The sequence below is a fragment of the Sarcophilus harrisii genome, chromosome 2 (assembly GCF_902635505.1).
Source record: "Sarcophilus harrisii chromosome 2, mSarHar1.11, whole genome shotgun sequence".
NCBI classification, from domain to species: domain Eukaryota; kingdom Metazoa; phylum Chordata; class Mammalia; order Dasyuromorphia; family Dasyuridae; genus Sarcophilus; species Sarcophilus harrisii.
In genome coordinates this window covers 249,861,400-249,933,488 of record NC_045427.1, presented here as the reverse complement: position 1 = coordinate 249,933,488, position 72,089 = coordinate 249,861,400, and the positions used below count along the sequence as shown (strand labels likewise).

Sequence of the window (72,089 nt, the reverse complement as noted above, 5' to 3'; positions counted from 1 at the left end):
CCAGGAAGAGGAAATTCCTTATCGGGTCTTCGGACAGGTTCCAATATTCATTAGAGATTTTCTTTTTTCTCCTGGTCCAGAAAAAAAAAGGTTGGGCTTTTCCCCAGCAATCAATCAACCAACGAATCACCAAATACTGAAACTCACTATTCTCAAGGAGCTTACATTTCATGGAGAGAAAATGTATATAGAAAACTAAATAAAGCACAAATATAAGCACATACAAGTATATAAAATTATTATTTGTCCTTCATTTTTCAAGAGGACCATGATATTGAGAAGGTGATATCATAACTAGCAAATGAATTGGATTCAAATAAGGCATAACTGTGCAAAATCTCCAGCCTCACTCTCTTCTCTGGAACCATCTGGATCCAGAGGCAATATACAGATCAGGACGATTTAGGTAGCTGTTGATGCAGTGGGAGACCTTGGCCTTTTTAAGCTGAGGTCTTTCCCTAGAATCAGTTTACCGAGGTAACGCTATAATTTTTACATATTATATATATGTTATGTATTATATATAATATGTGTTATATATTCACTGGGGGCTACACAGTGAATAAGGCTGGGTAAGAAATGAGGCCAAAAATGGTGCCTTTTAGCTAGTCAAAAAAAAAAAAAAATCTATCTGGAAGGGAAAGACCCTCAGTGCTTTTGGGCAAAAAGAAACAATTGCTATTTACATGTTCCGAATCACCAGGGCACAAACAATGAGGTTTGGACTGGGACTATTACTGCCCAATCAATGAGAACCAGAGTGCTTTGGGTTTAAAACATGGTCCTTAAAAAAGAAATCTAGCCCATATAATATATACAGTATAACTAAATTAAAAGAAATTTGGGCAACAAGTACTATAGATGGGGAGGAGAGAAGGTCAGGAAAGCTTTCTTGGCACTAGAACTGCTTCTTTTTTTAGGGATTTTTTTTTTTTTTTTTTTTTTTTTTTAGGGTAGAACTGCTTCTTAAAGAAAAAGAAGGATGGGGGGAGGGAGAAAAGAGGGAAGGAGAACTAAGGGGAGAGGAGAGAACGAAAGGGGAGGGGAAGGGCGTGTATTCCTAATCTGTGAGATGACCAACAAAAGACTAGGAGACTGGAGCTGTGAGTTTTGTAAAATAGAAGAGGAAAAAGGCCAATTAGGCTGGAAATATAGGTTGGAGTCAGACCATAAAGGCTTTTTTACAAAGGAATAATATTATTAAGCGTGTGGAGTCCTCTCTTTTTGCTCCAAGATCCAGTTCAGTTCTTTACCCGTTCCAGGGTCCTCCAGATCCCAAACGCAAATCTGAGTAAAGAAAAAAAAGTGCCAGGAAAAAGCTGATCCCAGCTTCCTAGTTTCCTACTCCCTTTGGACAGTGTCTGTATGATTTTTGTTCTCTGCAGAAGCTACATCTCGCATTTAGCGAGAAGGAGAATCTTTGTCCGGCGCTCGCGTCCCCGGAAAGGCCTCGATCAAGAAATGGCAGACGGATCATGACGTTGGAGAAGATCTTTAAATGAAGGATGCAAGCGTCTCGGCTTTCTTTCTGTGTACAAAACAGAATCTAGAAAAAAACCACGCGAGGAATTGACCTCAATCAAGGAGATAAAGACGAATGCCGGGGAACAGCGATGTGGGTAGCGTGGCCGAGCGGTCTAAGGCGCTGGATTTAGGCTCCAGTCTCTTCGGAGGCGTGGGTTCGAATCCCACCGCTGCCATGAACGTTAGTTTTTGGCTAAGATAAAATTTACTTTGTTTAGATTCCTTATTACTTTATACCAGACTTAAACATGTGTGTGAAAGAATTTAGTTAGGAACTCAAGTGGTTTTAGTTAATTAAATTTGTTTTGTTTTATTTAATTTATTATTTATATTATTTGTTTTTTGTATTTTTATTTATTTTTTATATTTAATATTAATAATTTATATTAATTTAAAATTGTGTCTTTCACATTTGAGGAAGGCTATATGTTTTTAGCCCCCCAGATCTTTTTAGGGATCAGTCAATTTATATATATATATATATATATATATATATATATAAAACACCTACAATATGTCAGGTGATTGTGCTAAACTGGGAATAAAAAGAAAGTTAAAGGGCAGCCCCTGATCTCAAAGAGACAATTTACAAACTACATCCAAATAACATATATATAGAATAAATTGGAGATAATCAAATAGAGGGAGGGGACTAGAATTCAAGAGGATGAGGAACGATTTTCTGTAGAAGATGGGATTTTATCTGGAACTTGAAAAGGAAACCAGGTAATCCAGGAGACAGAGATGAGGAGGAAGATCTTACTTCAAGACAAACCCAGGAACTTTATGAATACAATTACAAAACACTTTTCACATAAATAGGTAGATCTAAATAATTGCAAAAAATATAAACTCCTCATGCTGTAGGCTGAGCTAATATAATAAAAATGACAATTCTATCTAAATTAATCTACTTATTCAGTGTCATACTAAACAAACTGCCAAAAAAAAATTTCATAGAGCTAGAAAAAATAACAACAAAATTCACCTGAAAGAACAAAAAATCAAGACTATCAAAGTAATTAATAGAGGAGGGGAAATGCAAAGGAAGATGGCCTTGTACCAGACCTAAAACTATATTATAAATCAGCTATCATCAAAACCATTTGGTACTGGCTAAGAAATAAGAGTGATGTATCAGAGGAGTAGGTTAGGTACATAAAACATAATCGTCAATGTCTCTAGTAATCTAGTATTTGATAAATCCAGTCTCCAGCTTCTGGGATAAAAATTCACTGTTTGATAAAAATTGCTGGGAAAACTAGAAAATAATATGACAGAAACTAGGCATAAACGAGTATCTCACATCCTATATCAAAATAAGGTGAAAATGAGTTCATGATTTATACATAAAGAATGATACTATAAATAAATTAAAAGAGCAAAGGATAGTTTACCTGTCAGATCTTTGGGCAAAAGAGGAGTTTGTGGCCAAAGAAAAACTAGAGAATATAATAAAATGCAAAATGAATAATTCTGATTACATTAAATTAAAACGGTTTTGCACAAACCAAACCAATGCAGCCAAGATTAGAAAGGAAACAGAAAGCTGGGGAAATTTTTTTTTTTTACAGTGTTTCCAATTGTGGCTGATCAGACCAATACAAGCTCAGAATTTTCTGCCACATGTCAGACACAAATAGTCCATATGAGCATTTGGGTTAGCTTCCCTAATTTTGCACATCTTAAGTTTCCTTTGAGCTAATTCATTTCTGCTTTGTTCATAAAAAGCAGCACCTTCTCTGATGAGGCCAAAACATGCTGGGTGGCCCTGCTTAAGTGTGTCCAATGTCATACAATCTAAAGTTCTTAAGAGAACTTTTGAGAGTGTCCTTGTATTGCTTTTTTTCACCACTTTGTGAGCACTTGCCCTGTGTGAGCTCTCCATAAAATAATTTTTTTTAGCAAATGTACATTTGGCATTTAAACAATGTGGCCAGTTCAACGAAATTGTGCTCTTTGCAGTAGAGTTGGAATGTTTGGCAGTTTAGTTTGAGAAAGGACCAGAGTGTCTGGCATTTTATCCTGCAGGTGATCTTCAGAATCTTCTTAAAGCAATTCAAATGGACATGATTCCGTTTCCTGGCATGTGAATTAAGGTTATTCTGATAACTCTTAAGATTACTGCTATCATCTAGGAGCCTGGTCTACCAATTCAAATGGATATTCCTAAGTAGTCTTAAAAAGAATGCTATGGAAACATTTAAAAACTTTACATTGCTCTAGTATAACAAAAAAAAAAAAAAATTGTAGAACCACTATTGAACCAAAACCTCAAAGATATCTAAGACTTATATTAACTGATAGAAAGTAAAATGAGGAAAACCAGAAGAAAAATTTATAAAATAACCACAATATTATAAAGAAAAAAAAACCTTGAAAGACTTAAAATCTTTTATCAGTACAATACTCCAAAGGATTGTTGATTACCCACTAGCTAAGAGAGAGATAATGTACTCAAAATGTAGAAAAGACATATAGTCAATGTGAGAATTTGTTTTGTTTGATGATTCATTTCTGCTCTCCCTGAATTTTTTTCTTTACTATAAGGATAAGCGTAGCAAGAAGAGAGAGGCTAGGGATGGAGTGGCAAAAAAAAAAAAAAGGAAAGATGAACCAAATCAGTTCCAATAAAGCAGTAATGACAGCTACACCCAGAGAAAGAACTCTGGGTGATGACTATGAACCACTACATAGAATTCCCAATCCCTCTATTTTTGTCCACCTCATTTTTTATTTCCTTCACAGGCTAATTGTACACTATTTCAAAGTCTGATTCTTTTTGTACAGCAAAATAACTGTATGGGCATGTATACATATATTGTACTTAGCTTATACTTTAATATATTTAACATGTATTGGTCAATCTGCCATCTGGGGGAGGGAGTGGGGGGAAGGAGGGGAAAAGTTGGAAGAAAAGGTTTTGCTACTGTCAATGCTGAAAAATTACCCATGCATATATCTTGTAAATAAAAAGCTATAATAAAAAAAAAAGGAAAGAAAAGAAAAAGAAAGGAAGGAAGGAAGGAAAGGAAAAGAGGGTCTTTGAAGCAATTATAAAATTTTATAGCAGAGAACAAAAAGGCCAGAAAGTATCACAGATAAGCAAGACAAATTTGAAAGTTACCTATTGAATTTATTAAAGAAAGGAAAATTATATGTAGTACAGATTTCATGTACAACTCTTGTTCTTGTTCTATTATATATATGTAAAAGGCCCATTTTATTTGGTATTTGTTAAATTACAGATTTAAAACAAAATATATTCTAATAAGAAAGGAAGAATACTGGAGTCATCAGTCTTGGGCTTTAGTCTTGGTCCTACCATTGACTTGTTAAATGATCCTGAATCTCAATTCCACAGATCAAAAGTAATGAACTACAAATTCAGGGGTCCTTAAACTACGCCCCATGGGCCAGATACAGAAGCTGAGGACGATTATCCCCCTCACCCAGGGCTATGAAGTTTCTTTATTTAAAGACACACAAAACAAAGTATTCTGTTTTTACTATAGTCTGGCCCTCCAACAGTCTGAGGGACAGTGTCTGGCCCCCTATTTAAAAAGTTTGAGGACCCCTGGTTCTCCCAGATCTTCTAGTTTTGATATACAATCTTTCATTAAATAGTTATGATTTGAAAAATATTGTAATATATGCTTATTCAAATACATTTGTGACCACTTTGATTTCCAGCCTTCTTCCCATAATGCAGATTACAGAGTATGCATGCTTGTTTATTGTTGGGAAGATTCTTGTCCATATCTTCCTAGAAATTCAGAACAGGAGCTCTAGAATTTTTGCTTCCAATCTCTTTCAACTGCAATTCTTCTTTCACCTTACTACTTGATGAATATTTCTAACATGGCTCTGATTGTATCAATGTTAAGATTGTGTATTTTAAGATCAGCACGAGACAGGAATTCAGGTTAGGGGAAAATCGTCAGTCTTTATTCTCAGTGAAGAAGGATCGGAGGTGGAAGAGAATCGGCGATAGCAATGTGTGCAGCTGAGTCAAGAAGCTAGCTCGACCAGCAGCCACACAACCAGCAGCTCGGAGTCTCGAACCCAGCCCAATCTCTCCCAGCTTGTCTTCTTCCCTCTCTGCCTCCACCCACCAAAATCGTCATTTCCTATACAACACATCAGGACTTGCAAGGAGAGTGGGCAGGGACCATTCTTAATCCAATCATGTATATTAATAGAGTATAGCCCAATTACTATCTAGCCTCATGTACTTGGGACCTCAGTGCATCAGCTCAAACCTCAGCCCATTACATATCAATCCTCATTTAAATAAATTCAGTGACTCCAAATAACTTACACAATCTATTTCCAAGCATACTTCCCAGTATTATCTCCATATTAATAGCCCAACAGTTCTCAAACTATTGTCTAAAGAACTTCAGTTATCCATGTAGCTTCTCTCTAGCTTCTCAAGGACAAAATGATTTTCATAATGATATAATGATTCCATTAGCCTAATAAAATGCTTCTTTCTTTTCTGAGTACATATCAGTGTAAGGTCAGATTTTATCCATCCACAATTACATATCACAAAAAATAGAATGAAGAAGTAAAAATTAGAATTTAGTTGTCTTTATTAAGCTAGATCTTTAAAGAGATTTTTTTAATATGTAAAATGACACTTCCCTTCACACTGTTTTTTTTAAATACTTATTTTTAATTAAGTCATTTATATTAACTTGTGTTATTACTTTTTATTTTGATAAATATCTTAACGGTCTTAATTTCTAATGTGGCAAAAAGGCTCCAGATGTCCTGTCTCGGATACCTAATTAACATCCTCTACCTCTGTCTCTCCAGACTTCCTGGCTCTAGTTTGACTATCTCCTTTACTCCCAATTTGTAACAATTTATGGCCCTCACCCCCCAACCTGTCAGCTGGTCCAATCTGGCTCTCAGTGCTCGGACTCCATTCCCTTGCCTTTGTCTACTCTAGTCATTTGGAGCCAAGTGTATACATATTTCATTGGAATCTCACATTCACTGCTGAATGCTTTGAGACATCAGCCCTGGGACCAAAATGGATCTTTTGCTCCCAGAAAATCTCTCTCTCTCAGAAATCCAAATAAAAAGATTAAAAACTCTCTAATCTCTATTCTTGCCTCAGTTTCTCTGGCATGACACTTAATGGAAAAGATTATTTTTAAAACCTGCCATATTTGTCCAATGGTACTATGTCTGCAAATCATGAAAGAGCAAATTCTCAGAAGAATGGCAATTGTAGGTAACCAATGAGCAGTGATAGAATAAACTGTAGATTTAAAAAAAAATTGCAGCAATTCTCAGCAAATACATGTGGATAAAAAATGTTGTAAAAGCCATCATTAATGAAAATTGCAGTCATATGAAAAGATGCTCCAAGTCATTATTAATCAGAGAAATGCAAATTAAGACAACTCTAAGATACCACTACACACCTGTCAGATTGGCTAAGATGACAGGAAAAAATAATGATGATTGTTGGAGGGGATGCGGGAAAACTGGGACATTGATTCATTGTTGGTGGAGTTGTGAACGAATCCAACCATTTTGGAGAGTAGTTTGGAACTATGCTCAAAAAGTTACCAAACTGTGCATACCCTTTGATCCAGCAGTGTTACTACTGGGATTATATCCCAAAGAGATTATAAAGAAGGGAAAGGGACCTGTATGTGCACGAATGTTTGTGGCAGCCCTTTTTGTAGTGGCTAGAAACTGGAAACTGAATGGATGTCCATCAGTTGGAGAATGGCTGAATAAATTGTGGTATATGAAAATTATGGAATATTACTGTTCTGTAAGAAATGACCAACAGGATGATTTCAGAAAGGCCTGGAGAGACTTACACGAACTGATGCTAAGTGAAATGAGCAGGACCAGGAGATCATTATATACTTCAACAACAATACTAGATGATGACTAGTCCTGATGGATCAGGCCATCCTCAGCAACAAGATCAACCAAATCATTTCTAATGGAGCAGTAATGAACTGAACTAACTATACCCAGAAAAAGAACTCTGGGAGATGACTAAAACCATTACATTGAATTTCCAGTCCCTATATTTATGCACACCTGCATCTTTGATTTCCTTCACAAGCTAATTGTACAATAATTCAGAGTCTGATTCTTTTTGTACAGCAAAATAATGTTTTGGTCATGTATACTTATTGTGTATCTAAGTTATATTTTAATATATTTAACATCTACTGGTCATCCTGCCATTTAGGGAGGGGTGGGGGGTAAGAGGTGAAAAATTGGAACAAGAGGTTTGGCAATTGTTAATGCTGTAAAGTTACCATGTATATATCCTGTAAATTAAAGGCTATTAAATAAAAAAAAAAAAAAAAAAAAAAAAAAGAAAATTGCAAGTATACCTGTTAAGATAAATTAAGAAATTACATGAATATAGTTGTAAAGTACTTTTTTTTTATATAAAAACAAAGAGTTAAATAATTGAAGAAATATTGTTAATAAATAGGCAGAGCTGGTATGATAAAAATGACAATTTAAAGTAATTTGCTTATTCAATGCTTCCCAATTAAATTATCAAAAAATTATTTCACTATGCAAAAAAAGGTAAAATTAATTTAGAAGAACAAAAGAATATCAAAGAAATTAATGAAAAATGTTAAGAAACGAGGTTTAGCAATACTAGATCTTAAACTATATTATCAGGCAGTAATTATCAAAACAATTTGGTACTGATTAAGAAATAATTAGGTAGATCAATGAAACAGAGAATACATACAATATATCATAGTAAATGATTATAGTAACCTTGTATTTAACAAATGCAAAGTTTTAAACTTTTGGAACAAAAATTATGGAAATGGAAAGTTTCTGGCAGAAATTGGTTATGGATCAATACTTACCAAGATAAGGTCAAAATTGATATATGACCTAAAGGAAGATATCCACAAATAAATTAGAAGAACATGGCACACATTACTTATGAATAGGAGAAGAATTTATGAATAAACAAGAGATAGAGATCATTATGAGATGTAAAATACATAATGTTGATTACAGTATATGAAAAAAAGTTTTGAACAAATAAAACAAGTTAGCTAACCTTGGGAGGAAATCAAAACATTTAGGAAAAAAATTTATAAAATATCTTGGACAAAGTTCTCATATTCCAAATATATAGAGAACTTTGTCAGATTTTTGAGAATGAGTCATTCTCCAATTGATAAATGATCAAAGGATATGATCAGGCAGTTTTTCAATGAAGAAATCAAAACTATATACAATCTTGAGAAAAAATGCCCTAAAATATTATTTATTAGAGAAATGTAAATTAAAACGTCTTTGAGATATCAACTTATATCTATCAGATTGACTAAAATGATAGAAAATGAAAATGAAGAAGAGTTGCATAAAATAATGAAAAATGAAATGACAATTGAAGCAGGAAGGAACTGTTTCCTTTACTAAAGTTATGATCCCTTTAAGAAACTGTATTTCCTTTTGATCTGTGATCCCTTTCAGAGTCTCAGCCCCTCCTGGGGAAGGCGCATTCCCTCCCAGATAAGTTATCTTTCCAGGATGTCAGAGCTTTTGATTCAATTAGAAATCCTGGTCAAAAATCACAACACTTCAGTTGTTCATTCCAATAGGAGATCCTGGCTGAAAACTGATAAGAATCTAAGCTTGGGGACCTCAGCTCCTGAAGCCCCCATCAAGAATCCTGGTCTGATCAGCTTGGGCTGTTCCCCCCCATCAAGATAGATACCCAATATAACAACTTCTCTCAACTAAGGTCTTTGCAGATGGTCCTAGATAGCTTGTTCAGCTGCCAGGACCCTTCTGCCCACTGAAAAAGCATTTTCAGTGCCAAAACTCCATTTCCCACTAGAAACTGATTTCTATCCAACAATAAACTTTCATTTTGCAACTAATAATTTGGGAATGAGTGAATTCTTTCACTCCTAAACCTGGGCGGATTTAAAGGGGATATTTAACAACTCTCTTATTGCCACTAACCTCTTGACCATCAGGAATTGAGACCATTCAAACCACATCACAATGAAAAGTGAAATTTGGCAGAAACAAGAGAACATTGTATACAGTAAAAACAGTATTGTTTGGAGAATAATTGTGACCAAGCTATTCTATGTATTATAAATATTCAAATCAACTACAAAGGATTTATAAAGGAAAAAGATATTTACCTCTAGAAAAAGAACAGCTAAATAGAAGTATATTTAGTATAATTTTACATATATTTATAAATCTGTGTCAGATGGTGACTTTCTCTAATGATGAGGAAGAAGAAAGATCAGAGCTTAAAATGTAACAAAAATAAATTAATTAAATAATTTTTTAACAAGATAGCTGTGAAAACGCAGTGTCCATAAAAGATAGAAAGTCTACTTATGTGTTGTATTGCTGTCCAAAAAATAAGAAAATACCTTCAGGAAAGCCTTTAATATGTACCTGAAGGGACTGTACCTTTGGTATTATCATTTGACATTAGGAATAAACAGTCAAATAAAGTAGCAAAGTCCTTGGTTCTAAGACCAAGAAAGTTTCTGATCAACGCTTATAATAGTGGTGGTTAGTTGTAACTGCTCTGAGACTTCTGCATAGACAGGAAATGCTTGGCTATCTTTTGGAAGCAAGAATAAGCAAGGGGCATTTGCAAATGTCAGTGTATGGGGCTGTTTTGAGTTTCCTATATATCTCTTCTCCCAAAACTACTGAACAGTTTTATTTTTTATTGTTTCTGTACACAACATTCCATATGCCTTCTCTGTGGTTTTGCACAAGCTATCCCTATGCTTGGAGTGTATACCTTCCTCATATCCTACATTCCCTAGCTTTCTTCAAGACAAAGTTTTCCAGATTGCCTCATCTCTCTCTTCACACCCCCAGGAAATTATTTAGATTGATTTCATACTTTAAAAAAAAAAGCTGTCTGTGTAAATATTGTTTCTCCCAACAGAATATGGGCTCCTTGAGTACAAGGGATTGTAATTTTTTTTTCGTATTTGGCTTATTACCATGCAAGGCGTATGGTAGGTTTTATTAAATTCTTACAGAATCAATGAGTGATCATAGAATGTGCTCTCATTGTACTCTGTATTTGCTTAAATAGTTCTTTGTTCCTGGAATACTTTCAAGCTCTTTCTTTGCTGCTGTTGTTGATTCCCTAGTCCAAAGCTTCTTAAATTGTGGTTTGACAAGATTGTGATGATCAACTAGTGAAAAAGTTGGTTCTTCTCTGCAATTCAGTGATACAAGGCAATCCCAATAAACTTTGGATGGAAAAAGCCATCTACATCCAGAGAAAGAACTACTGAGAATGAATGTGGATCAGTACATATTATTTTCACATTCAAATGATGCTAATTCTTTTAGCAAATGGAGAAGTTTTGAATGCTGGGGATAAGTTCATTTATCTTTATAGTATACTTCATAGGGGTGTACACATATATGATGAGTTTGCCAGTTCTAATTCAGTATTTGGGAGTTTCAAAAGGAAGGTATGGGAAAGAAGAGGTATTAGGCTCCCTATAAAACTGAAGATCTATACAACTGTTGTAATCTCATTGTTGTACGTCTGTAAAGCCTAGACAATAAGCCAATGCTATTTCAGGAAATTGTATCAATTCTATTTAAATTGTCTTGGGAAGATTCTGAAGATCTGAGGTACTTTCTGAAGTTGACCTGTGAAGCATTCAAATTCTGCTGAAGAGAACACAACTCCAATGGGCTGGCCATGTTGTTCAACTGCCAAATATATATTTGCCTACAAGACTATTTTATAGAGAATTCACACAACTCAAGTACTCACACAGAAGTCAGAAGAAGTGATACAAGGACACTCCCAATATCTCTCTGAAGAACTTTGAAATTGAATGAGATGAGAGACACTGGCATGGACCAGCCAGCATGGCATACCTGCATTAAATAGGGTACTGTGCTCTAGGAGCAAAGCAGAATTGCAGCACATCAAAAGAAATGTGAGATGCGCAGTTAGAGGTATCTCCACTCCCAATGTTCATATGGAATATTTGTACCCAACCTGTGTCAGAGCCTTCTGAGATTATATTGGTTAGCTACACTGTACCTTGATCCCAAAATAGTGATGTTATTTTGGTCTTCTTTGAGATTGAGCTAACTATGTGGGAAAAGGTGAAGAACTTACAGCACATATTGATCAGAGATTGTTAACTGAAGAAGATCAAGTCTATAGGCCTCAGTTTCGGCTTCTCCAGAGTCACGTGATTTTAGATAAGGCCTGGACTACATTCCATTGTCCAACATGGCCAAAGAAGCTATATATCGCCTTGTCTACTACATTCCACTGACCAAGTAGGGGAACAGCAGACTTATGTGACCAATCACGACATATAGAGGGCGAGATTTTGGAGGTTCTTTGTCTGAAATGTATAAAAGCTGTAAACATTTTCAAGGCTCTGGCCCTATCCTGCTGTGAAATTTTGCTCACAGACCAGGATGGGGTCTGCTTCTTGAGATTCTAATAAATAATTCTGCTTTCTATGAATGATCTCTGTAGTAGTCACTTTGGGTAGGTCTTTTTGTCCCAAACATAACCATACATAAAATATAAATTATTTTTACTTATGTGTGTGTGTGTGTATAAATTAGAACCAATGCTGGGCCCCCAAACTTAGAATGCTATATACCTTCTGACTTTTCACCAAAGTAGAGAACCTTTTTCTTCCATACAAAACAAAGGCTTAATATATAAATCATAAGTTTGAACTGACAGAAAGATAACCAGGATAGCATGATGTACCTGCAAATAAACTCTCCATAGGGTTAATTACACTTTAGAACAAGAAGCAGTTTGTGGGACTAGGAGTTTTACATTCGACCTAGTCTCTACAATGTCCAAGCAATTCCCACTAGTTCCATGTTTTGTATCAATACCATTCAGGTGATGAAGTCCTCAATGGGGTGTTGGACAGAGAGAAACTAAAGAACTGATCCCTGAGGCAGGCAGAGAGAAGGCACTGATAAAGATCAAGTTAGCTTCATGATCCCACCCTCTGTAGAGTTCTCAAGTAGTCTCACCTTGCCATGCCCTGTCAGAAATCTCAGGCATGTCCCTGAGGTTAAATTTTCCTATAAAATCTATTTATGAGCCATTCTAAGACTGCTGTCTTCCTTTGGATCAGTCCCCCACAGCACTCTGCCTTGTGGTGTCTTTCCTTTTCTCTCCCCTTCACCCATGACATGTAGCAGCTCTCCTAACTCCACTATATTTCCCAACTCCACTTTCTCCTCCTTACAGTTAACTCTTTTAGGGTGCTGAGTCCCTTTCAGGATTTAGCCTGTCAGTTAAGAGCATGCCCCAATCTCATGGGATGAATCTTTCTACTGAGTAATTGTGAGTTCCAGTGAGGAACTTGTTTTCATAAGGTCTCCCAAACCTATTTCATATTTACCCTTCCTGGTGTCTGTTGTATTCCTTCATTTTGTCTGTGAGCCCTTCCTTGAATAAATCTATCTTTTGCACAGGAAAATGGCCATTATGAATAAGTCATATGACTGAACCCCAACTTTTGGTGCCTACCATTATCTGGTGTCTAAATAATCTATATACATTCATTTTAGTATCTCCATCACAAGGATTGAATCTCTTCCTTCTGTTGATGGCCATTTTTTCCAATGGAAAAACTTTTCCTGTATCCAACTGCATCCAATTAAAGGGGCCAAGATCCTTGGACCTCTCAGTTCATGAGTTTGCCTCCAGGTCTAGACACACCCGTCTAGGGAATCACCATTTAATTGCAAGAAATAAAACACCACAAGCAGGCTGGGTCCTAAATCTCATACTGAGACTTGCCCAAGATTATACATGTGTTTTAGTTCCTGAATATTTTAAGTTTTTCATTTCTGTGGAGATGAGAGAATGGCACTCTGTCCTTACCTCTCGAAGAGGATGCTCAGAGACATTTACTCTAATACTCAAAACAAAAAAAGGAAGAAAGAGCAGGGTTTAGGTCATACCCTTTTAAATATTTATTGAGCCAGCAGCTCTTCCTGCTCAAGGGTGATTAAGAAAGTTGCTTCTTCAAGTCAAATCATAAGGTATTCAGTGTTGAGCCTCAAATATTTCTCTGGAAATTTTCTGAGAAGGTCCTGTACCTTATTCGTAGCATGGCCCCTACTTTCCCACCCTCACACATTCTCTGTAAGGTGAAATTCCCAGTGATATTTAAGATTATTCTATATGTGAGCTCCATAGGGACAGAGACCTTTGAGTTTAGCTCAGTGTTTATCATAATATTTTGCATTCTGTAGGTGCTTTTCAAAGCATCATTAATCTTCATTGTGATGTACTTTCATACTAGTTCTCTCTTTGTTGAGCCTCTAATTTAGGAAACAATGGTGTAATTAGAACAGTTGGTCTCTAGCTGGTGGTCTCTGACCTCCTGAGGATTTTTGTTTTTCTTTTCTACATTGTGTTTCTTCTTTTTGAGACTCAGAAATCAGGCTATGCTCAGATACCTGGATTCCTGATGGATTTTGCAGCTCATTAGAATGTAGACTTTCTCTGTGGTAGCTCTGAGTAGCCCCACAGGTTACCTGACATTCCCAAGTGGCTAACTGGTTAACTCCATGGAATTAGATGTTATTATCTCCAGGGAGAATATTCCTAACATTCATAAACTTTGCCATCTGGATAAGACATATTTCTTGAAATTTTGATATGAAGTATTTTCTGGTCCAGGAATATAACTACACTGAGGTATGCTGTATTTGGGGACATCAATCTCATTGGATTATATCCATATTCCAGCTGGAAATCAACCAAACTACTTAAGAGAATAGTTCACAAGACATTCACCAGAAATCTGAAGATTCACTGGACTATTCTTAGAGGAGTAGAAAACACTTGGCTTTCATACAGTTGCCTTTTTTGGGGGGTGGTGGTGGTTGTTGAATTAACCAGAGGGGAGAGGAAGGGACATACAAACAAGTTTCAATGTGCTTGAACCCCTGTCATTGGCTGGCTCATCTGCCAAATAGCCATCAGGCTAGAGATAAATTATGTAACTACCAAGTAAAAAATGATCTGTCTGATCTGAGGTATTTGACAGCTTACCCAGTTAGCTACATGAGAGGAGAAATAGAGAGTAAACTTCCTCTATATTTGTATGTATAACTAATTTTGAAATCCCATTGGTAGAAAACTCCTGCACTTGTCCATTAAATACTTAGTATTGTTTATCTGTATTTGCAAAGAAAGTAATTATTTTTTTCAGATGCAAGTTCTCTCTACAATAGACCTCTAACAATGAAATTGTGGAAAAATTGAGATTCAGAATCACAGTGGCTTTTCCAAAATCATTCTTTATTGTAAGTAGAAATGGTCATTATAAAATCCAAAAGTCCTTTAATTCAATGAGTTATTTGCTGGGAACCATATTATCCTAATTTCCTTCTGATCTGATTGTTTTCATGGAAAAACTCCTACATTCCACTATGTTTGGAGATATAAACAAAATTTTAGAATCCAAAGTGATTGGCTGTAGGTACAAACAATCTTTGCATTATTTAAATTATGTGACTTTTAATTTCATCTGTGCCTCCATTGACTCAAAAATTGTGTTTGGACAAAGGACAAAATCATGCTTACAAATTAGATTTTCTCCATTTTTCTCAAATACAAAAAAAGTTCTCTTCTCTCTCTCAACTCTTGTCTAAACACATATGACTTCTCCATTCCACAGATCAGCACTGACAACGGTCTCCATTTCCTATTCTGTTTTTTAAAACACAGTTCTTCTTTGGATTAGGTTAAAGTACTGTTCTTCAAGGTAGAGGCAGTAGAATGAGAAATATTTTTCTTTTTTCAAGAATTCCTTCCAAATGGGAACCTCCAAACATTTATGGATTTTCTCTAATCAGTAATTGAATGTGTTTTATAGAGAGATAGGATTTTGCTGGATTTAATTCAAGATGAATTTCTCAACATGTGATGTATAGTGACTCCTTGTGCCCAATCATTCACATGCCAAGTTCATGATATTTTTACCTCTACATCTATCATTTTCCTCAATTTCTGAATGTCCTACATAATACTCAGAGGAAAGAAATTGAATTTTTGCTAGTTGCTGTGTAGGAGACATCCCAATCTCAAGAATGTCTTAAAGAAAGAAGTGTTGAAGATGAGAATATGTAGGTAGTGTCCTTCCCAATCTCAAACTTTATTTACCACTAGAACCATGATTTGAACTTTCTTTGGGCCAAGACGATTTGCTAAATGTGACAAGTGCTGAGGGACAAACCATTGTTGCATACTTAATGCTTTTTTTCAGATTTGCTGAGAAATTTTCATTAAAGCATAAATTCCCCATAAGTCTTCCAGAAACTGGATCCTCTCTTTGTCTTGGCCCCTCATTCACTGGGGAGAATCTTTCTTCTCCAAGTTTTTATTTCTTGGTTCAGTTCTCAGTGTATGAAACATCTTCACCAGTTATTGCTACTAATATCACATATTAAGGATTCTCTCATTAAAAAGAACCATTCAGAAACAAAAGTCTCCTTCACTTTCCTTCCTTAAAACAGAACACTCTGTGGAGCCAGAGAAGAAATTGAAGCACAAAGAATGGACCAAAGCCAGTGCATATTCCATATAAAATTAATTATTGAGAGCAAAAGAATTGATCTTAAAGGCAACTTCTTCCAAGTAGACACATTTTAAAAGAAACTGTAAGTATAGGGAGCTGGGTGGTTTGTTTGTTTGTTTTTATTCCCTGAGTTTTTTCAGTAACAGAGACTTGAGATCTGTTAAGCTGTGTAAAGTTACTCTTCCTTCTCAGTAAAATTTTTGTCTAATAAAGATAATTCAGGGAACTCCATGACTGAACTAAAATTTAATTTCAATTGCAGTTTAAACTAATTTGTTGTCTAATTCCACTCTAAGCCCTAAGAAAAGAGTCTGGGACAATATTATGAAGATTAGTAGAAACCTTCAAAGGTGGGAGATGTGATCTTGAACAAGAAATTTAACCTCTTTAGGCCTCAGGTTTCCTCATCTGTAAAATGAGAGGTTTGTATTGAGTCCAAGGTTCCTTCCAACTTTAAATAGAAGATCCTTGATCTTCTGAGGCTGTCTATCATGTAGACCTCATAATCCCTAAAAAGACCAGGTATGAGTCAGCTCACTCAAGATCAGAAAAAGCATTTTGTTTACTAGGCAGAAGGGCAGTGTCTTTGGGCCACACCCAGGAAGGAAAGCACAAGAAAAGAATGGCAGTAATTCCCAATCCTATTATCCTTAGTTTTTTCCTAATTACTCTTCCCATATGGAAGTGTTCCAAGATAGACTTGCTATCATTACCTGAACTATGAAAGTGTCCATGAGGGTAAGAGTATGATAAGGAAATGATGCAAGATCAACAGAAAGTAATTTCTTATCTCCATCTTCATCAAAGGGACACTTCTGATAATTCCAGAGAGTTTTTATTGGGAAGGAAAGGAAAAGTTTCCCTCCTTCAACTAGTCACTTAAGAACAATGGATTTTAGATTTGTCTCCCTTTGTAGATAAGGATAGATTAGGTTTACAACAATTCTAGGGGGAGGGGGTGGGGGGGGTAAGAGGTGAAAAATTGGAACAAGAGGTTTGGCAATTGTTAATGCTGTAAAGTTACCCATGTATATATCCTGTAAATTAAAGGCTATTAAATAAATTAAAAAAAAAAAAAAAAAAAAAAAAAAAAAAACAATTCTAGGGAATTTTGGAATCACACTAGTGTTGTAAAAAACCCTTATCACCTGATGATGAAGGTTCCTCCAGAGTCTTTTTTCTTTTTTAAACCAGAGGGTAGCAATTCCCCCTGCTCTGGTAGACTTGTCTAATTATAATCAAATACAGCTCAGAAATTCTATGTAAGCAAATCATAGTTTTTCTGTGATAAACATTAAGTAAGTTTTTGCTTAAGAAAATACTACAAGGGCAAATAAGGAAGAGAGGATTTCAAAGATCACTCAGTATATGGATAAGGATATTGTTATTCCATTAGCTAGAAAAAGTTTTTAAAAAAGTAAATCCATGATATGGATAATCTTTCCCAGGAAATGTCATACTTAGAACTGGAGCTACTCATAGAGTAGATAGACTATATCTAACTTCGAGAATTTTTCATTCAAATTCTAATTTGGACATTTAATAATTATACAAAAGTCACTTAATTTTTCCCAACTGACTTCTTCAGCTGTAAAAGTGAGATAATATCTGCACTATCTTCCTCACTGGAAGGGTTTTGTCTCCCCAAAATACTATATCAATAAGAATTATTATTATTGGGTCCCAGAGCTTGGAGGAGTTCCTTCTGACTTTATAAATGACCAGGATTTGATGTGGTTTCAATTAAAGGTACTTTGGAATTGTGAGTCATATGTTCCCTAAGCAAATCATATGGCATCTCTGTTTTTGAAGATATAACTAGTCACCCCTTCTTTTCCTAAATGACTCAGAAATGAATGAGAACCATCTTTCAGCATATGGAAAGTGAGGAAAGATGGGAGTTGCTTCATGAAAGTACAAGACTTTAGAAAGAGGGACACAAATGAATACAGGCTTCATACACACAAATACACACACATACGTATACACATACACACACATATATACACACACACCCACATTCAGTCCATCTCATTTTACAAATGAAGAAACTGATTATGTGTGACATGTCTGAAATTCATTACAGCTGAACTTCTAATGCAGGAATTTTTAAAAGTGTGACTTTCAATGACTTCCTACTCCAATATTCATGTTACATATTCATTTGTTACATAAGAAGGTCTAGATTCAAATCAAACCCTTTTACCTACTATCTATATGATCTTGGTCAATGCATATGTGCTTTCCATATTTCAGATTCATAATATCAAAAAATCATAGATATATAAATTAGGCTTTAAAAATTGGGTGCCCAATGTTCTAAATGAGCAAAAGAGGAAACCGAGGCCCAGATTTGACCAAAGTTAGATATGTACCTTGAAATATTAATGGTTACATGTATTGCAAAGCTGGGATTTTAATTCAAATCCTCTCTTTCCATATCCAGTGTTGTTTCTAATATCCTGTAGCTTCCATCTCATCTCTAAGAATACAGCAAGAGGAAAAGATAGGGATTCAAGGTGCCTTCCAGCTGGATCATATGATGTTTGCATCAGCCTTCTTCTTGCTCTGTAAGACATTTGTCAATTTATGAAATGTTATCTAATGGACAAAATAATGAACTAGTGTTCAGAAGACCTGGGTTTAAATCTTAGGTTCAAATCTTAGATCAGATACTTGGAACATGTATCTATTAACTCCAAATTTAGAGAGACAGAGAACAGAGGGAGGGGGTGAGAGAGACAGAGACAGACAGAAAGAGAGAGACAGACAGAGAGAGACAGAAAGAGAGAAAAAGGGAAGGGGGAGGAAGGAAGGAAGGGAAGGAAGGAGAGACAAATTTAGACCTAGTTGTTTACATGTTGAATCCTTCATTAGACTATGAGCTTCTTGAGAGCAGAGTCTGTCTTTTACCTTTTTTTGACAGCACTTACCACAAAGAAAGATTTTTAACAAATATTTATTATTTGACTGATAAAGTATAAATGCTGCATTTGATAAAGTTGCAGATGACATAAAATTAAGACAGTGGATGACAAAATCAGAATACAAAAGAATTTTAATGGATTAAAAGAGTGAGTCAAATCTAGTTAGTCAAAATATAAGAAAGATAATCATAAAGTCCACCCTTGAGTTTTAAAAAAATAATTTCATAATACAAAATAGGGGAAGGCACAATCATACTGCCATTAATGTGAATTTGAAAAAGATTTAGGAGACTTGGTTGTCTCAACATGAATAATAATATGAAAAGTCAGGAAAATAATATTAAAGCCCTCTTAAGTTGCATTAGAAAGCAAAGTATGAAGAATGAGGGAGATTCTGATCCAGCACTTAGAAAAGTGGCTGGGACATAGTGATAAATGTTTATTGACTGACTGACTGACTGGTCCTACTCTCCTCTGCCCTAGTCAGCCCACATCTGGAGTATAACATTTAGGAAAGATAATGACAAGCTGGGGCATGGTCAAGATGTTGAAAGGATTGGAGACTATGCCAAATGAGGATGAATTGAAAATACTTATTGTGAAAAAGAAAAGATTGGGGTCATCATGGTAGTCACAAAGTATTGCAAGAGTTTTCATGTGGAAAAGAGAATATATCTGCACAATTTGTCACCAAAGGGTATAGTTAGAAAAATAGGTTGTTTGTTCATCATTCTTGAAGAGGACTATGACATTAAGGAGGTGATGCCTCAAAAAACAAGTGAATTGGATTTAAGTGAGGGAGAGCTGTGCAAATACATCTGCCTGACTTTCCCCTCCAGAGCCACTTGGGTCCAGTGACCAAATATAGATCAGCATGTCTGGAAATGGCCCTGGAAGCCATGGGAAGCCTTGGTCTTTTAAAGTTAAGTAAGCTTAAAAACTAAGGTAATCACAAATCACAGTTTGACTGAGGCTGTACCCATTCAATGCAAAATAGGTAGATGTAGAAATAATTATGAAGTCTAAAAATGAAAAACCTTCCTAACAATTACAGGTATCCAAAAGGAAGAAAGGAAGGAAGTAGGCATTTATTAAATGTATTGTGTTAAGTAAATATTACCTCATTGGACCATCTCAACAATGCTGAGAGGATATTATCTTTTTCTATTTTACATCTGAAAAAACTGAAATGTGTCACACAAACTATTAAGTGTCTGAAGCTAGATTTGAATCCAGGTCTTCCTGATTCCAGGTTCAGTGTGGTATACAAACACACATACATATATATATGTGAGTGTGTGTGGATATATTGCATGCATGTATGCATGCACACATGTATATGTGTGCATATACATATATACACATACTTACCTGCTTCTAAAAGAAGAGTTTAGAAGTAGCTTTTACTACTTTAGGAAGTAGGAGTTCCCTTTTATGGAAATCTCAAGGAAATATTGAATAGACATTTCTTGAGGATATTAGATGTAGATAGGATTCTCAATCAAATATAGGTTAAACTAGGTAATCTGTGAAGTCTTTTACAATTCTGAGAGTCAATGAGTATACTCACTCTAAACAAGGAGGGGAAAAGCCTCAGTTTTTGATTTTATCTCTAATAGAAAATGAGTACAGACTAAGTGATAGAAAAATTAAGTCATTTCTGCATGGGCAAATGGGATTACCCAAGTTTGGTTTGGATTGAATGGTATCAAATAGTGCCTCAGAAAACCATTTTTAGATTCTCCTGTTCCCAGTCTTGTTTGGGTTATCTATGTAAATTTTTTCAATAAGTTTGCATCAGTGAAAAAAAGATATAACTTAGTTTGAGAAAGGTAATAGTGAAGGAAGCAGGCTTTTTATTTTGAAGGTTTAGGTTTCTATTCCTGGACTTATGCTATTCTTTAAAGGTATCCATCCAGCCTGTTGGAAGATGACCTTAGCTCCATCTGGTTTTGGTATAATATCTCAATGAGGAAAGAAAGTGAGAGGGATAGGGGCAGGTAAGTACTTAGATGTGTATTCTTTCACCATGACTATCCTTCCTTTGTTCAACAGGTGAGAAAACTACCGGCTATGGGCAGGAATCAGAGCAGTGGTGTGACTGAGTTCATCCTGGCAGGCTTCCCCACTCTTCACAGCCTGCAAACTGAGCTCTGTTCAGTATTCCTGCTAGTGTACCTGCTGACGCTAATGGGCAATATAGTCATTATAAGTGTGGTAGGAGTTGATCCCCGCCTGCAGACTCCTATGTACTTTTTCTTGGGGAACCTCTCATTCCTGGAGATCCTGATCACTTCGGTGATTATTCCCAAGATGCTGACTAACTTCTTTTCAGGTCGGCATACCATCTCTTTCACTGCCTGCATTATTCAATTCTATTTCTACTTCTGCCTTGGTGCTTCTGAGTTCCTGCTTCTGGCTATCATGTCTGTGGATCGTTACCTGGCTGTCTGTCATCCCTTGAGATATCCTATACTGATGCGTGGGGCCATATGCTTACGATTGGCTCTGGTTTGCTGGGCAGGGGGCCTTCTCCCTGTGATTGGTCCTACCGTGGTTGTGGCCTTGCTTCCTTTTTGTGGCCAGGATGTAGTGATTCAACACTTCTTTTGTGATAGCGGCCCCCTGCTTCGTCTGGCATGCACCAACACCAAGCAATTGGAAGAGGTTGATTTTGCTCTGGCTTCGGTGGTCATCATGGTGTCTCTTCTGCTTACTGCCACTTCCTATGGTCACATTGTTTTGGCTGTCCTTCGAATACCCTCAGCCTCAGGCCGACAGAAGGCCTTCTCCACCTGTACCTCCCACCTGATGGTGGTTACGCTCTTCTATGGAAGTGCCATCTTCCTTTATGTCCGACCATCACAAAGTAGTTCTGTTGGCACAAACTGGGCAGTGACAGTAGTGACTACTTTTGTGACACCACTAATGAACCCTGTCATTTACACCCTTCGAAATGAGCGAGTGAAGGTAGCTTTAAAAGATATGCTTAAAAAAGTGTTAGTTTGTTCTGGGAATCTCTGATATCATTAGAGCTATGGTAGGAAAAAAAAAATGAAATTAAGAAGAGTAGATCTAATTTACCTCTGCATTCTGCCTCTTGTTTTGGTACTGCATGAGAATCAGTCTTATCTCCATATGGGATAAGTCCTTCAATCTTAGAAAAATCTTTCTCACTACCATTTTCATTCTATTAACATCTTCAGCAACACCGAACTACAGAATTCTAGCACTAACAAAGACTTAAAAGGATCACCTAGCCCTTATTCCTTTTCTTTCTCTCTTTTTAAATATTCCTTTTCTTAATGAAGGATTCACAAGCCAAACCAAGTAAAAAATTGTCATTACCAATTACAAATATCAAATGAATTTTTTGAATCTTGAGGGACTCTTTCTGATTAAATAAATTTCCTTAAAGTCAATAAGTTTGCCACAAATATGAAAGTTTACAAGACTTTTTACCATTGAGCACAGAAAGACATGCCAGTAGATCAAGTCTGTATAGCCTGCTTGAACCTTTTTAAACCTGCTTGTTACCCCTAAATACTTACTATCAGATGGAAAAGAAATAAAGAAAATTGAACCAAGGAACTAGTTTCCAACTCTAAAGAAATGCCAATAGTCATGGTAGCTTGAGACCCCTGAAGGGCTTATGGGGAGTAACTTTTGATTAGCTATTCTGCTTCCCGTATTTCATCTTCATCTAGCTTCAGGTAAAAATTTCATGAAAGACTATTTTATTTCTTGTCATTAGGACATATTATCTTTAATTATAACACTTTTTTCCCCTGTCTTCTATAAAATTCATATTTATTTTTATTAAAGTTGGGGTGGAGATAAACTTATTCTGGGAATTACTGACAATTTAAATGAGTATTTACTGGCCAATTGAATGTGATAAATAATGGTAACTTCTATAGTTTTTTATAAAAACTATGTTTTGTAATTTTGCAACTGTCTACCTCATAGGGTGCTGGGGAGCAGATGGGCTCATGCCAGAGACAAGTATGAGAGAAAGATAACAAATAAGGTGATGTTCATCAGTAAGAATCTAATATCAGATAGTGATGGAGAAATAAATGTACAGAGATGTTCCAGATAAAGGATAATTAAATTCAAGAGCTTGGTGAGTAAATTGTCTTTAAAATAATCCAAAAATATAGGCATGTTGAAAAATTTAATACCACTGGGAAAGAGTGGTTGATAGAAACTGGCTTGAATTTGCAATTGCCTTTCAGATGTATTACACTGAATGTCTCATAAAAATCTTAAACTCAACATGCCTAGAACTGAACTCATTATTTTTGTCCTTCCAATGCTATTTTCTATTATTGTCCAGAGAACCACTAGCCTCCCAGTTCCTCAAACTCACAACCTAGTTGTCATCCTACACTCCTCACTATCTTTCAACTCCTTTATCCAATTTGTTGCAAAGGCCTATTGATTTTTCCAACATCTCTGAAATATGGCACTTTATGACCTTTGATACTACTATCACTCGAGTGCAGAACTTCATCATCTTACATTTGGACCACTCAATAGTCTATTAGTTGGTATGGCTATCTCTCCACTACCCAGTCCGTCCTCCAATCAGTAAATGAAGTGATTTTTCCATACTTGCAAGTCCTACCAAAGCATCCTCCTTCATATTCAATAAACTACAGTGGTTCCCTAACATCTCCAGAATCAACTGAAAAATTCACTGGTTGGTGTTCAAAATCCTTCATAATCTATTTCTCTGCTACTCTTCTGTAGAGGGCCACAGATGGGGGGGAACTCTGGGTAAGGTATAAGATCCTTCAGCCTAGAAGGAACCTGCTGTCAATGTCTGGTTTGGCTCCCCATTTCCCTTTGGTGTTTTCACCCTTCCTGAGAAGTCAAGAAGGGCATGACCACCTGTATTCTACTTGAAGCAAGGGACACTTACAGTAAAGAGAGGCATTTGCATATCAATAGCAGGGTGCTTATAGTTAGCACTTGCTCAGTGTGATGTGATGATATAATGGTTCTCTAGTTGGCACATACTTAGTGTGCTGTAATGATGTAATCACACCAAGGTATTTAAGAGCTGAGAAGACTTGAAATAAGCACACTCCATCTTTGACCATTCTCATGAGTCTCCTGCCTCCTTCACTCCTCCACTAAGACCAAGGCTGGTCCCGAGACCCTCTAGAGAGCTAGTCTGGATGGTATATTTTGGCACCCCAATTTTGGGGCTCTAGAAAGCACACTACCTTTTAGTGCCTGAACTGGGACATCCATAAGGACACTACATTTTGGCTCCCACCGTGGGGCCTCCAGAAGGACATTATACCCTTCCAGTCTTCTTGCACTTAATATTTCCTTTCCCTTTTTACTTTTTGATCCAGTAGCATTAACCTTTCTATTCCCTAGACAAGTCATTCTCCTGGGACTGGAATGTTTTCCCTCCTCTTCTTTATCTCCTAGATTCCCTGTAATCCTTCAAGTCCCAGCTAAAATCCTACTGTCTACAAGAAGTCTTTCCCAAACTATTATAACTCTAATTTTTCAGGATGGCCATTTTGTTTGAAAAAAATCAAATAAATAACCAAAGCTTTCCTTATAGAGTGGAATTTGGCTGAGATCACCAGTAATTTAACCCATATAATTAACTGGTTGGGGGTAAAAGAAACTTTAGTCCAACTTTGTGATAACTATTACTTAGCTAGTTATAATTTCCAGAGTAACTCCTCTCAGTGTTTGTTGATCAATTAATAACTTGACCTGTTATAATCTCTCTCTCTCTTTCCTGTCTTACATGCAAACCTTCCTCTCCATTAACCCACTAGTAATTTTGTAAACTTATCTTTGAAATATAAATCTTCTTTTGCTGTTTGGAAGCCATAAAATCCAATTGTACCTTTTTTTTTCCCCTTGATGAAATTAGCAAAATTATATAAGTCATATGAAAACTCTATCTGGAAATCAGTTGTTATTTCTAGATACCATGAGACTATGCAGAGCACGAAATAAATCAGTTAATGAAATGTTTTTGCATGTTGATATTTATGATTGACAGTAGTATCTATCAGTGAATCCATAGATATTTCCACATCACACCTATTTATTTGCATGCTATCTCCCTCATTAGATTCTGAACTACTTGGAGTTAGGGATTTTTTTTTTTTTGCCTTTTAAAAAAATTGCTATTCTTTTTTTATAGTATTATTTCTACTTATCATTTAGCACAGCGCCCATCACATTGTAGATGCATAATAAATGTTTATTGCCTGTCATGTCTTGTATTTATCTTTAAATTTTCAATATGTGATAAGGATGCTGTAGTGTTTTTTTCATTTCCTATTATACTATTGATTCTTAATACATATATATATATATACCTCCAATGATTGCTACATAAGGAAGGTTTGCAAAAGAGTAGAGAAAGAGGCAATGAGAAGGGCAGGTTATGATGAGACATCTAGATTTTCAGAGATTTGTTGAGGGCATTAAACAGACCCTAGATTGACTCAAATTCAGAGAGAATGGGGAAAGTCCAGAAAAATGGATTTTTCCCACCTGTCAGTGATGCAATAATATTGTGAAATTGAATCTAGTCATTTATGTGAGTGGGAAGATTAACTAATAACCCAAGATGTTTCTGTCCAGAAACAGTTCCCATACAGATTATAGTTTAAAAAAAAAAAGGAAACTTCAATAGATCTATGGTCTCATGACATTATATATATATAAATGTTCCAATGGAGTATAAAAGCTAACCAGTGATTAGTCCTCATTTTTGCCAAAAGACCAGATCTTTTCTGATCACATTTCCTGGTAGCATCCTTTACAACCCTCCTCTTATACATTTTTTACTGGTAATGTAGTTCAGTCAACTTGTACCCACCACTTGTGCATTTTTCCGCTACCTTTGGATGATCCTCTTTTCACACTGATATTTCGTGAATTATAATCACACAGCATGACTAGAAAAATTTTTTTAAAAAAATAGCCTTTATTTGAAGGGGAAGTTTGAAGTTCTTAGTAGTACTGTACAGGCAAAAACTAGGCTTAGATAAACATCTTATGCCCTACTTCCCAATAATTTCAAAAAAAAAATGACCTTATTATTAAATATCATACTATAAAAATTAGTTCATACATGTAGAAGATATATTCTTAACTAACAAGACATGGAGGAAGTAAACAAGCATTTACTACACATCTACTATGTGTTGGATACTACATATGTAGGTGCCATTATTAGCCTTATTTTACAGGTAAGGAAACTGAGGAAGATAGCAGTTAGGTGACTTGTCCAGGGTCACATAGGTCATAAGTATATAAGTCAGGATTTGAGCTCAGGTGTTACCAACTCCCCCTGTAGCCATCTAGCTGATTAGAGGGAATTATATAAAATAAATGAGATAACCTTAATTAAGTGAAACCAAAATTAACATAATCTAGGATAAGTGCTGAAATGGTCAAATGAAAATATATTTATATTAAATTTCTCAGAAGGGGTTTTGGCATTCAAGATATATAGACAAGTAATGGAAATAATATATAAAAGCCATTCCACAATGGATGAATAATCAAAGGATATGAACAAAGAATTCTCAAAAAAAAATTTCAAATTATTAACAATGTAAAAAAAATTACCAAAATTATTACTAGTAAAAGAATTGCAAATCAAAAGAACCTTGCAGTTTAATTTTATGTCCTGAAAATTGGCAAAAATAATAATAGATGAAGATAGTTAATTTTGGAGGAGGAGTTTTGCACACTAGTGCATTGTTGATGAAGCTGTGAATCAGTCCAATTATTTTGGAAAGCAATTTGGAATTATTTAAATGAAGTTCATGTGTTTAACTAGAGATTCCAATACTGGACTTATGCCTCAAAGATATCACTGATGAGAAAAAATTACCCACATATTCCAAAAAATTTATAGCAGTACTTTTTGTTGTAGCAAAATATTAGAAACAAAGTAGTTGGGTATCAAGAATTAAGCCCCTGTTATGTACCAGATGCTGGGACTGGCATTTAATGTCCATCAATTCAGGAATGGGTAAACAAACTGTTGTACACAACTATAAAAGAAAATTACTCTGCTTTAAGAAAGAAATTTATAAATACATAGAAATATGGAAAAATTTTATATAATCTGATTCAAAATGAGGTAATCAGAACCAGGAATATACTATTCTCAGTGATTGTTACAATGTAAAAGGAAAGAGTAAAACAGTCACAAGTAAATGTTGCAAAATTATAAAGTGTGGGAACAGCTGCAGTGAAGGTATGAGAAGGCACTTCTACTTCTCTCTTTTCTTGAAGTGAGCACTCACCAAATATGCACATTGCATATACTTCAGCTTTTTTTTTAGTTTATTTATGTCTTGCTAATTTTTCTCTGCTGTTCCCTCCCCCCTGTTTTTTTTTTTAAATAATATTTGTTATAAAGGATGGCCCTCTGAGAGGGAGATGAAAAAGGACATTGAGAGAAATTCCAATGTAAAAAAAAATCAATAAAAGTCTTTTTTTTTTTTTTTTTTTTTTTAAAGAAAAGCACTAGATAATTTCATACAGGTGACTCAGTCAACTTTCCTATTCAGTTTTGGGGCCCAGTTAATTGTCCATTTCTAAGGTCTGTCCAAGAAATGGATGCAGTAACCAACTCTAAAGAACAGCAACTAAATAGACATAATTGAGTTGGATACCACAGTATGGGACAATACTTGATTTTTTTCTTGTTAAGTCAAATCAACATTTATTAAGGACATAGTGTGTACCAGGTACTTTGCTAAGCTCTAGAGATAAAAATAAAGACAAAAAATACAGTATATTGGAAAAGTCTTGTATAATACCCACATTTCAAATCTGGGTCACTGGTAATATGGTGCTATTTTGGACAGAAATATAAAATTCAAAACAGGATCAAAATTTGAAGGAAGATAAAAGAACTAAGATCTCCAGTGAAGGTCTCAATAAATTCATACTTAATCATTCTGTGCAACTCACTCTGTTCCACTCAAAATAAAATAAAAATGGGAGAAGTCTGTGGGTCTCTTACATAGAGTTCAAAATCAGCTTTCCAATAGTCACTAGCCACAGTCAGAAAGTGATCTAGAGGTCAGAGAAGTATTATTATGATTGGGGAATATTCCCAATGGCACTATCACTGTTCTTGTGGGTTAACATTAAGTTGTAATATACTACTATGAAGGGCCAAAGATACAGAAGGATGAGGTTGGTAGATTGCACAGTGGAAGGATGGTGAAGGATGTGAGAATGTTGAATGGTAAATGAAGAGTGGGTTTAGGAGAAATTCCACAAGTTACTCTTTCTGGGAGGATGTGATGCAACCTTCTTTTTAATCTCCATTCCTAATGCACCACTATGAATCTGACACACTTTTTCTTATTTATAAACCTTTAATTGAACATTTCCTAATCTTGATATTTAAGGCCCTTCACAATCTGCTGTACTTTTATTTTTTATCTTCATCTCACACAACTCTCCAGTTTATTGGATTATTCTTCTGACTGTTACCATTCATTCCCAGTTTTTTGCTCATTGTGCATGTTAATGGTCTGTCTCTATATTTCTTCCCACCATAATGCCATATTTTCATCTCTTGAGGACCTTTCCTTTTTTAAGACTACTCTTAGGTGATATCACCTAATAAAGACCTTTCTGTCACTTAGCAGATAAAAGTGCTCTCTCTATATATAACTATATTCATTTTATAGGCGAGGAAACAGACAAAGTCACTCATCTCTGGCCAACAAATGGTTATCTGGTGATAGGATTGAGACTCAAATTAAAATCTTCTGACTTTTAATCCTGTCTTCTTTTCATTAGGATGAGCTTTCAATAGTGACTACCTCAGATACTTATTTCTGCTTAGGCTTCTAATATAGTCTAAATATCCTTTTACTATTTACTATGCCATTCAGGAAAGAGAAAAGAACATTTAGAATGTTCAAATCTTGTACAAAGTGCCATGAGCCTCCCAATTGGAGAAGCACAACCCTAGACCAGCAAGTCCAAGACCTTAACATCTTACCTTTTGGAAATTTTCTAAATAGTACTCACTGTATATGCCTTCCTTGATTCAAGTTCTTCCAATAAGAAGATATCTTTCTTCATGGTCTCCAAATGCTTTGCTTTTCTCTTTTCATTTTTTAATTTCACCTTCTACTTTCATCACACTTGCTCACATCCATTTCATTTCTTTCTCTTTCTACACAACATATTTCAACCCATCCACCCTAATTCTGTCATGTTCAGAAAGGTGGAGAGAAGCCATTCTTCTTTGCCTACAATCACTACAATCACTTCTCATTATCTCCCAAGTCATTATTTAGGATGAAGACAAAGAGACCTCAAAGTGCTGAATAGCACTTCTTGATTTTACTCTTTTTTTAAAGATAAATGGATAAATTCTTTTTTTCTTAAAATTTATTTTTATGCTTGTATTTTATTTTTATAAAGCTTTTTATTTTCAAAACATATACATAGGTAGTTTTTAACATTTACCCTTTCAAAACTTTGTGTTGTAAATTTTTTTCTCCCTCCCTTTCTCCCATTCCCTTCCCTAGATAACAAGTAATCCAGTATATAATAAACGTGTGCAATTCTTCTTTAGATATTTCCACAATTATCATGCTGCACATGAAGAATCAGGTCAAAAAAGGAAAAAAAAATTAGAAAGAAAACAAAATGAAAGCACATTTGTGGGAAATCTAGATACAAGCTAAATATAACCCAATTTGGAGATTTTTTTTTTTTTTCTGGAGCCATCTAGGTGCAAGAAATTAATCAAAGAGAAAAAAGAAACTTTCTTTAAGGTAGCCACTAGGATTTGATGTCCCTAGGTTGAGTTCAAGGTCTTGAGAGACATTGTGCCACAAATTCCGGTAATATTGTCCAAGCAGTCAGATGAGTAGTAAAGAAATATTTAAGAATTGTTTTAGTTTTCACTATTTAGAAAGCTGCTTAGAGAAATGTTCCCTAGCTAATATATTTTGGATCTGTCCATTCCAGCTTTGTCTCTCTCTGAGTCTTGAGTAAAGGAGCTAAAAAAGAAACTGCGATTTAAGTTTAATTTAGCAGAGCTGTCTAGATTGCTAATGTGTATCAAGTGGTGTTATAGAGTCTGAGGAAAGCTTCAGACTTTAACGGGATGAGAGTGGGGAAGTGCTAACCTAGAACTACTAGTTATACAACTCATGGTTGTCAAGGCTTTTTAATTGCCTGTTGGAATCTGAATGAGAAAGCAAATCCTTTCCATGTTGGACTAGGAAAGGAAGAATTGGGAATATGTTCCGTTGGGGAGGGGAATCAATCCACATTTATTAAGTGTCTACTATATGCCAAGAATTCTTTTAAGTTCTGGAGATACAAAGGAGGGGGGAGGGCAAAAGAACATCTCTGCTTCAGCTGAGGAAAACACTGAATAAAAAAAATGTGTACATATAAACAAATTCTATACATGATTAATAGGAACTAATTCAGAGAAGACAGGCATTAGAATTAAGAGGGGTTGGAAAAGGCTTCTTGAAGAAGATGGAATTTTAGCTGGGATCTAAAGGAATCCAAGGAAGCCAGGAAGTGAAGATTAGGAGGGAGAACATTCCAAGTATGGGGAATGCCAGAAAAAATGCATGAAAATGGGAGATAAAATGTCTTGTTTGTGGAATGGCAAGGAAGTCAGTGTTACTGGATCAAAGGGTATATGTTGGGGATTAAGGTGTAAGAAAACTGGAAAGGTAAGAAGATAGTAGATTATTTTTTTTCTTTTTACATTTAAAAAATTTCTTTAATAGATTTTTATTTACAAGATATGTGCATGGGTAATTTTACAGCATTGACAATTGCCAAACCTTTTGTTCCAATTTTTCCCCTCCTTCCCCCCATCCCCTCCCCTAGATGGCAGAATGACCAATACATGTTAAATATATTAAAGTATAAATTAAATACAAAATAAGTATACATGTCCAAACTGTTATTTTGCTGTACAAAAAGAATTGGACTCTGAAATATTGTACAATTAGCCTGTGAAAGAAATCAAAAATGCAGGCGGGCAAAAATGTAATTTAATGGTTCTTAGTCATCTCCCAGAGTTCTTTCGCTGAATGTAGCTCATTACTGCTCCATTGGAACTGATTTGGTTCATCTCATTGCTGAAGATGGCCAGGTCCATCAGAATTGATCATCATATAATATTATTGTTGAAGTATATAATGATCTCCTGGTCCTGCTCATTTCACTCAGCATCAGTTCACATAAGTCTCTCCAGGCCTTTCTGAAATCATCCTGTTGGTCATTTCTTGCTGAACAATAATATTCCATAATATTCATATATCACAATTTATTCAGCCATTCTCCAGTTGATGGGCATCTACTCAGTTTCCAGTTTTTGGCCATTACAAAGAGGGCTGCTGCCTCAGCCTGTGAGGCAGAGTGTGTGGACCCTGGAAGAAAAGAGATAAGGGCAAGAGAGAGGGGACCAGCAGAAGAATGGAGGCAAGACAAAACAATCTGATCAAGCCTCGTTTTAATTGGTACAATAGTACAGGTATATATAGCAGTAGGAATGTGTGAACTTAGTACAGGGTGGGGGTCCTAGACAAAGGATTGGTTTCCCTCCCAAGGATGAGCTGATCAGGTGTCTTTGGTCATGTAGGAAACTCCATGATATGATTAGGAGATGCCTAGATACCTGCCTATTCAAGGTTAGGGCAGTCCTTGGTTATGTAGGAAACTCCATAATGTGATTAGGAGATTCCTATTCAAGGTTAGGGCAGTCTTTTGGAATGTGGCCTTATCACTTGTAGATTAGTGCTGGCTCCCCACAGGCTGCCACAAATATTCTTGCACATACAGGTCCCTTTCTCTTTTTTAAGATCTCTTTGGGATATAAGTCCAGTAGGAACACTGCTGGATCAAAGGATATGCACAGTTTGTTAACTTTTTGAGCATAGTTCCAAATTGCTCTCCAGAATGGTTGGATGTATTCACAATTCCACTAACAATGTATTAGTAGAAGATAGTAAATTATGAAAGGCTTTGAACACATTTTAAACTCAACATATCCAAAACTGAACTTACTATCTTCCACCTAACTTTCCTTCCCCCACATTCCCCATTACTGTAAAGGACTACACCACCCTTTCAGTCTCTCAGACTTAAATAGGTGAGGAATCACAGAGGAGTCTTAAGGCAGATTCTCTCAGTTTTTTTATTGTAAAATATAAGGAGAGGTTCTCAGCTGAGGTAGTGTAGAGAGGGGAAACCATGGAAAGTTTAAGGAGGGAATGAAATCTTCGGAAAAACTGTAGAGAATAAGTGGATAAAGCAGGTAGAGAAGAATTGCTCACCAGCAATAAAGACCCAATTGAGATGAACACAGCCAGAAGTGATATGATTTTTCTACTTTCATTTAATAGCATTTGTGTAAGAACAAAGGTGGAAAATAATGGGAGTGATCCAAAGCTGAGATTTTGCTGGGTATAAGTGATCAAATGATAAAGGGGCTAGGGACTCAAGGGAGGAGTACAATATAGAATTGAATTGGTTTACCAAAGGGTCAAGATGGGAAAAAGAAGAGAGTGGTCAGTGAAGGGGAGATAACCTAGGAGAGAATTGACGAGCCAGGAGTTTGGAGGTCATAGTGCAAAAAAGTGCAGAATGTTATAATAAAAGGAAAAGAAAGAGATGAAAAGTCAATAGATAATGATCAGATAAGGTGTAATGCCAGCGAAACTGAGCAAGATCGAGATTAGAGAGTATTTAATAGTTTATTAAATGGAGAGATATTCCTGAACCAAATGGATCCATGGTTTGGTCCCAGGGCTGAAGGAGACTATCATCTCCAAGAATCCAGCAAACAATGAGGGTTCTCAAAAGACATATACTCACGTGGCTCAGACGCAGGGGGTAGACTGAGGTAGGGATGGGATGCTGATAGGGTGGGGTGAAGCTCCAGGAGTTGAGATGATATAATCAGGGAGAGGCACCCCGGACCTGGGGAGAGGCATCTTGATAAGACAGTACGTGATATTCTAATAGCTTGGGATGGGGAGAGGCATTCTGATATTCTATTAAGTATTCCTATAAAGAGGGAGGGGAGGTTTTTCAGAACTGAGAAGCAGGGAAACCGAGAAAGGACTGAGTCGGGATAATTAGGGAAACTGAGTCAGGACAATAAAAGACAACTGTGGCATAACAAAGGGAGTTTTGAAATTCTTGGATATGGAGGTGGTATATTTGTGGGTGATGGCATTGCCATCTTTGTGTGTGACTGATGTGGTGTGCAAGATTAGGTCATGGGAAGTGAATAGGTTGAAGAATTGAGTGGTTAGGGTATTTGAAGAAGAAATCAATGAATCTGTTGAAATCTTCCAGTCTGAGGGCAGGAGGTGGGAAAAACACATGGTTTACATGTACCAAAACACATTGAAAAAGGAAGGGAAGTGACATGGAAGTCTTTGGGCAACAGCTACAGGTTTTTGATTGGGGAATGGAATAGAATGAGCTTCAAAGTAGGAGAGGTTACTTGGTGGTGAAAGTGGAGAGCAAATCTACCTGAAAGCTGCAGTGGGGAACAAAGAAAGCTCCGCCTCCCTCACTTTGACCAATGCGTCAAGGGAAATCTGTAGAAGTACAACCAATACTATGGGCAGGGAGGCCGTTTCATCAGAGATCCCCACGCTCCAGTAAGAACTCAAAAAATGGAAGGAGAAAGAAAGGAAAAGATTGGGGGGAAGAGGGGAGGAGAAATTATAAGCCCAAGTTTTCTACGGGCTCATGCAAAGATTTTCCAGAAAAGGTGAAGGTAGAAGATAATGCGAATCGGAAAGACTGAGGGGTTGGGCTCCGAGACTTACTAATGATCTTGTGTTTGCGAGGAGAAATGAAGCCAGGCACACTCAGAGATATCTGAGCATTCGGCGACGCCCAGAGGAAATAGAAAATATGCATGTTGTATTCTCAGGCCAAATATTCTAAATGACATAATCTTGGTTATAAAAAAAAAGAATTCAGGAAAAGATTTAGCACTACACCTTTGAAATAAGGCTTACACAAAGTTAAGAGAGAAGCACCCTTCGATAGCTCAGTTGGTAGAGCGGAGGACTGTAGGTCTGTATATCTGTAGTGATCCTTAGGTCGCTGGTTCGAATCCGGCTCGAAGGAGGTGTTGTTTTGAGTATGTTACTGCCTTCATAGGTAATATCTTCAATTTGTGGTGTCACTTAAATCCAATTCTCCCTTGAGTCAAGACTTTATCTCATTAATATCATTTGTCCTCTTTGAAAACCCCTGTTTGGCATATATATATAATAATAACCCTAATGTGTATATATATATATATATATATGTGTATATACATTTTCATACACACACACAGGAAGGTGGAAAGAGCAACAACAAAAAAAGGAAGAATTGAAAGAAAGGGGGAGAGAGGAGGAAGAATGAATTAGAGGACACAAGATTTTCAAGTTGTAATCTGCCTTTTGCTTTGAAGAGAAATTGTAGGCTTTGGATTTCCTTGAGTATGTCTGGGACTGTATTCTATACATCCTTTTCATGATAAAGTAAGCTAATGGCCATTGTATCTGAGCTTGAATGAGATTTGAGAAAATAGAGAGGTAAAAATTGTCCTCAGTGAGGAGAGTCTGACTCAGACTGGTCAACTAATACAGGACTTTGGCTCCGCCAAAAGAAATGAAGACACAGGAAACTAAATACATTAGTCCTGGCCTATTGAAAAATTACATAATTACAGCACTAACTTAAAGGGAATCAATGCCTATGAATAATCACAACAAATTCCTTCAAAAGTGGGAATATTCAAAGACTTGTGAGCCATCTTTTGCCCTGGGGGCTAATATGTAGGTAGATAATGTAGCCCACATTCAGAACTTTAAATAAATGAAGAAACATGAGCTATATTTAACTGGCAATATAGAATTATGAAAGCTAAAAACCTATAAGGGAATTTCATGGGAAGAAGTTAGAGGTAAAGAGAGTTGACGTTCCATTTTTGACCTGGGTCCCATTTCTAGTTTTTAAGTTGCATGAGTAAACAAACCAGAAGAACTGTGTGACCCTTTATGAAGCTCCTACCCTGCCAGGCTAGGTTCTAGGTAAAGAGACAAAGGAAAGTATTCCTGTTTTAAAGAAATTTGCCTTTTATATCAATGTTACACTACTTCTGAAGTCAATAGTTCTGATCTTTGGACTGGAAATTTTATGAATTATAGTAAAATTTATCCTGGACCTCAGAGATGTCAAGAACCTTAAAAAAGAGGAAAGATGAATCAGCTCACTCAGTGTCAGAAAAATTTTTTTGTTTATGAGACCAAAAAAGGTCTTCATATAAATGACAATTAGTCTTATTTACAATGTCACAAGTATGATAGTAGTCTAGGGAGATGGGGAGCATATGAGGTGCTAAGAGACATGTAAAGAAAAAGACTTCTTTCTACTTCTTCCACAATCCAGTAATTAAGCTTTGGAGAAATCATAAAGGGTTGAGTTGGAGAAGAGACAGGAATAGATTTCCCACCTTTCTAACTTGTCCATCAACATGTATATTTAATCAAACAGTGGGGAAAGTATCCAATTTTGAGTCACAAAGAAATAGTCTGGAATTGATAAATCACTTAACTATTCTGAGCTTCAGTTGCTTTATAAATAAAATGAGGATAGGTATTTTCCCTGCCTGTTCCTCACGACTAGGATGTTTTCCTTCCTCGCTTCTGCCTCCTGACTTCCCTGATTACTTTCAAGTTCCACCTTCTTGTTTCTCTAATTTTCTTACCTACATGTGCAGTAATTATCAGATTTAGATTTAACATGATAATAGCTCCAAATAACTTAATTAACAAATTAAAAAATTTTTTTTCCTGAGAATAACCAAATAGCTTTTGTTGTAATTTTTCTATTAATTTTTCTACCGGCAGCAAAACATACCTAATTCCTTAATTTACATTTACAAAATAATATAAGATAGGATGGACAAAGCTAAATAGACTTTTCATTTTCTTAATATTTGCCACATCTATTCTGTCTCCAAACTGTTGAGCTGAGAAGTTCTCAGAGATGATTTTCATTGTCTCAAATAATTTTACTTTTTTTCTTTAGACATCAGGCAAGGCAATATATGTATATATATGTAGATACACACCTGTACACACACACACACACACTCATATATATATATATATATATATATATATATATATGCATACATATATTTTTTTCCTTCATTTAAATAATTTTTTAAAAATAATTATAACTTTTTATTGACAGAATCCATACCTGGGTAATTTTTTACAACATTATCCCCTTGCACTCACTTCTCTTCCAACTTTTCCCCTCCCTCTCTCTACCCCCTGCCCCATATGGCAAGCAGTCCTATACAATACATATGTTTTTGTTGAGCTAAAACACATTTTTGAGATTTATATGACTTTAATTCATCAAATTTCCTAAATATATCAATCAAATGTTCTGGACAAACTGAATTTCTGTTTTTAATATTTTCCAATTTTACACAAATCATTTTTCCTTGGTAAGCTAGGAAAGAGTTAAGATGTAATTTTTTTGTGTCTGGACCCTGTAAAGTCTGATTCTAGATAACTCAAAAGCTGGCTGATTTTTTGACAGTTTTTAAGTCTGTGAACTGCTTTTCTAGTGTTTTCCTAAATTTAGTACAAATAGATTACAATTTATATATTCTTATAATGGGCTTTGATTAAAGTTCCTTTAAACCACTTTTATCATATCACAAATAACAAATTATATTGCATTATGCATATTTGCTTTCTCTCCTTTTTATCCCTTCTTCAAGTCAGGGAAGGAAAAAGGAAAGAAAGATTCTATACACTATCTTTCTAGGCCTAATGAGGCCTAGTTAAATTTGCTTAATGTAATTTACACCCAAAAAATTATATCTCTCAACATCACCATTGCATATTGGTCACATCTAAAAACCCATAGAGTTATCAAAATATGAAGCAATTTAACATTCATATATCATTTGTTTTTTTGTTGAACAACAATCATTAATTGTCTTTATAAATCAGAACACTGGGCAGATAGAAATTAACTTTCCATAGATTATATAGCTAGTCCATTTCTGTAATTGAAATAAAGAATGGTGAATTTACCAAAGGAAAAAAAAGTTGAGTGTCTTACACACTCCATGTGCTTCCAAGGGCACCCACATTCTTCTCAAGCAATTGCTGGACAGAAGCTGATGAAACTGGGGTAACTTGAGACAGGATTCTGAGAATGGCCCCCCACCCCCACCCCATCTGCATTCCTTCAACCTTGGTTGGGCAGGAATTTTTTGCAAGATTTTGAGTCTAAAGCTATTAAGGCTTTTTTTATAATTCTTTAACATAGGAGAGAAGTTAGGAAATAATGATAAGGATGACAACAATTCCATCAGCAATCCCTCTAGAATCTCACTCCCACCTAGAGTGGGAGATTACTCCAGACAAGATAAGATTCAAAGAAAAATTAGTAAAAACTGCTGTTTTCCTAATCGTTGTTTGTGACTAATTTCCAAATTCCATAATCAATTTTCTCAAAATTTTGAGACTTTAGTGGGGCGTTTTACTCATAAAACTTTTTAGAAATTGTAAGATATTATTTTAATTTTATTTTTGAATCATTTTTCTGTGCATTTTTTCAACCTTTAGCCAGAGATTTTAAATTCACAGAAAAAAGATTAGACCATTTTTCAGGACATTTTAAAGCAGTGGTTCTCAAAGTATGGTCTAGAGAATCCTGGGGATCTCTGAAACCCTTTTAGAGGGTCTACAAATTCAAAAGTAGTTTTTTATTTCCAATATGGTAAATGTCTATAAATATAATCCAGATAAACAAAAATGCTTTGGAGAGATCCTCAGTAATTTTTAATAGGATAAAGAAACTGAAAACAAAAGTTTGAGAACCACTATTTTAAAGCATACAAACTACAGCACAAAGGTTCTTTTTCTGGCCAGTTGCTCATGACTCTTTCCAAAATCTAGCTTACATATACATATGACATGAACATTCTGAGCAGAAGCAAACATAGACACAAACAAAAATGACATGGAAGAGAATTGTCTCAACTTTGTATAACACCATAAACCTGAAAAATAAAAAACAGGTTATCTAATTATTATCACTTGCGCAAGCATCAACTATTCTTTTACATACTCACACACAAAAAAAGACCGTTAAGAAATCTTCTTTTAACCAGCAGAATATTCAGGACTTGGGCTGTTTCAAAGAACAGAAAATTTGCTATCTTAAAAATATTAAAAAGATCTTGAGTGGTATACAGTGTGGCAATAATTGCATATAACTCCTACTGTGCATTTTCAAGCAAAGTATTAAAAACTATATTTAGTAATAGTGTTCAAAGACAAGGGTAGGGAGACAGACATCTTGAATGGAATTTTCATTGCTATTTTTATGTTAAGGAGGGTTTTTTACAGAAAAAGAGACAAGGGTCTTTTTAGGTAAGCAAAAAAGGTTTGGTATTGCTGGGTCATCTTAACTTTAGGGCTTTTTTCAAGTTTCATCTCTCAAGCCCATTTTTCCAGGGGATTTAAGGCACATTCTACAGTCCAGATAGATGGAATACACATACAGAGACTAACTTTTGTTAGTCAGTTATGGAAATATCTGTTGATGCCTAGTCACAAATTGTAAAATTAGTAGCTAAAAATATTATCATTTGGACCTTAGTACCTATTCAATAGAATTTGCCAATCATTAAAGGTCTTTGAATCAATATCACCACCATTTGAAGGCAAACAGAAAAGCCTTTCTAAGACTGTTTAGCCAAATATACCCATGCTGTCCAAGTAACGAGAATTTATTGCTCCTCTCATTGCAACTGATCCCAGGTTACTTGGTAAGATTTCTTTTAGAATTTGGATATCTTTATAAAGATATCTTTGTAAAATTTGAAATAATTTTGTCAATTCATGTGTTCCTAATTTCAAATACAGTTTTATCCAATTAATATCCTTCACTAATTTCTGATAATCATTTAGAGTAACCAAATTATCTCCTCCAATTTCCATTTTAGACTTGGCCTAAAATCAATGATAGATTGCATGCAGAATGGCTCCTTTCCTGTTCTCCCCAAAACTTTCACCATTCCAAATTTTTTATTTTTATATACATATTTTTAAAATTCTATTTTTGTGCTTTTCCTATTTTTTGTAAGGTATTATTAATACTGTGCCATTTTTCTCCCCCTATGTATTTAAGAAAAATTACCATGGTGAGAAGTGTTATAGCAAAGTCATCTTTTCTTTTTTTTTTTTTTTTATTTTTTTATTTAATAGCCTTTTGTTTACAGGATTTATACATGGGTAACTTTACAGCATTAACAATTGCCAAACCTCTTGTTCCAATTTTTCACCTCTTACCCCCCTCCCACCCCCTCCCCTAGATGGCAGGATGACCAGTAGATGTTAAATATATTAAAATATAACTTAGATACACAATAAGTATACATGACCAAAACATTATTTTGCTGTACAAAAAGAATCAGACTCTGAATTATTGTACAATTAGCTTGTGAAGGAAATCAAAAATGCATGTGTGCATAAATATAGGGATTGGGGATTTAATGTAATGGTTTTTAGTCATCTCCCAGAGTTATTTTTCTGGGCATAGCTAGTTCAGTTCATTACTGCTCCATTAGAAATGATTTGGTTGATCTCGTTGCTGAGGATGGCCTGATCCATCAGAACTGGTCATCATCTAGTATTGTTGTTGAAGTATATAATGATCTCCTGGTCCTGCTCATTTCACTCAGCATCAGTTCGTGTAAGTCTCTCCAGGCCTTTCTGAAATCACTGTTGGTCATTTCTTACAGAACAGTAATATTCCATAATTTTCATATACCACAATTTATTCAGCCATTCTCCAACTGATAGACATCCATTCAGTTTCCAGTTTCTAGCCACTACAAAAAGGGCTGCCGCAAACATTCGTGCACATACAGGTCCCTTTCCCTTCTTTATAATCTCTTTGGGATATAATCCCAGTAGTAACACTGCTGGATCAAAGGGTATGCACAGTTTGATAACTTTTTGAGCATAGTTCCAAACTACTCTCCAAAATGGTTGGACCCGTTCACAACTCCACCAACAATGCATCAATGTCCCAGTTTTCCCGCATCCCCTCCAACAATCATCATTATTTTTTCCTGTCATCTTAGCCAATCTGACAGGTGTGTAGTGGTATCTTAGAGTTGTCTTAATTTGCATTTCTCTGATTAATAATGACTTGGAGCATCTTTTCATAAAAGTCATCTTTTCTTAAAAATTCAAAATAATCTTAAACCTTGGCAAAGCTTGTAAACTAAAATAAGACCTAGCATATCAGAAGGAAGTGGACTTGAGTGGGTCTCTTGTGGGAAGAAAATATATTTCATGTTCATAATTAAAGTATCTATAAGAATTTGAAAAAAAAATTAAATATTAAGTTTTTCTGATTTTAAGCAGTCTCTTGAAAGGTGGAAGTAAGGTATTTTCATTTTCCCACAGCTAATGCTCCCTTAAATTAACATTAGCATTTTTTAAAGGCAGGTTGTTTCAATGGAGTTTTAAATTGCCTCCCTTTATTGATAAAAACTGGCTAGAGTCTTTTAATTTAAAATGGATTATTTAAATCAGGAGCTAGAAAGACTATTTGTATTTCAAAAGGAATAGTCCTTCCTATTTCTTTTAGCTCTTTTAAAGTGTTTCTTGAAGTAGTTCCCCGGGTATAAGAATTTGACTTTTTTTTAGATCTGTGTCTATGAAAGAGATCTGAATAGGAAGCCTAGGGGAGGGGAGAAGGTGGTACTTCTCCTTTTCCAGCATTTAGACTTCACAGTCTCTGCCCTCCTGTCTTCCTCCAAGGTACTGATAAAAAAAAAATTTACTTTAAGGATTTAAGGGAACTATCTCTGAGGGTTGGAGAAATACACTAAAATATAGAAATTGGAAGATCTCCCAGTTCTTTTCCTTTTAATTAATTAATATTTTCAGATACTATTCTCTGTCCCTACTATCTGATTGATTTTGCCTTATTCTGAATTCAATATGTATACTATATTAATATCAGCTGGAAAATAACCAATCTTATAAATTTTATCTTATTATATATATTTCCATATAATATCTGATATCTTATATTCCATATTTATTTGATATTTGATATCTTTCCCCTGTGTCAACCTGGTGATAAACTATTTCTAATGCTAAATTATTTCCAGTGATAAAGTGCCTGTTGGTGATCACTTTTTTTCCCACTTTATCCTCACTTTTTATTATTTAATTCCCCACTTATCTGAATTGCACAGGAGTGTCTAAGTGGGCACCCTTCCATCAAAGCTCTATTCACGTTTTATCCCTAGTTTGGCACCACTGTTGGAGTCCAGCTCCTATAGTAAGATGAAGGATGTGACAACATACCAAGGCCAAGTGGAGAAGTGCTGATTATGTCCTCTTCGAAGTTTATTGATCAGACACACACACACACACACACACACACATATACCGTAAATGCTCATAGGTTTGATACAAAGTATATTCTTTTAAAATTACTATAGCCCAACAAAATCTGCTATGATATAAATGATTAAACCCCTTAAGCCCCGGATCTTGGTTACTTAGACAGAGATGTAAATAGTTGAGATATGCATCAGAGTAAAGTTTATTATGTCATTATATCAGGTATCTTTCTCTCAAATACCTTTAGTCTCCTTATGGACATTCTTTCCTGTCCTAAATTCACAGGTTTAGCTTTAATCTGTTGGGGAGTGTTTGCATTTTGTTTCAGTCACTAGAATTCCAACTTATAGTATTATCATGCATATCTCGGTGCATTAATAAAATAAAAGAGATGTTGGTGAACCAAGTTATGATAAGATTTAAGAGCTGGGATGCATTCTTACCTCCTGGCCCTCTACAATACTGTCTGTTATACTTACCTTATTATAAGTTGTCTATTTGTTTATGTATGTGTATTAAAAGGGAATAGATATGTAAAACCTTTGTAAACTTCCATCACATATAGAGAAAATCACAGATATGTTAAAGGGTTGATTGAAAGAAGGGTTAGAACCAGTATACTGGTTCTGGTATAGTGGCACAACTATATCACATTTATTCATAATATGTGAAAACACATCTTGTCCATTTGATTGTAGCCAGTGGGTTCTAGGACTGACACTGAAGAGATGGAGTGGGTCCAGAGGAGAGTTCCCAAAATGGTAAGGGCAATGAAAGTTGTGTCTCAGCAATATAGGTTGAAGGATGTTGAGCCAGATCAATATATATATATATATATATATATACATGAGGGTATATAACCCTTCCCAGACTTAACAGCAGATGACTTAGATTTCTACTTAATTGAGAATTGCTGGCAATAATTACACTACTCCTTAAAATCATCCAGCCTTATTCTTGTCAGCCAGGTCTGGTGGAATAACACTCTTTTCACTCTTGTCTCTTTTCTCCACTTCAGGCACAAAATATTTGATATCTCTACTAAGATGATTAGTGTTATCAGGCTTCTTTCATAAGTCTTTACAAAAATTGCTATCCTTCCTAAAAGTTAGAATGTAAGTGTTCCCAAAATCTCAAAGTTGACAATGCATTTACCATTGAGTTACTGAAGATCAAGCAGAATGAATCAAGGAAGGAGGGGTTAGCAAATAAACGAATAGAGGCAACAAGTGAACAGGGAGGGAAACTGTTCCTTTTACTGAAATTGTGTTCCCTTTAAGAAACTGTATTTCCTTTTGATCTGTTATCTCTTTTGGAGTCTCAGCCCCTCCTGGGGAAGGCATATTCCCCCCAGATAAGTTATTTTTCTGGGATGCCAGAGCCTTTGATTCAATTAATAATCCTGATCAAAAAGCACCCTTTTGAAGTATTGTTAATTCCAATAGGAGATCTGCAATGAAAATTGATAAGCATCTAAGCCTTTGAACCTTGGCTCCTGAAGCCCCTTAAAAAGGCAGTATCTGGACCTTTCTTTGCAAAAGGCCCAAGCAATTTCCTAGGACCCTTTTTGCCTGCTGAGAAAGCATTCCCTTCTCAGCACCAAATTCCATTTCCCTAATAGGACTCTGCCACTATAGAAGTCAGTCTCTTAGTAATCTGATTTCTATCCAGTAATAAACTTTCATTTTGCAATTAATAATTGGGGAATAAGTGAATTTTTTCACTTTAAACCTGCCACCAACCAAAAGGGGATTTTTAACAACTCTCTTATTGCCACTAACCTCATCACCACCGGGAATTGAGGGGATTCAAACCTTATCAAAATCAAAAAGGGAAAAAAAAAAAAAAAAAACTGAGAAAGAAAACAAAATGCAAGTAGACAATAACAGAAAAAGTGAAAATGCTGTGTTGTGATCCATAATCAGTTCCCACAGTCTTCTCTCTGGGTGTAGATGGCTCTCTTCATCACAAACAAGATCACTGGAACTGGCCTCAATCATCTCATTATTGGAAAGAGTCCATCAGAATTGATCTTCCTATAATCTTATTATTGCAGTGCATAATGATCTCCTGGTTCTGTTCATTTCACTTAGCATCGAATCATGTAAGTCTCTCTAGGTCTCTCCAAAATCATCCTGCTGATCGTTTCTTATAGAACAATAATATTCCATAACATTCATATACCATAACTTATTCAGCCACTCTCCAACTGATTGACATCCACTCAGTTTTCTTTTTTTTTTTTTTTTTTTTTTGGCCACTACAAAGAGGGCTGCTACAAACATTTTTGCACATGTGGGTCCCTTTCCCTCTTTTAAGATTTCTTTGGAATATAAGTCCAGTAGAAACACTGCTGGGTAAAGGGTGTGCACAGTTTGAGAACTGTTTGAGCATAATTAAGGGGAGGGTTTTTTAATAATAGGATTAGGGAAATGCAGGTATGTTTTTTAGACTGCTGGCAAGGACCCAGAAGTGGAAAACGCTTGAAAGACCAACAGACACACAGAGAAAGATACGTGATGGAAGGGAAAGAGAGAGAGGCAGAGAGAAAAGGAGAGGGGAGAGGGAGGAACAGAGATGGAAGAAGAGAGGGTAGGAGAGAGTAAGAGGAAGGGGGAAGGAGAAAGAAATCAAGGCTCGAGAGAAGACTGGAATTAACTGGGTCAGATACATTGATGACTTCGTTGGAGACCCTAAATCTTTTCTGTGACTGGAGGGAAGAAATACAAAGTGCTTGCTTAATTTTGCTAATTCTCCTCTCCCCACTCCACTGAAGAATGATATACTGAGACATTTCCTCGTTTTCCCGGAGGTAGAGAAATAAGCCATGTGCTTTAAGTATGAGATCTCTGTCTACCCATATAGTCTTTCTGCTTGTTTACTCAAAGCAGCACATACATCTTACCTGTAGGGTCCCCTGTAGGGACGCTTTCTCCTCCCCCAGATCTCACTAACCCCAGAATTCAAACCAGCACCTATGAAAAAAATCACCAAGTCACCTTCGTTGATTAGATGTGTTGGTGAGAGTAGACCAGAATCCAAGAAGTACCAACCGTATTTATTTATCTATTTCTATGTATGTGTGGCCACATGTAAATGAAATGGCCGTGACTTCAATGTTAATAGGTTGAAAAACCTATGGAGAGAATAATGTTCATGATCAAAAAATTCACAGGGCTCGTCCGGGATTTGAACCCGGGACCTCTCGCACCCAAAGCGAGAATCATACCCCTAGACCAACGAGCCACGACAGAAAATTTCTTGTTTTCTCCTTAAGTATTTTCTAACAAATAACTTTTTAAATTATTGTTAATTTTAAATAAAATAAATGCACGTTCCAATCTCTTGCACCACAAAGAGATCTTTTTATCCCTATTCACCAATCTTCGCTCACTGAACAATGCTTGTCTCTGGATCACGCGAGATAGCAAATCCGACCTGCACCACTCTAAACTCTGGAATTGTCAAATTTACATACTTTTTTCCAATCATCTCTATTTCAATCCCTGTTTATTACCAATAAAACTAGGTTTATTTTTTTCAAAAGTTATGTAGAAACATATATAATATATAAAAATTACTTAATATATATATATAATATATAGAAATTACTTAAAATTTTTTTTACAGTAAAGTAAATCATATAGTCCCACTTTAGGAAAAATGAAAAGGGAAGAAGGAAAAGGTTAACATTAACAACAACAAAATGCTCATAGCCAGCACATTGTTTCTATGAAAGTACCTCAATAGCTCCTTCCAAAGTACCAACCTGGTTGAGCATGGAGGCACTCAGACCCTGAGCGTAGGTATTGTCAATAGTGAAGAGTCATGCCAGCCAGAAGTATTGATTGGTAGGTTCTACCTATAGTATAGGAGGTTGTAGTAGGAGAACCATCCCTCACGGAAAGCACAGAAAGGCTCTGGTATCTGGCAAACATAGCCAGCCTCTTATTCATTCTCAAATTCATACTTTTTGGGAATCTTTTTTTATGTATCAAATGCGATCCCTCCTGGGTTTGACTCATTATCTTTCTGTAAATTCAATTGCTTCAGTTCTGTTTCATCTACTTTGGAGAAGTTTTCAAAGTCAGAGCTGGAGTTTTCTAAGTAAAGCTTTCAGGGTAAGAAGTACATTATCCACATGGACACTAAATTCCATCCAGAAATGAATTCACAACCAATCATTGGAGAGCCAAATGTCAATGTCTGATCAAGAACCATGGGAGCCAGAATATTAGTTAAGTGATCAGTTCTTCATACTGTAGCATCCATAGCTACTAATTTGCTTCTGTCATTTTTTTGCAACAACAATCCGGTCTTTTTGACCAAATATGCAGTATTTGCAAGGTGATGATCGGTATATAAGAGGAAGTAAAAATTCAGCTCTTGTAAAAGATCAGCTCAGTTTTGTGTAAGAAAACCACCATTTGAAGCTTCACACGAGGACTGAAACATTCTGTACAACTGAAGAACAGCACCACCCAAAAGCAAGAAAACAACAAACAACACACTAGGAAAGCATTGCCTTTTTTTTTTTTTTTTTTTTTTTTTTTAAGCGTAACCTGGGATTTCTTTTTTTCTTTCCAAACTTAGTAACCACTGCAACTGAAGTTGGAAAACTATAGCTTTATGGCAAGGCAATTTCAGAATAGCCGTGGGGGATTTAAGCGAAGTCTCTTAACCGAGTCCCAGCTTGGGCGGTTGTTCTTCATCCCCAAAGTTTAATATATAATTCTCACTACATTTTAATCCAGAGAGTAACAGAAATCAGACAGATCCAAAGTTAAGCGATATCTTCCTTTCAATATTGTTTTTTCAATCGGTGAATCAATCTGTGGCTTCTCGTCCTTCAGTGCCTTCCTTTCGGTCATTTTCTGATACCTAATGTAATCTTAAACCAATGTCCTGTTTTCTAGATCAAGGGTAGGAGGGTGGATCAATTTGGAAGCTTAAGGAGACCCTAACGGTTAGGGGAGCCAGGACTAGAGGGATTCTGAGTCTTTCTGGCTGAGCCACGGGACTCCTGTCTTTTATTTGTCTATATTTGTCCACGCTGGTTTTAGGATCTTTGACCTACATACAGAACTGACAGAGATATCAAACGCCATCTAGTTCAGCCTTTCCTCTCTTTTTACTATGAGAAAACAGAGGTCTAGATTGGTTAAGTGGCCTGCCCAAGATACTTCATCCCTTCACACACCCTGTAACACACTTGAACTGCTTTTCATTTCCCTAAAGCAAGTTCTATATGTTTCTCTAGATCTGTCAGGATCTCCTTGTCCATCAGAGAGACCAAGGTAACCTGGAATTGTCTAAAGTCAACATAATCCACGCTTACTTTTGCAATAAGGAAGTAACAGTTGTCTAGTCAATATATCTAGTACTGCCTTTTCAAAAGTTGTTAGCATTTATATAGCACTTTTAAGGTTTACAAAACATTAAAATATATCATTAAATCTTCACATCCTAGATGTTTTTATTAATCTCTTTTTACAAACGAAGAGATTTAAGGTAAACAGAGGTTAAAGTCACTTGCTCAACTAGTTAATGTTTGAAGCTGAATTGAAACTCAAGTCTTCCCAACTTTCATTAGTACTCCAATGCTCTATTTACTGACACAAGCAAGGATTTTTTTTCCCCTCCTTCAGACGCTGATTTAGGAGCTTGGCTTACAAAACCGTAGCATAGAGACCCCACTTATGATTCAACTGTAATCCTGCGATCCTGTCTTTTCACAATTGCTTTTGGAACAAGAAAATCCCATGACTTGGACACTTCGGCCTGGATGTAGAAAAGTCTATCTAGCTCTGGCCAACTCTTTCCTAGCAAACGTTCTGAGTTAGGGATATAGAAAAGCCACAGTGAAGAGAGGAAAAGATAGCTAGTTAAAATCTTGCAATGGAGATTGTCACGTGAAAAGGTTAGTCAACCTTCCAAGTGAACTTTATGAACGTAATCTATTCCTGTTTGATTTCTAATTCAATTATGAAATGTTACTTTTCATGGCTTTTTGAGCTCCAGCGGGCTGTGGATTCTTTTTGCGGCGTACAAGGAAGCAAGCGAATAGACTTAGCTTTGTATACTTGCACCGCAGAGCCAAGTAAATCGTGAGATAGCAGGTAGATACTTAATAGTAAATAAGAGAACACAGAAAAGTCCGATATTCCTGGAAGACTGTCTCGAAGATCTCAGCAGAGCGGGCTCCATAGCTCAGGGGTTAGAGCACTGGTCTTGTAAACCAGGGGTCGCGAGTTCAAATCTCGCTGGGGCCTTCTACTTCCAGTTTTTACTTTAACTTCCCTTTGAAAGTAGTCACTCCCACTTCCTTTCCAGTCAACCTTGAGTCTCCCCGGGTATAATTATTTCTTATAAGGAAATCAATTCCCGAGACCTGAAATAAAATGGTGACTTAATCGCTTTTTGAAGCGACTTTATAATTTCCCTGTACTTTGCCTTCGACAATCCAGAGTCTTCCTAGTTGGGCATTACCTTATAGAAGTATTTTTTAAAGTTAGACCTGTCCAAAGGAATTTGAACATAGTAGGATATGTTGAAGGAAATGACAAATTTTATCCTTCAGAGGACTAAACTTTGCCAAAAAATGAAAGGCACAGGAAGGTCTATCTCCTGGATCATGGGACCATCAAAGTTACAAGGTAGAATTTATAACTACACAGAGTATCAATGTGAAAAACGGGCACATTACTAGTAGAGAGACTCATACTTAGTGAATAAGTCTAACCACTCGTAGCCTACCTCTGTCACTGCTAGATCCCCACGTCCTTTCTCTTATACTGATGTCCTCATACTTGTCTCCCAAGGTACAGCATTTCTTGTATCATATGTATAGCTCACAATCCTCAGAATGGCTCTCTAGAGAATGTATCGGAGAGTGTTTTAGAAAACAATCTAAGGTAAGTTCTTGGCTCATCACTGGCTAATTGGCTTTAATTTTCATCAGTGTTGACTGGAGCATTTCTTCACACAAAAATAAAAGGGGAACAATTATTCTTCCATGAGACACAATTATCTACTATCTGTTTTACCTGCCTCTTATTTTTTAATGATTCTATTAACTAGGTTGAAGAGAAATTCATTTTTTTGAAATGTCCGAAAAACTTTTCTCATTATATAGATCGCATTTCTTTTGGCAATATACTAGTCAGTGTGTAATTTTATGTTCAGCTTTTTTAATTCACAAAACAGTGAATTATTATAATTATTTTGATATATTTTGGAACTTGTTTTTTGCCTTTGCCTTCCTTTGGGGTCTGTGTGTGCATGATAATGAGATTGCTAGAACAAAATATATTCACATCTCCCCGTCGGGGAATTGAACCCCGGTCTCCCGCGTGACAGGCGGGGATACTAACCACTATACTAACGAGGAACTGCTGTACGGGGTTGAGTTCCGTCATTAAAGAAGATTCTATGTTCTATGAGCAAAGCAGAATCGAATTATTTCAGGAGAAGTGAGAGATTCGCAAAGTTAAAGAATCCATCCCAAATGTTCATTGGGACTATTTGTGTCTGACCTGTGGCAGAGCATTCTGACCTCCTACTGGTCTGATCAGCCAAAATTTCTGTATAAAAGGCCAAATGCCTTTTTAAAAAAATTTACATTTCTATTACTATTGACGCTTTGAAGTATAGTTTCCCATTGACACTTATACTTTAAAATTTGCTCTTGAAAATTGTCCTTTTTTATTGTCCTTATTTTTCGAAAACTTATCTATTAATTGTTGTTTCCCCTGCCCTCTTTCCAATTCTTTGTATATCTTGGTCAACTAACTTTTATTAATGATATTTTATGCAAGGATTTTTCTCTAAAATCACCAGCTTCTTTTATATCCTTTAATCATTTTTTTTGTTTGAACTCCTTTTTAAAAAATTCTTAGTCGTTTTTTATTTTATTCTCAATTACACATAAACAGAAGCTTTTCAACATTTTTAAAAAATTAAGTTCCAAATACTCTTCCTTGTTTCCTCTTTTCCCTCTCCTTGAAAAGACAACTTACTTATACATGTTTAGTTATGCAAAACATTTCCATATTAGCCATATTGCAAAAGAAAATTACTCCATCAGCCATTTTTCTGGAGGTGGATCTCATTTTTCATCATAAGTCCTTCAGAATTGTCTTAGATCATTGTATTGCTGATTATAGGTATGTCATTCACCCATTGATCATCTTATTGCTATTATTATGTACAGTGTTCTCCTGATTCTGCTCACTTCATTTTGTATGGGTTCATGTAACTCTTTCTAGGGTTTCCAGAAAACATTTAGCTCATCATTAGCATAATAATATTTCATCACAATCATATACCACAACTTGTTCAACCATTCTTCAATTGATGGGTATTACCTCAATTTCTAATTCTTTGCTAACACACACACAAAATTGTAAATATTTATGCATATAAGTCCTTTTCCTTTCTCTTTGATCTCTTTGGGGTACAGACTTAGTACTGCTGGGTCAAATGATACACACAGCTTTTTAATCCTTTGGGCATAGCTCCAAATTACTCTCCATAATTGGTTTGATCAATTCACAACTCTGTCAACAATTCCTCAATGTGTCTATTTTCCCACTCCCCTCCAACATTTATCATTTTCCTTTCTGTCATGTAAGCCAATCTAATAGGTATGAGGTAGTATCTAAAACAAACAAACAAAAAATTTGTCTTAATTTACAGTTTTTTTAATCAATAGTGATTTAATGAATTTTATATGGTGTTATGATTTAATAAATTTTATATGATGAAAGAAAGCTATGATTTCTTCTTCTGAAAACTGTCCATTTTCATGTCCATTGACCAATTGTCAATTGATTCATACTCTTAAAAAGTTCTCTATGTATTTGAGAAATAAGACATTTGTCAGAGAAACTTGCTATAAAATCCCCCACCCCCAGTTTCCTGCATTCCTTCTAATTTTGGCTGTATTGGTTTTGTTTGTGCAAAAAATATTTGTTTGATGTAATCAAAATTATTCATTTAGCATCCTGTAATGTTCTCTATCTCTTGTTTGGTCAAAAATTCTTCCCTTATCCATAAATTTGAAAGGTAAAATATTCTTTGCTCCCATAATTTGCCCATTTTATTATCTTTTATGTCTTTATATCTAAATACGTACCCATTTTAATCTTATCTTGGTATACAATGTGAGATCCCAGTCTATGCCTAGTTTCTGCCAAACTTCTCTCCCATTTTCCCAGTAACTTTTGCCAGATCATGACTTCTTGTCTCAAAATCTTAGACCTTTGGGTTTATCAAACACTAGATTGCTATGGTCATCTATTACTATGATTTGTAGTCTAATCTATTCACTGATGAACCACTTTAAATCTTAGACAGTTTCAAATTGTTTTGATGATTACTGTTTTATAAACAGTTGGAGATCTGATATCTCTAGGTTACCTTCCTCCATATTTTTTCCTATTGATTCCCTTGATATTCTTGATCTTTTGTTGTTCCAGATGTATTTTATTATTATTTTTTTCTAGCTCTATAAAATCTTTTTGGTAGTTTCATGTGGCACTGAAGAAGTAAATTAATTTAGGTAGAATAGTAATTTTTATTATATTGACAGTCTATTCATGAGCAATTAACATGTAATCATATTAATATTGATATGTACTAATTAATATTTCTCTAAGTGTTTACAACTATTTATGTGAAAAGTGTTTTGTAATGGTATTCACATAGCTCCTGGTAAATCAGGAGCTATGTGAATACCATTACAATTGTCTTGGCATGTAGACTTTCAAGCATTTATATTATCTGCAGTTATTTTAAATGGTATATATTTTTTAAATCTCTTCCCACTGGGTTTTGTTGGTAGTATATAAAATACTGATGATTTACATGGATTTATTTTATGTCATGCAGTTTTGCTGAAGTTGCTAATTATTTCAACTATTTTTAAAGTTCTTTTCTAGGATTCTTTCAGTGTGCCATCATATTGTCTGCAAAGAATGACTGTTTTGTTTCTTCATTGCCTATCCTAATTGCTTCAGTTTTGTCCTTCTTATTATTGTAGTCAGCATTTCTAGAAAACTATTGAATAGTAGTGAAAATAGCTATTGTGGCTTCATACCAGATATTACTGGAAAGGCTCCCTCAGCAAACATGATGATTTTAGGTAGATACTACTTAACATTTTAAGGAAGCTTGGCTTCTTCCTAAGTTTTCCAGTATTTTAAATAGGAATAAGTATTGTATTTCATCAAAAACCTTTTTTTTTTTTTTTTTTTTTTTTTTTTTACATCTATTGAGATAATCATATGTTCTTTGTTGGTCTTGTTATTGATAGGTTCAACTATGTTGGTTCTAGTCCGAATATGAAACCATTTCTATATTCCTGGTGTAAATCCCACCTGATCATTATATATGATATTTCTAATATATTAGTATAATCTTCTTGATAGTATTTAGTTAGGTCTTTTTTTTTTTTTTAATTTACATCAATGTTCATTAGAGAAATTAAATTTATAGTTTTCTTTCTTTGTTTTTTCTCTTCCTGTTTTAAGTATCAGCACCATATTTCTGTTGTAAAATAAATTTGCTAGAACTCCTTTACTTATTTTTTCAGTAGTTTCTATAGTATCAGAATTAATTGTTCTTTAAATTTAGTTGTTGTTCGGTCATTCAGGTATGTCAAACCTTTTATGACTACATGGACAACAAGCCTTTCTATCCTCCACTATCTCTCAAAGTCTGTTCAAGTTCATGTTCATTGGTTCTATGTTACTATCTATCCATCTCATTTCATGGGAAAGTAAATGCCCCATGTGTATTGTTATAAGGCTTGCTAGTCCTGAGACAACTTTGACATTCTCCTCTTAAAGAGAATTTATGCATGGAAACCATTGCTATAAGATTGGGCAGAAAATACACTGACAATAAAAAAAAAAAAAATTAAGATTAATACAGCTCTGTCCAAGAATATCTTGTCAATTACCTATTTGTCTTTTCTTGGACCCGTGTAACTCAAAAATTCCCCGAGTTCCCTTAACTTCAACAAAAAATCTACCAGTTCCAAATGGCCAACAAAATGAGGACTTAAGTGTCCTACTCTCAGAAGGCTGCGTGGGAGTAGAACTCCCCTTCTCAGAAGCCATTGCTGCCTCCCTGGGAGGCACTTCCTTGAAAGCACATGTCCCCTCATGAAAGCATGCTGCACCCATGAAACTTTCCATCTGTATGGTCCTGTGGTTTGTCTTTCCCCTCCTCCAAAGGAATATGAAGGTTTTTTCCCTAGGATCTAGAAACCGGAATGTGTGCAAAAGGAGTCATTTGAGGAGATGCTAAAAGTTTAGGGGCTGAAATGATTTGTATGTTTGAGTTGCGTTTTTAGTCTCTCCCTCTTTTCTTCTTCCCTTCCTTCTTTTCCATCCCTCCTGATAAGTGGTAATTCAAACTTGAGCATGAACTGGTCCCCATTGTTAAGACACATTCTTCAAGGCATTTGCTCTCCTTAGTTTATTTTCCCCAGGCTTCTGGCCCAGGGATCTTTTCCCAGACATAAATAAGGTCCCTGACAGGAACTTCTCCTATTAACACATATTTCCAGTGAAGGGCATGAGCACTAGTTCACTCTTGGAAAGCAAGGATCAAAGTGGGGAACTTCTGTCTTCTCAAACACGATTTTCTTATAATGGTAGGAACAGAAAACAGGTTAAGGGGAAACACAAAGCTCAATAAAGTTTTGCATTTTCTTCGTACTCAAATATAGAGCTATTAAAAAAAAACTTTATTAAAGTTACTCAAAACTTTCTTCTCATCTCCTTTTATTAAGTCGAATTGAATTCACTATGCCACTATGATTTTGTTTTTCAAATTCAAACATTCCTTTACTTGATATGGTGTTCAGGGTAAGTTTCTTTTACTCTTATTAGTTAATTTCCTTCCTTAATTTTAGTGACCAGTGGAGACCCAGAATATGAGTGATTTCAGAGACCTGATGCTGTGAATTATCCCAAATCCAGGTTGAGAAATATGATTATAGAGAAGAGGAAACATATTTGTTAAACCCCAACTCTGTGGCAGGCACAAGCTACTCTGTGGTTAAGAACAAATGACTCTCACAGTAACTCTGGAAAGTAGATGGCATTATCTCCATTTTACAATTGACAAAATTCTGTCAGACAATTGATTTGCTCAAGGTCACATAGTTATCTCAAGCTATGATAGCACAGAGATGCAATCTCAAGCAGAATTTGAATTCAAGTCTTAACTGATTTCATTCCCAACAGTTCTAACTACTGTGCAAACTACACAAAGAAAAACTCAAGAGTGAGAATATCAAAAGCATAGAGCGGCGTCAAATACAACAATATTGTAAAACCACAAATCTCAGCGAATATTCCCACCTGCATGCATGAAGGGAAATTTTCTAGTCCTGGAGTTCCCCTACAGCAATGAAATCCCAGGTCCATCTCACTCCTAATCCCTATTCATCATTGCCCCCATAATTACAGCATTCTTTCAAGGGAAAGTGATTCAGAAGCCAAAAGTTCCCACCTCTCTCACCTAGCCAAGATTTGTTTACTATCCTATGCTCCCTAAGCTGACAAGCGGAGGACTGGATAAAGGTTTAACTGAGAACATGTAGCACATATTCAAACTATTACACGTACGAAGAAGAAAGTTAATTTTTTCTGGGAATTTAAGATCCAGAAACCTGAACGTGTGCAAAAGGAGTCATTCGGGGAGATGCTAAAAGTTTAGGGTTAGACACATTCTTCAAGGCATTTGCTCTCCTTATTCCAGAATACACATATTCCCTGGATCACTTGTTTGACTTTGCCAATGGCCCAGCAGCTATTGAGAGGGGCGTTTGTCCATTTCTTCGTTCGCTCGTAGTTAGTTCGCTGGTTCATCCATTTAACAGCATCGTTAAGGTGCCTTGTCTTGTGCTAATAGGTGCCAGATCCCGGCGCCCAGATTGGCTCTGGGTATATAAAGACGAAAACGAAACCGTGCTCGCCCCTTGATTGTAATGTGTCCCTCTCCTTTGCAGCAAATAATTTTGCTCTTGTGACATCCAGTATCTACAGGTTCTTTCTGGACACCTATAGTCCACCCGAGACTTTGGGTGTGATTAGGATCACACCCAAGAAAGGAAAGAAAATTTTAAAAGAAAGGAAAATTATGCAAAGAAACCGGAGCGAGGCGAGGAAGGAACTGGGCACATGAATGGAGATTGAAAGAAAGGCGTTGGGAAGCAAGGAAAGTGACCGAGCCCTGGTTTTGTACTGGTTCCAAGTGTTTTCCAAGAGAGTTGAAGGCAACGGAAAGAAGGTAGTCAGAAGTCCTTGTGTGGTGGACGGCGCTGCGGAAATAGGAAGTGAGCTGATATTTGGAGGGAGAAAGGAAAAGAGACACCATCGGCAGGCGTGAAGAGGGTGGCAAGCGTTTGGACTGCGGCTGGGAGCAGGTGGAAAACATGCTCTTAAGCCGGGTATCCCCAAGGGCATAATTTTCTGGATTGGAAAGAGGACCAAAACAAGATAGGGCACCAACCAGTCTCACTCCTTTAAAAGAAGATGCCTAGGTATTAAGACTATGTGCACCCTTCGATAGCTCAGTTGGTAGAGCGGAGGACTGTAGTGACACTTATCCCTAGCTATCCTTAGGTCGCTGGTTCGACTCCGGCTCGAAGGAAGTGTCTCCTTTTGGACACGTCTCATACTTGGACTGCTTCTCAGGAAATCCTCCTTGTGAGGAGCCACTTTTGACCAACGCTCAACAGGGCCTCGGAAGTTCCAGGAAGCCTCGGAAGAAAACAACCAGCATCTCCTTGCCTCACCGTCTCTCTACTGGAGGCAAATAGCCCACAAACGCCAACCGCGACCCTTTCGTCACGCTCCCCCAAAGGGCTAGCGAACCTTTGCACTGAACTGAAACCTAACTGGCTTGTTTTAAGATCCTTGGAGATTCCATTTTTGAGGTAGGCCGAGCTGTGGTCTCTAGGGGAGAACTCGGCACGTGTAAGAAATGCATAAATATCTGTGAAGACAAAAGGAAAGAAAGGGAATTTGAGAGGGAAGACATAAGAAAGGAAGGTTTGAAAGAAGGACAAGGAAGAACGAATTAGCGGTAGGGCTGGTTTCCGTGGGTGCACAGAAAAGTTGAAAGAACCCAGGGGCAGGACTGGCATTTCTCTCATTTTTCAAGTAGATAGAGTGGTAGAAGTTTGTTATTCCCCCTTCGATAGCTCAGCTGGTAGAGCGGAGGACTGTAGTGGTTAAACACCTGTGGTCATCCTTAGGTCGCTGGTTCGATTCCGGCTCGAAGGAGGTGTGGGAACCTATTTTGAGCTTTCACTCATTCACAGCCCATGTCACCCCGATACTTCACAGAATAGGAAAAGAGGGGCAATGGATTGGTGGACCAAGAACACATACCTTCTCAGAGGCAATTGAATCTTGAGACTATTAAGTCGCTTTGGGTTTAGTTACAGCAGATCGATTGCTCTCATTATTACTGTTCCCTGCTCCAATGTTTTATTTATTTATTTTTTTTATTTTACGTCTCAATTCCATAGCGTTGTTTTACAAGATGAAGAAAGAAGCATGAGAGATCTTGAGGAAGATCAGAACAAGTCAAGTCCAAAGCAGCACAAGTGGATTGCGGGAACTTGGAAGCAGGAAGACGACACTAATGAAAACATTTGAGATGATGGCCCTGAGTGACTCAGTCGAAACCTTTAATTTCTTGTATAATTGATATCTGATGCGGGAGAGAAGGAATTTGGAATTCAAATTGGTTTTAAATGAATGCTAAAAATAAATGAATTGATTAATTTTTTTAAAAATCATGATGAATCTTTGAAGGGGAAATGATGTCCTCTGGGGAGTGGAAGGTTTCTGCAAGAATTGCAGCAGGAAAGCGGTTATGCTAGCTGTGTTCTACCCTACTGTAGGCGTTTCCTATATCGTCAGTGTTGCAAGTACAGAAGAAGGCTCTGAACTTTATTTTGTCCTTATTCATCCTTCTTAACTTGCAAAGGACTAATGACAACATGATGTTTGGTGTTAAGGTACAAAGTGTTTGCCTGTGATCTATCAATTCTTGGGAAAGTGCAGTCTACTTACTAGCTTTATTTGGTAAGCACCACCAAATTCAAGGAGAATTCCACTATCCAAGTTTTAGGGTTTTAGAAACAAAGGGGAGGATAAAGAGGTGACATATAGAACGAGAAGTTATGGCATATGAATATAATGGAATTATTATTATTATTATTGTTCTTCTTCTATACGAAATGACGAACAGGCTGATTTCAGAAAAGACTGAAAAGACTTACATGAACTGATGCTAAGTGAAGTGAATAAAACCAAGAGAATATTGTACACAGCAACAAAATTTTGTGATGATCAACTATGATGGACTTGGCTCTTTTCAAACAAGGTTATTCAAGACAATTCCCATAGACGTGATGGAAAGGGTCATCCTCATCCAGAGAGAAATCTATGGAGACTGAATGTGAATCAAAGTACAGTATTTTCATCTTTTGTTGTTGTTATTGTTATTTGTTTCCCTGTTTTTTCCCCCTTTCTCCTGTTTTTCTCCCTTTGATTTGATTTTTCTCGCTCAGCAATGACAAATGTTGAAATATATTTAGAGCAATTGTTATATAGAGTAAGGGGAAAAGAGGGAAGGTGGGAGAAAAAATTGGAACATGAAGTTTTGGAAGAGTGAATGGTAAAAAAAAAACCAAAAAACAACAGTGGAATTGGTTCGGTTCACAAAACAAAATAGTCAATAACTATAGCAATCTAGTGTTTGACAAACCCAAAGACCCCATATTTTGCGTTAAGAACTCACTATATACGATTACCAATTCTGATGGACTTGACTCTTTCGGACAATGAGATGAGTGAGACCAGTTCCAGTGATTTTGTTTGTGATGAAGAGAATCATCTATACCCAGGGAGAGGACTATGGGAACTAAGTGTGGACCACAACATAGCATTTTCAATCTTTTTGTTGTTCTCTTGCATATTGTTTTCTTTTTCATCTTTTCCCATTTTTGATCTGATTTTTGTTGTGGAGCAAGATATCTGTATTAATATGTATAGATATATCGGATTTAACATATATTTTAATATATTTAACATATTTTGGATTACTTGCTATCTATGAAGAAAGAAGGAAGGAAGGAAGGAAGGAAGGAAGGAAGGAAGGAAGGAAGGAAGGAAGGAAGGAAGGAAGGAAGGAAAGAAAGAAAACTCATAAGTCTTTTTCGAACTCCAGATCCTATTTAAATTTTCTCGGTAACTAGGAACGTCTGAAGGCTGGAGGGTCTTCTGGAAGGGTGTCTGAATACAAGTATCTGCGTAGCTGAAGAAATTTCTGGTCATAGTATTCGTGAAAAGAAAAGTTGGGCTCGTCCGGGATTTGAACCCGGGACCTCTCGCACCCAAAGCGAGAATCATACCCCTAGACCAACGAGCCCCGCCAGTTAGTAGAATCCTTCCTCCCCAGCCTTTCAGAAGATCCATAATTTAGCATACTTGCGGAATTTTCTTTTTCGTCATACAGACGATTTTCTCAGAACGTTTTCTCTTCTTCCTTTTCCATCATTTTCCCGTCCAACTTAACTCACCTTTCACATTTTCAGCACGCGCCACCATCGTTCTTTTTCTGAAAAAGACACAAACGCATACTTCAAACTTCTACAGGACAGACAGAGATTCCCTGGATACTTTATACAACCTTTCTGTCCTGTTCAGTGTCTACCTGGAAACAGGCGCTTAGTAAATATGGCATCTCCAACCGTTATAAAGGGACAAGAACATCTGCTTCCATCCTTAATCCAATAAACATAGTCAATTTTACACGCTTTCCCTCAAACTACTCCTATCTCAACATCTCAACTTCCCTCCTGAAGATTATTAGACAACAATCAGGACTCTTTTTCATTCTCTCCATTAACATAGAGATTAACGTAAATAGTACAGATTTAAAATCTACTGAAACCTCTCCCACTTTGACCGCTGTTGCTTCAAATAGTGAGAGAGGCTCTAGCTTCTTTTTACTCAGCTCTCTTTTTTTGTCTCCCTCTTCCCACCCTATCCAACCTGCCTAAACCCCCATTCATTCTCTACGATTTTATCTTCGTATTCCGGATGATTTCAGTCTGTCACCTTAAGTCTAGGTGCGTCCTTTTGATTCTTGAGTAGGCTACAGGATTACCTTGGAGGCTTAAGGAGATCCCAGGACTCAGGGACTACAGAAGAGGGTTCCCATGTCAGCTAAGGTGGTCAGTGGGACTCTTGTCCACACTTGTTCACACTAACCTAGGATCATAAATCTGGATCGAGTTCGTAGGGACTTTTGCAAACACTTTACATATAATATATCATTAAATCTTGTGATAGTAACCAGTGTGATCCTGGGTCCTTTATTTAACCTCTATGAGTCTCATTTCTTCATCGGTAAAATAGGGACAATAATGACTGAGGTGGGTATCATTGGTATTATAATACCTGCGTTTGCTTTTAGAGTCATTATTGTCGTCGTTTTACGATAAAGAAACTAAGATTCAGAGGGGTTGTCAGCTCAGTACCATATCAACTTATAACACAGGCAACACTCCAAGCAATGTCTCCATGACTGCAAGTCCAATATTCTTTCTATTAATCAACTAAGGATCCAGTTTGATGAACAAGACAGTGGAGTGGGAAATTCACTCTATCCGTCCTCCAAAAAATCTTGGGATTCTTCCAAAGTTTAGTTCCTAGTGCCTGGAAGAAGTGGACAGAAACTTCCAGTCAAATCTTTGAGTAGTTCGTGCATTTCCTACCTCTTTTGTGCACTATTATAGCCTAAAGACTCTATTTTGTGTTGTGGCATTGTAAACATGAGTGTTTGTGGCTGATACTTGGGAACAAAGAGAGCAATTATTTGATGAGAACTATTCTACACTTAGCTTTATAACCTGGATGTGTTCCTGCAGATCTTGTTTTTTTACCTTATAAAGAAAGAGTCCTTTCTGCTATTAAATGAGCTGAATAATCCGTACTTTTTAAAAAAAAATAGAATTTCATTTGCATGATAGAAATTCATGCAAATTATCATGCAATTTGATAGAATTTCTGTAATTTCATACAAAAGAGCACTTCACTTCTTGGAGGGGCGGGAGTGGGGAGTGAGGAGGAGAAATGGAAAGAGACACAAGTTCATTACACTTAACTTAATATTTCAGAAAACAAAAATCTTAGCCATCCTAGCGCTGTCATCTGCGTCTTCGATACGCAGCTTTCCGCACGCATCTAATTCATTTTGTTGTTGATTAAAATAATGTACATCACAGAATCAGAGACAGATACCTGGACATTACCCTCAAAAGAGGACATGATACTTCCTGTTTTCCATACGGCAAGAAGACGAGGGAACTATAGAATTATTCTACTTGGCAAAGTACATTTATTCAATCCTCCTCAGAGCCTGGAGTTGCATTCCCTCCAAGTGTACGGAAGATAACAAAGGATGGATAGGTGATAGGTTAGTTTATTGTCCCTCAAGATTCAGTTGCCTTTGAGGATCTAGTTAGACAAACTTCCCGGTCCACCAGTCCATTGCCCCTCTTTTCCTATTCTGTGAAGTGTCGGGGTGACATGGGGCTGTGAATGAGTGAATGCTCAAAATAGATTCCCACACCTCCTTCGAGCCGGAATCGAACCAGCGACCTAAGGATGACCACAGGTGTTTAACCACTACAGTCCTCCGCTCTACCAGCTGAGCTATCGAAGGGGGAATAACAAACTTCTACCACTCTATCTACTTGAAAAATGAGAGAAATGCCAGTCCTGCCCCTGGGTTCTTTCAACTTTTCTGTGCACCCACGGAAACCAGCCCTACCGCTAATTCGTTCTTCCTTGTCCTTCTTTCAAACCTTCCTTTCTTATGTCTTCCCTCTCAAATTCCCTTTCTTTCCTTTTGTCTTCACAGATATTTATGCATTTCTTACACGTGCCGAGTTCTCCCCTAGAGACCACAGCTCGGCCTACCTCAAAAATGGAATCTCCAAGGATCTTAAAACAAGCCAGTTAGGTTTCAGTTCAGTGCAAAGGTTCGCTAGCCCTTTGGGGGAGCGTGACGAAAGGGTCGCGGTTGGCGTTTGTGGGCTATTTGCCTCCAGTAGAGAGACGGTGAGGCAAGGAGATGCTGGTTGTTTTCTTCCGAGGCTTCCTGGAACTTCCGAGGCCCTGTTGAGCGTTGGTCAAAAGTGGCTCCTCACAAGGAGGATTTCCTGAGAAGCAGTCCAAGTATGAGACGTGTCCAAAAGGAGACACTTCCTTCGAGCCGGAGTCGAACCAGCGACCTAAGGATAGCTAGGGATAAGTGTCACTACAGTCCTCCGCTCTACCAACTGAGCTATCGAAGGGTGCACATAGTCTTAATACCTAGGCATCTTCTTTTAAAGGAGTGAGACTGGTTGGTGCCCTATCTTGTTTTGGTCCTCTTTCCAATCCAGAAAATTATGCCCTTGGGGATACCCGGCTTAAGAGCATGTTTTCCACCTGCTCCCAGCCGCAGTCCAAACGCTTGCCACCCTCTTCACGCCTGCCGATGGTGTCTCTTTTCCTTTCTCCCTCCAAATATCAGCTCACTTCCTATTTCCGCAGCGCCGTCCACCACACAAGGACTTCTGACTACCTTCTTTCCGTTGCCTTCAACTCTCTTGGAAAACACTTGGAACCAGTACAAAACCAGGGCTCGGTCACTTTCCTTGCTTCCCAACGCCTTTCTTTCAATCTCCATTCATGTGCCCAGTTCCTTCCTCGCCTCGCTCCGGTTTCTTTGCATAATTTTCCTTTCTTTTAAAATTTTCTTTCCTTTCTTGGGTGTGATCCTAATCACACCCAAAGTCTCGGGTGGACTATAGGTGTCCAGAAAGAACCTGTAGATACTGGATGTCACAAGAGCAAAATTATTTGCTGCAAAGGAGAGGGACACATTACAATCAAGGGGCGAGCACGGTTTCGTTTTCGTCTTTATATACCCAGAGCCAATCTGGGCGCCGGGATCTGGCACCTATTAGCACAAGACAAGGCACCTTAACGATGCTGTTAAATGGATGAACCAGCGAACTAACTACGAGCGAACGAAGAAATGGACAAACGCCCCTCTCAATAGCTGCTGGGCCATTGGCAAAGTCAAACAAGTGATCCAGGGAATATGTGTATTCCAGTCCCTAAACTTTTAGCATCTCCCCGAATGACTCCTTTTGCACACGTTCAGGTTTCTGGATCTTAAATTCCCAGAAAAAATTAACTTTCTTCTTCGTACGTGTAATAGTTTGAATATGTGCTACATGTTCTTAGTTAAACCTTTATCCAGTCCTCCGCTTGTCAGCTTAGGGAGCATAGGATAGTAAACAAATCTTGGCTAGGTGAGAGAGGTGGGAACTTTTGGCTTCTGAATCACTTTCCCTTGAAAGAATGCTGTAATTATGGGGGCAATGATGAATAGGGATTGGGAGTGAGATGGACATGGGATTTCATAGCTGTAGGTCTGCATCTTCCCAGTCAATCAATAAACATTAATTAAGTACCTACTAAATGCCAGGCACTTTGCTAAATTCTGCGGATACAAAAGAGGCAAAACCAGGACAGGCAAAAACCCAGTTCTTGACCTCAAAGATTTTACAATATAACCCAGGGGACCACATACAAACAAATGTATATAAAAGTATATGCAGTATAAACACAAAATAGTTAATGGAGGTAAGGTTCTAGGATTAAAAGGTTTTCGAGAAGTCTTCCCATAGAGAGTGGGATTTTATATGGGATTTAAAGGAAGCCAACGAAGTTTGTAGTGGGAGGGGAAGGGGTGAGGGAGAGCATTCCAGGAATGGCGGAATAGCCAGATAGAATGCCAAGAACTCAGACTTCACAGAACAAGCCAGATGTCAGTGTCACTGGATGGAAGAATCCTTGTTTAGGAGCAAAACACAAAAAGACTGAAAAAGTAGATCGGGGTTAGTTATGAAGAATTTTGAAAGTCAGAGTGAGTGATATGATCTATGATGTGGGGTTTGTAACCAAATGATGGCAAGCACCAAAAGTTGAGTTCAGTCATGTGACATTCACAATGACCATTCTCTTTGGCAAAAGGTAGATTTATTTAGGGGAACACTTACAGACAAAATGGAGTAAAATAGACACCGGGAGTGGTAAATATTAAATAGGGTTGGGAGAACATATGAAAGACAAGTTCCTCAGTGGAGCTCACAAATACATAATAGAAAGGGAGCACCATATGAGGTTGGGGCATGTTCTTAGCTGGCAGGTTTAAATCCTGAAAGGGATTTAGCTTCCCCAAAGAGTTAGTTGTAAGGAGAAATGGCGTTGGAAAGCATAATGAAGTTAGGGGAGATACCAAGTGGTATGGGGGGAAGGGGAAGGGGAAAGACACCACCAGGCAGAATGCCGAGGCAGACTGACCTGAAGTAATGTGGCAGCAAAAGTGGCCCATAAATTGCTTCATAGGGAAATTTTAGCCTTAGGGTCTTTTCATAACTTGGATTTCTGTCTAGATCACCTTTAGAGGGTAAGACCAAGGAACTAAACAGATCTCCATTATCAGAATCTTTTTCCTCTTTGTCTAAGGGATGAATTTTAATCAATTCTGCTAATCACAGCTATCATTGAAGAGCTCAGCAACTGGACTCTGCGTTTGATCTTGGAAGCAATAAGAAGCCACTGGAATTTATTTGGGGTGGGTGGGGGGCGTGTTGACGAGATCTGAATTTACCTTTGGAAATAATCACCTAAGTGGCTGAATGGAAGATGTATTGAATTGGGCAGCCAAACCCAACAGCTGGCTATTCAACCAAAGTAGACAAAGGAATAGTCAAATGGGAGGAAAATCAGCCGAGAGTAATGTTTGGAAAACCTAGAAGAGAAGAGAATATTAAGACTTCAGAATTTCAGAGGCTTCAGAAAGATCAAGGAGAATGAAGCTTGAGAAAGTAGGATTAACAAGGTACTTGATAAATGTTTATCAAATAGAATCGAAAGCGAAGACAACACTCCAGATATGGTTTTCAACAAGGGTAGAGTATAGAGATACTAACAGCACAACTCTTATTTCAGCTATAAAAAAAAAAAAGGAGGACTTTCCTCGCCAAAACAGTGTAATTATACTGAGAAAGCTCAAGGAATACTTCAAGTACCCAGAGAATGATATGAGAGTGAAGTTCTGTCAAATGGCAAGTGAAAGGAAAATTTATTAGTAGAAGGCCCCAGCGAGATTTGAACTCGCGACCCCTGGTTTACAAGACCAGTGCTCTAACCCCTGAGCTATGGAGCCCACGGACAGCTCCCTTCCCAAGGCAGCTTTCCAGGAACATTCAACCTGTTATTTCAGGCTTTGCTGGTTCTGTAGTGCGTGTCTATGAACTTGGAGTGGGGAGTGGTGTGTCATTCCCTTCTCTAATCTCAAAGGGAATCCATGGCCCCATGAATCTCGGAAAAATACGAAAAATAGGGCTCCATAACTGTATTTGGTGTGGGTTCCACTCTGTCAAACTCTACAATCAGAAGTGGGCTGAAAAAAGCTCACTTGTGCTCAGATAAAACAATGAACGAGGAAATCGGGAAGACCTAAGTTCTAGTTCAATTTCAGATACATACTACCTGGGATGGTCTACTTATCTAACCTCTGCTTCAATTTCCTTACTTGTAAAATGGAAATCATAAAAGCAAATACTTCCCTGGGTTGTAGTGAGACTCTAACAATATAATATTTCTAATGTGCTTTACAAACCTTTAAAAGTTATGTAAATTGCTAGTAATTATTCTTGTTCTTAAAAAAAAAAAAATCACCCAATACGATACTGAAGCTGCAAAATTAACGTGACTGTTTTGCCTTTGGAAAAATTCAGGTCATTTCGAACTTTGGATTGAGCACAAAGAAGAGACTGACAGGGACAGAGAGATAAGCAGAATTTGATTTGGGAGTTGAAAACTAGTTGGCTTATCCTGCCTAGGCAGTATAGGGATTGTATCCAAAAGGATATGTCATATATTTTAGTCCTTGGACTTCATAGAAGTTCATTAAATAGTTATTGAATGGGGATAACAATATATGTTCTATGTACCTTGACATATAAATGTAAATTATGATAAATTAAAAAAAAAAAAAAGAAAAGAAAAGAAAACTAGTTGGCTTGTTAGAGTGTGGGATGAAGAAATAAGTAAGATGCCTTAGGTCGGTCACTTAACTACCTAAGTAAGCCTCCGTTTTCTCATCTGTACCTTTGTACAGATGTACAGAAAAGCTAAGTTGAACTCAATGGCCCTTGAGATCCTTGCCAGCTTTTGACTTAGATCTATGATCTATAATCTGGACTAAAGTGGACAAGCGTAGACAGGAATCCCATTGTTAATCCCACATTAAATTCCTGTCTACATCTGTCTGACTCCGGAGCCCTTTTCTCTTGCTGTCTCCTGAAGTGGCCAGGATGAGCCCTTAGCTACTCGAGATATAGAAAACTATACACTGATCTAAAAGTAAACACACTGAAATCATCTCAGGAGGATAGCCAGGTCTCAAAGAATGATGGAGGTTTAAGCAGGAAGAAAATGAGAAATAAGGAGGTCGAAATGTGTTAGTCTGGTCCATTAATTCAAAAAACAATGGTCCTTTGAACATTGACATGGTCAAGGTATCATTTGACTCTGGATCCATCCCGTTTTCTTCATAGTCTATGTTAAAGGAGAGTTTGAAAGGTCTTAAGCGTTACCTAATACTCTTGGTAGTGAGTGAGGTTGAGGTTGAGATAATTGGGAAGAACCCTGTAAGCTTGGCTGTTATGGAGCTAAGGATGGGTGCTGCTAGTGCTCCTGTCTCCTCATTGCAATTCGAGAGACCAGAATTTGTTAAGCGTGTTTCCAGGGCAAGTATGTTGAAGAGAAAGAATGTAAACTGTCCACTAGGGTCCCTTTTGAGCAGGAGATTGAAATATGCGTTGTGTTTTTTCCAGAGAGAGCTATAGTGAAGGTATAGTGGACCATGAGGGACATGTGGGGAAGTGAGTATAAGGTGAACGGAAGAGTAGCCGAAGGGGAGAAGAGAACAGTTTTAGGGAACCTTCAGAATAGTGATTCTCCAAAAAATCAAATATTTCTTCCAGGATAACCGGGGCGGGACTGTTCTTACGCACTTCAGGGGGGAGATTCAACATCCAACATGTGGCTCGTTGGTCTAGGGGTATGATTCTCGCTTAGGGTGCGAGAGGTCCCGGGTTCAAATCCCGGACGAGCCCATGCCTTTTTGGAAAACTGTTTAAGAATAATGACCCCTTCCTCTCACACCTTGCATGCTTCTTTCTCACTCGCAGAATATTTGTCCAGCTGTGTTCTGAACTAGCACCTCCAAACTCCTGGGGAACTTTCTATTGATAAAGAGCTCGTTCAACGGAAAGGAGTAAAACATATTATGTATGTATATGTTCTTCTCTCCTCCCTTCAGGTAACTTGAGAAAAGCTAAAGTAACTTCTAACCATAAGTGAAGTCGAACATATCCAGGCTGACCAGTGTGACAATCAGATTAGTGCAAAGTTCTCCCTCCACTACCATGCATACCTTCACTGGCAACAGCACTGAGATCCAGAAGCTCTTCAAGCACATCTCAGAGCAGTTCACTTTCATGTTCCGAAGGAAGGCCTTCCTTTACTGGTATACAAGGGAGGGGATGGAAGAGATGGAATTCAACTAGGCTGTGAGGTACATGAATGATCTGATAGCTGAGTACCAACAATATCAGGATGCCACTGCTGAAGAGGAAGAGGATTTCCGGGAGGAGGAAGAGGAGGCAAGGAGAAATACTCTGCCACCACCTCAGCCTTCTCCACTATCCCAATATTCTTTTCCCATCACCCTTTTCCTCTAAAGTTTGAATTTTCTGCTTTCATCATCTTTTTCTCCTCTGTGAGTGCTGAGCTCTTTGCCCTTTATTCTTCCTTCCTTATGACCTTGTCACTTCAGTAATGCATTCTTTTGCTCCCCATTCCCGGATTACTCTCCAAGAAGTAGAATGTCCCCAACCCAGAGTCTCTATTTAGGGGTCTTTGTGCCCACTAAGTGCCCTGAACTAAAACGGTGACCAAGAGAGGGGAAAAAAAACACACACACACAACTCTTGGCTTCCCTTGATGAAGAAGTGAACAAGCAACAGGATTGTTCGGGATTTGAAGCGAAGATCTCTCTCCCCCTAAGCGAGAATCATGCCCTACACGAAGGGCCCTCAAATTTTTTAAATAGGGAGCCAGTTTACTGTCCCTCAGACTGTTGGAGAGCCGGACTATATTAAAAACAAAACTTTGTTTTGTGGGTCTTTAAATAAAGAAACTTCATAGCCCTGGGTGAGGGGGATAAACGTCCTCAGCTGCCGCATCCGGCCAATGAGCTGTAGTTTGAGGACCCCACCTAGACCAACTTGCTATGCCAAAATCCTTTTGTATCCCCCCAGAAGTGCATGAGAACAGTTACACCACAGTTATTTCTAATGTCTAATTTTCTGTGTTACCACCTTACTCTTCCTATTATCCTTCATATTGTGAATATTTGAATGTTGAATTCCTATTATTGGTTTCACCACCAAATACAGCTAGATATCTTTGTAAAAATAGGCCAAATACTTCCATTATGCCAACCCTTTTTTTTTTTTAATAACTTTTTATTGACAGAACCCATGCCAGGGTAATTTTTTTTACAACATTATCCCTTGCACTCACTTCTGTTCCGATTTTTCCCCTCCCTCCCTCCACCCCCTCCCCCAGATGGCAAGCAGTCCTATACATGTTAAATAGGTTACAGTGTATCCTAGATACAATATATGTGTGCAGAACCGAACAGTTCTCTTGTTGCACAGGGAGAATTGGATTCAGAAGGTATAAATAACCCGGGAAGAAAAACAAAAATGCAAGCAGTTTACATTCATTTCCCAGTGTTCTTTCTTTGGGTGTAGCTGCTTCTGTCCATCCTTGATCAATTGAAACTGAGTTAGATCTCTTTGTCGAAGAAATCCACTTCCATCAGAATACATCCTCATACAGTATTGTTGTTGAGGTATATAATGATCTCCTGATTCTGCTCATTTCACTCAGCATCAGTTCATGTAAGTCTCTCCAATCCTCTCTGTATTCATCCTGCTGGTCATTTCTTACAGAACAATAATATTCCATAACATTCATATACCACAATTTACTCAACCATTCTCCAATTGATGAGCATCCATTCATTTTCCAGCTTCTGGCCACTACAAACAGGGCTGCCACAAACATTTTGGCACATACAGGTCCCTTTCCCTTCTTGAGTATCTCTTTGGGGTATAAGCCCAGTAGAAACACTGCTGGATCAAAGGGTATGCACAGTTTGATAACTTTTTGAGCATAGTTCCAAATTCTCTCCAGAATGGCTGGATGTGTTCACAATTCTACCAACAATGTATCAGTGTCCCTGTTTTCCCACATTCCCTCCAACATTCCTTGCTATCTTTCCCTGTCATTCTAGCCAAGCTGACAGGTGTGTAGTGGTATCTCAGAGTTGTCTTAATTTGCATTTCTCTGATTAATAATGATTTGGAGCATCTTTTCATATGGCTAGAAATAGTTTCAGTTTCTTCATCTAAGAATTGTCTGTTCATATCCTTTGACCATTTATCAATTGGAGAATGGCTTGATTTCTTACAAATTAGAGTCAATTCTCTATATATTTTGGAAATGAGACCTTTATCAGAACCTTTAACTGTAAAAATCTTTTCCCAATTTATTGCTTCCCTTCTAATCTTGTCTGCATTAGTTTTGTTTGTATAAAAACTTTTCAATTTGATATAATCAAAATTTTCCATTTTGTGATCAATAATGATCTCTAGTTCTTCTTTGGTCATAAATTCCTTCCTCTTTCACAGATCTGAGAGGTGAACTATCCTATGCTCTTCCAATTTATTTATAAGGTCAGTGCTCTTCTTAAGTATAAATAAATCCCCTTTAACTTCAGGTTTGTGAATTCTTTCACAAGGGATCTGGGACATCGACCAGAGGGGATCTTTTACCCTCAATTCTCACACCTCATCTAAGGCCAAAATTGCATAGATTGAAGAAACAGGACAATTGGAGGAACGGGTCACCCCATGAAAAGGGAACTTTGGCATAACAGTGACCACTTGTTTCTATCTGAATTTGATCCCACTGGACTAAAGCACTGCGAATTTTAGGCAGAATTTTAATGCAGCTCTTCCTAGGCATGAAATTGGTTGAATATTCACTACAAGCTGCACCAAAACTCAATTTCTGTCTTTCTAGCTCACATCCATAAGATTGGCAAAGATATTTTAAAAAAGTAACTATGGCAATGGTCATAAGGACTATGGGAGAGTAGGCACAAGAATTCACTATTGGTTGAACTGTGAAATCATCTAGTCAATCTGTAAAACAAATTGGAACTCTATTCCCAAAGCCACTAAACTGTGCACAGCCTTTGGTCAGCCCATTACGTTACTATACTCTACTAGCATAATAACATAACTAATAGTATACTCTTCTCCCCTCTCCCAATAACATTAAAGAAAGAGGAAAAGGAGTCATTTAAAAGCACTCTTTGTCTCTGTCTCTGTTTATCTATCTTTGCCTGCCTGACTGTCTGTCTAGATGTGTGTGTGTGTGTGTGTTTTTTCCTAGCATTCTTTCTCACAGCAAAGAATTGAAAAAAAGATGGAGACCCATGAAGTGAAAATTGGGTTGAACAAATTATGGTATGTCAACATGAAGGAATATTTTTTATACTCTTAGAGATGATGAAAGTGATGAATTCATAGTAGCTTCAGAAGACTGGCAAGAACTGATGCAGAGTAAAGGAGGCAGAAGTAGGAGAACAATTTATACAATGAATGTAATGCCGGAGAAACTGAGGCAAGATAGAGATTAGAGAATATTTAATAATCTATTAAAGGGAGAGATTTATTGGGACCAAATGGATCCATGTTTGGTCCCAGGGCTGAATGAGGCTATCATCTCCAAGAATCCAGCAAACAATGTTAGTTCTCAATGACCTTTGTACACATGACTCAGACTCAGGCAGGAGCCGAGTCAGGGTACTGAGAGAGTGAACGGGACTCTGACAAGGTGGGGTGAGCCTCCGGAGATGAGATGACATAATCAGGGGAAGGTGGTATCTGACATTCCGATAGCTTGGGATGGGGAGAGGCATTCTGATCATTCTAAAACATAAGATCTTTTATCCTCATCAAATATTCTGAAAAAGAGGGAGGGGAGGTTTGCAGGACTGAGCTTTGAGCTGATTATACTGAAGTAGATAAACTGAGTTAGGACTGGGTCAGGATAATTAGGGAAACTGAGTTAGCACAATAAAAAAGAACTGTGGCATAACATGACTATTGAATTTAAAAAGATAAGTAGGGCAGACTCTAAAATGGAATTAAGTCCAATGAATAAGCAAAGTACCTGAAGAATACATCTTGGCAGAGAGATGATTGATTAGGAATAAAGGATACATTCATCTTCATACAAAGTCAATGTGTTGATTTTTTAATTACTCAATTTATTTATTATAAAAGAAGTTTTTAACTGGAGTGGATCAACGAGAGTTGAGAGATATAATGATAAGGAAACTTTTTTTTTTTTTTTTTTTTTAAGGAAGAATGTATCTTAATTATCTTAGAAAAAAAATACCTAGAAAAAGAGAATAGAAGGAATAAGACAGACAATCATGGCAACATTGAAACCTCCATGTTAATTTGAAATATGTGATTAAAATTGTACACATGAATAATTTACAATTTCCTATTCAGTCCTCCCCCTTCCCCACAATGTTTTTATACAGGGAAGCTCAGTTTTTGTTTGTTTGTTTTTTATATCTGTGAAGTTCATAATACTACTAGTACTAATAAGCATAAGCATACTGACAGGTAGGATGCACAGTACAGAGAGTGCTAGACTTTAAGTCAAGAAAACTCACACTTGCTAGTTGCATAAACTCGAGTAAGTCACAACTTCTGTTTACTTTATTTCTATTGAAACGTCAGTGTCCTTTGATAGATTTGAGCAGGCTGGTTTCCAGTTCAACTCGAAGTAATTGATTGCGTTAGCCCCCTGCAAGGGAAGTTGCAGGAAGCAGAGCTTTCTCTGGAAGATGGAAAGAATCCATCTATCGGAATGTCAGATACCATCTTATCAAGATACTTGTACCCATCTCCAGGGTGCCTTCCCCTGATTATGTCATCTCATCTCCGGAGGCTCACTCCAACTTATCAGACTACCGTTCCCTTTCTCAGTACCCTGATTCCACTCCTGTCTTAGTCTGAGCCATGTGTACATAGGTCATTGAGAACTCACATTGTTTGCTGGATTCTTGGAGATGATAGTCTCATTCAGCCCTGGGACCAAACCATGGATCCATTTGGTCCCAATAAATCTCTCCCTTTAATGGAGAGATCTGCCTGCAAGATATTTTTTCTTCATTAGAAAAAAGGTTGTGGTAAAGAATATTGAGTTCTCCTTTCTTTTTCTTGCTAGACAATCGCGATTAAGTTACTTGTCCAGGATCACAAAGCTAATATCGAGTATCTGAGACAGGATTTGAACTCAGGTACTCTTAGTCTAACTGCCCCCTGCTTCCTTTCCCTGCGACTGCTTTTTTTTTTTTTAACTTCGATTTATATACCTTTTGAAGTTAATGGAAAGGTGAAGCAAACTCTTGATTATTCAAAGGCGCCTAATTTCCTTTCACTTGTATTTTTCAATCACATTTTAGAATCAATTGGAGATATCTTAAACAAAATGCAGCATTTCCTTCGAGCCGGAGTCGAACCAGCGACCTAAGGATACCTAAGTACTTTTTTTTCCTACAGTCCTCCGCTCTACCAACTGAGCTATCGAAGGGTGCATAGGAACATGCTCATCGTACGTTGTATTTTAAAGGTGTGGTACTAGACTGTGCTAAATCATTTCTTTTATTCCACCTCTAAGAAACGTTGCATGTTCAAGTACTCACCATTGATATTTGATTTTTGTAAGAAATGAAATGAGATACAAAGTGTAATAGCCAGTCAAGAAAGAAAGACAAGGAGATACTTTAGAATAAATAATTGAAAGCCTTACCCATGAATTAATTTCCTGAAAATTAGAATGACCCAGATAGAAAATAAGTAAGAAAACAAATATGTAAATAAAACAAAAATATTGAAAAAACCTTTTTTAAAAATTAAAAACAAGCGATTTTGGAAAAGAGGCGAAGGAGAGGTTATCTAGGAATTACTGGACTATCTGAAAATCATAGTCAGAAAAAGTCTGAAAATGATATTTCAAGATATTGTAAATTAAAACTACCTGGAACGCTTAGAAAAAAGGGGGAAAATAAAAAGTGAAAAAATCCATCAGTTACCTCTTGAAAGAAATCCCCAAATGAAAACTCTCAGGAATATCAAGAAAATCTAGTTTCCAAGTTAAAAAAAAATTTCAACTGTCAAAAGCAGAGTCCAACTACCAAGAAGCCAC

The 72,089-nt window shown here is 36.9% G+C and overlaps 1 protein-coding gene and 13 non-coding genes across 14 annotated transcripts; 7 read left to right on the top strand and 7 right to left on the bottom strand.

The window, feature by feature from the left end:
* The first annotated feature begins 1,597 nt into the window (after positions 1 to 1,597).
* Positions 1,598 to 22,093, top strand: LOC105749157 (olfactory receptor 6S1). Its single transcript, XM_012540619.1, has 2 exons — positions 1,598 to 1,705; positions 21,125 to 22,093. The coding sequence occupies exons 1-2, from the start codon at positions 1,598 to 1,600 to the stop codon at positions 22,091 to 22,093; spliced, it is 1,077 nt and encodes a 358-aa protein (XP_012396073.1).
* On the top strand, positions 1,619 to 1,700 carry TRNAL-UAG. The gene has a single exon. It is a non-coding gene; the product is annotated as a tRNA-Leu (tRNA).
* Positions 22,094 to 34,140: 12,047 nt separating the features above from the next.
* On the top strand, positions 34,141 to 34,231 carry TRNAY-GUA. The gene is given in 2 exon segments: positions 34,141 to 34,177; positions 34,196 to 34,231. It is a non-coding gene; the product is annotated as a tRNA-Tyr (tRNA).
* Positions 34,232 to 44,730: 10,499 nt separating this feature from the next.
* TRNAP-UGG lies at positions 44,731 to 44,802 on the bottom strand. Its single transcript has one exon. It is a non-coding gene; the product is annotated as a tRNA-Pro (tRNA).
* Positions 44,803 to 47,755: 2,953 nt separating this feature from the next.
* Positions 47,756 to 47,828, top strand: TRNAT-UGU. Its single transcript has one exon. It is a non-coding gene; the product is annotated as a tRNA-Thr (tRNA).
* Positions 47,829 to 48,874: 1,046 nt separating this feature from the next.
* Positions 48,875 to 48,946, bottom strand: TRNAD-GUC. Its single transcript has one exon. It is a non-coding gene; the product is annotated as a tRNA-Asp (tRNA).
* Positions 48,947 to 55,133: 6,187 nt separating this feature from the next.
* On the top strand, positions 55,134 to 55,224 carry TRNAY-GUA. The gene is given in 2 exon segments: positions 55,134 to 55,170; positions 55,189 to 55,224. It is a non-coding gene; the product is annotated as a tRNA-Tyr (tRNA).
* Positions 55,225 to 55,767: 543 nt separating this feature from the next.
* TRNAY-GUA lies at positions 55,768 to 55,859 on the top strand. The gene is given in 2 exon segments: positions 55,768 to 55,804; positions 55,824 to 55,859. It is a non-coding gene; the product is annotated as a tRNA-Tyr (tRNA).
* Positions 55,860 to 57,945: 2,086 nt separating this feature from the next.
* Positions 57,946 to 58,017, bottom strand: TRNAP-UGG. The gene has a single exon. It is a non-coding gene; the product is annotated as a tRNA-Pro (tRNA).
* A 2,209-nt stretch (positions 58,018 to 60,226) lies between these two features.
* On the bottom strand, positions 60,227 to 60,318 carry TRNAY-GUA. The gene is given in 2 exon segments: positions 60,227 to 60,262; positions 60,282 to 60,318. It is a non-coding gene; the product is annotated as a tRNA-Tyr (tRNA).
* Positions 60,319 to 60,861: 543 nt separating this feature from the next.
* Positions 60,862 to 60,952, bottom strand: TRNAY-GUA. The gene is given in 2 exon segments: positions 60,862 to 60,897; positions 60,916 to 60,952. It is a non-coding gene; the product is annotated as a tRNA-Tyr (tRNA).
* Positions 60,953 to 63,809: 2,857 nt separating this feature from the next.
* TRNAT-UGU lies at positions 63,810 to 63,882 on the bottom strand. The gene has a single exon. It is a non-coding gene; the product is annotated as a tRNA-Thr (tRNA).
* A 1,885-nt stretch (positions 63,883 to 65,767) lies between these two features.
* On the top strand, positions 65,768 to 65,839 carry TRNAP-AGG. The gene has a single exon. It is a non-coding gene; the product is annotated as a tRNA-Pro (tRNA).
* A 5,543-nt stretch (positions 65,840 to 71,382) lies between these two features.
* TRNAY-GUA lies at positions 71,383 to 71,474 on the bottom strand. Its single transcript is given in 2 exon segments — positions 71,383 to 71,418; positions 71,438 to 71,474. It is a non-coding gene; the product is annotated as a tRNA-Tyr (tRNA).
* Between the last annotated feature and the right edge of the window lie 615 nt (positions 71,475 to 72,089).

Excerpts from the sequence above, each read along its gene's own strand:
- LOC105749157 (XM_012540619.1), top strand. The coding sequence starts at position 1,598 with ATGCCGGGGAACAGCGATGTGGGTAGCGTGGCCGAGCGGTCTAAGGCG. Across the intron at positions 1,706-21,124 it reads ATCCCACCGCTGCCATGAAC|GTGAGAAAACTACCGGCTAT; the intron begins GTTAGTTTTTGG and ends TTTGTTCAACAG.